This window comes from Hypanus sabinus, unplaced genomic scaffold (genome assembly GCF_030144855.1).
Source record: "Hypanus sabinus isolate sHypSab1 unplaced genomic scaffold, sHypSab1.hap1 scaffold_209, whole genome shotgun sequence".
Classification (NCBI taxonomy): domain Eukaryota; kingdom Metazoa; phylum Chordata; class Chondrichthyes; order Myliobatiformes; family Dasyatidae; genus Hypanus; species Hypanus sabinus.
Window position 1 is genome coordinate 547,468 of NW_026780194.1, and position 72,089 is coordinate 619,556.

The 72,089-nt window shown below is 45.2% G+C and overlaps 1 protein-coding gene and 2 long non-coding RNA genes across 3 annotated transcripts in view; all 3 read right to left on the reverse strand.

The window, feature by feature from the left end:
• LOC132387678 (uncharacterized) overlaps positions 1-3,934 on the reverse strand; it is a 12,484-nt gene extending 8,550 nt beyond the window's left edge. The window contains exon 1 of the long non-coding RNA XR_009509981.1: positions 3,877-3,934. This is a non-coding gene — a long non-coding RNA (uncharacterized LOC132387678). The remainder of the gene's footprint in view (positions 1-3,876) is intronic.
• A 3,710-nt stretch (positions 3,935-7,644) lies between these two features.
• LOC132387683 (uncharacterized) lies at positions 7,645-18,789 on the reverse strand. The gene is made up of 3 exons (XR_009509983.1): positions 18,587-18,789; positions 13,087-13,371; positions 7,645-7,780 (listed from the first exon to the last, which is right to left on the reverse strand). It is a non-coding gene; the product is annotated as an uncharacterized LOC132387683 (long non-coding RNA).
• Positions 18,790-31,357: 12,568 nt separating this feature from the next.
• On the reverse strand, positions 31,358-38,476 carry LOC132387681 (NACHT, LRR and PYD domains-containing protein 3-like). Its single transcript, XM_059960054.1, has 5 exons — positions 38,103-38,476; positions 36,938-37,024; positions 36,612-36,782; positions 32,199-32,369; positions 31,358-31,403 (listed from the first exon to the last, which is right to left on the reverse strand). Exons 1-5 carry the CDS (start codon positions 38,474-38,476, stop codon positions 31,358-31,360), a joined length of 849 nt encoding a protein of 282 aa, XP_059816037.1.
• Positions 38,477-72,089: the final 33,613 nt, after the last annotated feature.

The following is a 72,089-nucleotide window of genomic DNA, read 5'->3' on the forward strand; positions in this document are numbered from 1 at the left end:
TTGTTCTCGATCCCGGTGTGAATCCACCTCGCCAGCGCCCTGTGAATCCCACGTGACCGAACCATCCAGATCAGTTGCCATGCGGGATATTAATACAGACTTTACCAAGGTTCAGATGAACAACATCACTGCTCAACTTCACCCAACTCCCTATTTAACGCTTAAATAACCTCCAAAATACTCGACAGATGTGATGTTCTATTGGACAGTGTAGTTGGCGATTTCTCCATAACCAATGCCCAACCGCTCAGGATTTCAGCTTCACTGTAGACTGAGGAAATGCCGATCCCAGCTGTCGAATTACCAACCTGGACTGAAGCCCGTATACTGCCAATTCCATATCCTCAGAGTCACCAGCCCAATATCATCACCCATATCATCAAAGACGCTTTGGTGCCGGTGATTTGTCGAGGTGTTCCTGCCATTTCCAATTTGCCGTGACTAAGGTGGAATTGGAACTTAATGACCCTCTGCCGGGGCCGGTGCTCAGGCTGGTTCCCCGGTCTGTATAGAGGATGCGGATACATTTCAGCCTGACCCCAGCAGCTAAACCGAGCTCATTTGATCACAATCTTCCTGCTGTGTGGGATCTTGCCCCACACAGCTGGCTGCCATGTTTCCTGCAGTGTAGCAGGAACAGAATGTAAAATTATAAAGTAGAAACGCTGGGAACTCAGTACATCAGACTACATCTCTGAAAGGAGAAATGGTGGAAGACCCAGTTCCAGAACTGAGACTGTCCAAGACGCTGCCGATCTGCTGAGCGATTCCAGTATTTTCTCCTCCTGACTTTAAATTTCCTGCAGCTGTAGTATTTTCTCCTTCTTCATTTTAATGCACAAATAGTAACTGATTCCCACCCTAAACTGTAATTGCCACCACATCCCTACCAATTTCTTGGGTCCTCAGTCCATTCTGACCCTGGTGTAATACGTTCCATATAGTTAATGCTCACAGCGTCCTTTCCTCCCACTGTCATTACTGACACACCCATCACACTCGTCGCTGGCCTTTATTTGCTAAATCCATCTTCAATCATCACCCCCCGCTTACTGTCATTGGGCTCGATCAAAATACTTACGTATTTGAAAAACTACAAATTGTTTGACAAACATAACATCTCACTGGTTGGTCTAGTCAATGATTTTCCCACAGCCAAAGTCCAATCGTCCCGATCTTCAGAATCACTGCACACTGTGCGAATTTCAATTGCAGCTGTAGAAATAACAATATACTGCCCTATCCATATTCTCAGAGACTCCAGCCCAATATTATAACCTACACAAAAACTGCCCACTGAGGCTTTGCCACCAAAAATTTGCTGTGGTGTTCCTGGCATTTCCGATTCACAAACTAAGGAGAACTGAACCTAATGATCGTCTATACATCTTATTTCAAAATTCCTGCAAAAGAACATTGTTTGTTCGTTCTCTCTCTCTCTCTCTCTCTCTCTCTCTCTCTCTCTCTCTCTCTCTCTCTCTCTCTCTCTCTCTCTCTCTCTCTCTCTGTCTCTCTCTCTCTCTCTCTCTCTCTCTCTCTCTCTCTCTCTCTCTCTCTCTCTCTCTCTCTCTCTCTCTCTCTCTCTCTCTCTCTCTCTCTCCCACAGATAATAAATGTTGGGGGCGCCGGAAGCCGGTCAACAAATTTGTGTAATGCCACCCCTGCCAGTCTGTTAGTTTTCAGTTCATTCCTACTCTTGTGCAATACATTCCATGCAGTCAATATTCACAGCATCCTTTCCTCCAACTATCACTCAGTTACAGTTGCTCCTGCCATCACTCTCTCTACCACAGAGCGATAGAAATGTGCAACACTTCTTGCAGCTCCGAATGGCTGTTACCTTGGAAACGGAGGAAGTCGCTCACCGCAAACAATTAAGAAAGGAAATAACAAACTCAATATAATATGTTCTGTGTCATTGTGACAAAAACTTAGCACTGCAGCCATTTTGTAACGGTGAAACTAAAATTTAATGGCTTAATGGCTGCCTTTACATTGCCTCGTGCTGTATTCAATTAAACATCAATTAACCGAACAAAAAACACAGTTCCTGGAAACTCAGTGAGGTAGAAGTGCAGTATAATACTTCTGAATGAGACAAAGGTTAGAAGAAAAATGTTTGACATGTGTATCCTTGACGTGGTTAGATACAGGCTGGAAGGAATTTGAACAAGATGGCATGGAATGATCAGGTAGAACCAGGAGGGAGAAGGGATCGAGAACAATCACTGACGGTCCTACAGCATTACACAGATACTGAATTAATAGTACATACCACTATATGCATATGATCCTAAAATTTCAAATATATAACAAACAATAAGAACTTTCGCATATACACTTTGCCCCTGAATGCACCATAGAAAGCATCCCATCCCGATACTTCACAGCTTCCTACTACTATTGTTCTTCCTTTGACTGCAGGGAATAGCAGAGAACTGTGGACACCGCTGAGCACATCATAGAAACAAGCCTCCCACCCATGGACTCTCTGTATACTTCCCGCTGCCTCAGCAAATCAGGAACCATAATCAATGAGTCCCAGAATCCTAGACATTCTCAATTCTCAACCTCCCATCCGATCGAAGATAAAATAAAACAGAAAAACATCCCAGCGGGCTCAAGGACTGCTTCCATCCTGCTGTTGTAAGCAAACTGAATCTTCTTTAGCATGCGAAATTCTGCAGATGCTGGAAATTCAAGCAGCACACACAAAATGCTTGTGGAACGCAGCAGGCCAGGCAGCATCTATAGGGAGAAGCTCTGTCGACGTTTCGGGCCGAGACCCTCAGCATGATTAGATGGACTCCTGATCTCACAATGTAACTCCATGTGACATTGCATAATATGCCTACCTGCAGTACACTGTCTCTATAACTATAAAGCTTTGTTACACTCCGTTAATGTATACCTAATATACCAGGGGTGATTGATGAGTTCGTGGCCTAAGGTAGGAGGAGATGACTTATTAATTTCAAACTTTCTGCATAATCACTCAAAAAGCTGAACCGCATGTGCACGTAACGAGAGCTGTATAACTCATCTCCTTCTACCTTAGGCCACGAACGCATCAATCACCCCATGCATTGGACACTTCCTGGAGGTCCAAGATCCGTATGCTCCACAACCGCTGGACTAAGTGTGTAAATGTAGGAGAGGGCTATGTTGAAAAAATAAATGTACTAGGTTTTCGGAAATTTACTCCTTCTCTCTCACCCCTCGTGCTGTTGTGACGTATTGATCTGTGTGGAGGCTATGCACGGCAAGATTTTCATTGTACGTCGGTATTTGGCAATAATAAACCATTCCCCATTTAAACTGTGTGGAAATATTAGACAGTCTGAGTTTCAGCTCGGGAAGTTCGGGAGGGCGATTTCACCAAAGTGCACAAATTTTTGAGGAACAGGCAAATGGAAAAGGCTTAATTCTCGCATTAATACGGTTATGTACCCAAAAACATTCGCTGCACTTCGGCGGGTCGTAACAGTGGAATGGAGTCACGAAACAAAAAATAATTGCCCACACAAAAAGAGGGGACGTCACAAATCTGCCATGTCTGAACTGACTTAAGATAAAACTACTCATACACATGGAGCAGTGTCCCGCAAACGCGATTATTCCGTTTAACCTCCGGCTGCAAGAACACAAACAGCCGAATTTCCCCAGGTACATCAACGGATAAGTGCAGTCCCGGCATTATCACATTACCCGTTCCTAGGACTGAAGCAACAGGGGCTGAGCGGCGGCTCATCTCTGGCGGTTCGATGTGAAGGCCCTACAACCCGGACCGACCCCGGCAGGTTCTCTCCAGCAACCCGGAACAGGTGTGTTAACGGGACTCAAACATGCCCGCTTGAAAGGGCCTCAAATACTCACCGATGGGAACTTGATGTATTTGCCTCGCAGACAGCGATCCTTCCCCCGTCTCCCCGCGACGATACGCTCAACTCAGAGCGGAAAGTTAACCAAGACTGAGCATGCGCAATTTGCGCCGCGCGTCTTCAGAGCTGGGGCGGGGCTTTTAGAGGCGGAGCAAAGGGGTTGGACAAGAGAGCATAGACCATCGACCATGGGGCACAGAGTTGTTCAAAAACTTTAAAATAATAACAATAATAATTATATTCTCCATTTTAATTAGGTGGAAATATTAGACATCCTTGTTTGCGGATTTGAATCCTCTGGAAGGAGGCTTAACTGAAGTGTGCACATTTTAGAGACACACAGATCAATGGAAAGGCTTAATTTTTCCATAAATACGGTTGTACACCGTGAAACATTAAAGCACAACAGCTCGTAGCAGTGAAATGTGTCAAAAAAAAACCCACCCACAATGAGAGTGCGTGACAGATTGGATCTCATTGCCTTGACAGAACGGAAGAAAGATTAAAATGCACAACCACGGGAAACAAACCCTCAAATGTTGCAGATCTGCGGTAAAATGGGAAAATTGAGCGGGATGAAGTGACTGGCTAAAGGTCTCCCTCCTAAACTGGTGACTCTGCTGTTCGCCCCTTACACGCTGCATGAACCTCCTGCTGCATTTTCCACATTACTTCATATTTACACCAACTACTTTTTTAAAATTATTCCTCTGTATCTTCCTCCTTTCTGCTCCTTTGGTTCAACGATTCATGGGTCTGGCCCCCATACCAGATCGTCATACAGTTTACAACCAGACCGGAAATGTGCAGGTTCTGTTCAAATCAGTTCTATGTTTAGAAACACTAACTTCTATTCGTATTGCCCCCGCCTCACTGGAGAGTAAAAATGTCACATCGCCAAGAGAGAAACTGCAGGATGCGGCCATTCAGCGGATCGAACGATCAACAAGTTGGCCGCTGCGCCCCAATCTCAACCACATGTTTCTGCCCGATCCTCATTTCCTCGATCCCTTCAGTTTCCACACATACCGCCGACCTCTGTTTTATGTGAGGATGATCATGAACCTTTACTGCTTTTACTGGTGGGGATTTACAGACATTCGCCATCCTCGGAGTGGAGACATTACCCCTCATCTCAATTCTGAACAGTCAATTTTTCATTTTTAATTGGTTCAACCGCTGCTGATGTTGTGCATTTCAATGTGTTCTCTTCTTCGTCCTCGGGCCTCTAAATTAAAGGCTTATCGCGCTTTATATTTCTTCACATGATGACCCGACCACTCCAGAGATCAGCCTAGTGAATCTTCATTGCATTCCCTCTCACTGATACTCTCTAACCTCTTTGTTATTCCTCTATGGAAAGAAAACTTTCAAAATTCTTGAGGAACTCGGCAGGTTAGGTACTATCTGCAGAAAAGAGTATGCATTCGACATTTCGGACCGAGCCTCTTCGTCAGGACTGAGATGGAAGAAGGGAGATTCCCAAATTAAAAGGTAGTGGGAGCGCAAAGAGGCCTTCTGGAAGGGGATAAGGGAAGCCAGCTGGGTGGGAAGCTGTTGGAGAAGAAAGAATCGTATTGGAGAGGAGAATGGACAGTAAGAGAAAGTGACGGAGGCGGGGGCCCAATGGGAAGTTATAAGAGGTGAGAAGAAGTAAAAGACCAGAATGTGGAATAGGGAAAGGGGGAGAGGTGAAAATTTTGATCACCGGAAGGAGAAATCAGTATTTCTCTTTTTGGGGTCCTCTACTATATCCGGGGTTCCTGGTGTGGCCTCCTGTATATCAATGAACCCCGATGTAGACTGGAGACCGCTTCACCCGAAAAAAAGGGATCTCACTGTAGACACCCGTTTTACTTCCACTACCCAATAAAATTCCGACATGTCAGTCCCTGGCCTCCTCTACTGTCGTGATAAGGACACACTCAGGTTCGAGGAGCAACACCTTATATTCCTTTGGCTAGCCTTCAAGCCGTCGCCATGAGCAACGATTTCTCGAATATCTGGTAACTGCCCACCCCCTCACTCACCATTCCCCATTATCTACCTACCTGCCCATAACTTCCCTCTGTTGCTCCTCCCCGCTCGTTTTTATTCATGGTTTCTACTCTCTCATATCAGGTTGGCCCTCCCCCAGCCTTTTATCTCTTTCACCAATCGGCTTTACAGATCTTTTTTCTTCACCAATCGCCTGCAAACTTGTACCACTTCCTCCACTCCCCCATCTATTTTTTTTTTTTTATCCTGCCTTCTCTCCTTCCATTACAGTCCTGAAGAATGGCCTCGGCCTGAAACGTCAACGGTTGACATTTGCCAAGAGATGCCGCCTGACCTGCTGCGTTTCTCCAACATGTTGTGTGTGCGTTGCTTTCGAAAAAGTTGGTAATCAAACATCCAATTAATCCTTTTTGCCGACACAGCGTCCATATCCTTCCATTTTCCTCACATCAATATGCCTATGTAAATGGCTGTTAAAGGCCACGAATGTATCTACATCTGCCAATACCCGTCAGCACATCCCAGCTATGCACCACTCTCTGTGTAAAAGTACTTGCCGCTCACATCTCACATCTCTTCTAAAATAACCCCCATCTCATCTAAAATTTCAAATCTAGGAAAAGATATTGTCTCTGTACTCTCGTAATCCTACCATCCTTCTGGAAGTCTTACACCGGCCTGCACGGCCCCAGAGAAAAGAACCCAAGTTTGTCCAACCTCTCGTTATAACTCATGCCCCGTTATCCAGACAAAATCCTGGGAAACCATCTGCACCCTATCTTAAGCCTTGACATCCTTCCTAGAATGCGGCGACTAGAAATGTATGAAATAATTCAATTGTGGCCGAATTTGTGTTTTATAAAGCTGCAACAGAATTTCCTGACGTATCAACTCAATGCCTTGACTAATGAAGGCAAGCATTCCAGTTGCGTTCCTATCCACCCAGTCAATCAGTGTGGTGCCTTTCAGGGGACTGTGAACTTGGAATTCAAGATCCCTCTGCTAATGAACATTGTTTAACAGTGTACTATCTCTTTACAGTTGACCTACCCAGCTGCCACGTTGAAAATCGCTACTCAAATCTCACTGAGTTTTCTGTGGTACTATTGAATGTATTGCCAAGTGCACAAGTACGGGAAGGTACAGGGACAGAGAAACACTGACTTGTGGCAGCATCACAGGCAAGTTCATTCAGATAAAACACGGAACACAAATTATACGATTCTCTGTCAGTAACAATATAGAAATACAAGTTTTATGTCATTAACAATGTATAAATATGATATTTATGTCATTAACAATGTATAAATACACATTTGATGTCATGATCAATTTAAAAATACACATTTTGTGTGAATAACAGAATGGGAAATGTACTTGGACCCTCAGACAAATTGTTAACACAGCTTAGGAACTCACTGGGACATTCTGCAGGGCCAAGAAGGCTCTGTTCATAAATTCTCTATAAAAACACAGGCAACAGGAACAGGCCACTCGGTTCCTATAGACCATCCTTTCATTCAACAGGACACCGGGTCGATCCATCCTTGACCTCCAACACCACTGCTGTCTACACTTTTCCCGGACCATTGGACCCACTTACAGGTCGACAATCTGCCGGTGTTTGACCCCAGTGTGGTGAATCCTTCTGCTCGCGAACACCGTGGGTTCAGACATTTCCGTAGACGAGACCCTCCTGTCCCCACCGGGAGAAACATCCTGTCCGCCCCCTCTCACACCACCTTCATCCTTTCAATAAAATCCCCCTAACCCTTCTCCCGCCTTCATCTGCCATGATCTCTCCTTCTCCGGGGAGCCAGCAACTGGCCGACGGGCCGAAAGTCTCCTCCTACCTGTCAGCCGTACATCAGACTCCGGTCGCAGGAGACGCATACAACTTCCTTCGGAGGGAAATGGAAAAAATGTTTTACAAAACGGGGTTGGGGTTTTGACGTTTCTTAATGATTTCAGTCGGACAACAACATTAATCACGGTGTTTCAGTATTGAATTCAGTGTTGTGTGACGTAAAGTCCCATTTATCGTGCTCAGCGCTGTCGTGTTGCTGTTGGAGTGGGCAGCATGTGGTTTGTCTCGAGTTTGGTCACAAAACCCCAAATCTTGTGGGGAGCTCTTTTTCGGGATAATCTGGTTTGAGGTGGCTCCGTCATTTTGCGATCTCGTATTTTGATAACCAGAGGTTTCACTAATATGAACGAGAATTGTCAGCGGGCTAGACACATAGCGTATTTGGCAACAGAACAAATATCGTCCCTGCAATCTTTGTCTCCTGGGATACTAAACACTCTGACAATGTAGACCACAGGTACTCTGTCCTCTGAAAGACAGATAATCATTCAGAAAACTGAGGGCTGAGAGGAATTATGTTTGTTAGTCATCGTAGTTCGCTCAGAGTCGATTGGATGGTGTTGATGTGGATATCGGACGTCTCCCAGTGTAAGGACGGACAGCTAAATCGTCCGCGTTGTCGGTCTCCAGCCGCTCGTAGCGCTGTAGTAACCTCCGGCGACGCGCAGGGGCGTTGTGGGAACTTTCGGCAGCGGCAGGCGTAGTGCCGATCCCAGAGCTTGCCGGTTGTTCTCCTGTTCGGGCGGCAGGCCTGATCTGTTTTGTGGAAATCGGAGGCCGGTTGCCCCGCTTGGAGCTTTCAGTCCGACCCCGGTTTGTGGGATAATTTAGTTGTGGTTCTCAAAACTGGGAGGAGGTTTGGGGTGAAGGTCTTTGTATGCGGGGAATGGTTATGGGTGGACGTGTGGGTGTGGAGTGAGTGATGGGAAATTTGTGGAGCCGTAGGCGTGGTGGTGGCGATGTTATTGGAAGAAAGTTGGATGATTGGAAGTTCCGTGACCCGGGAAGGATGGACACGGGAGAAATTAAGTTGTAAACAAGGGAGGATCTGATCTATTAGATCAGACAACTCGCAAGTCCCTTCAGGAAGCAACAATTCTCTATTCATAATAATTATTGTCCAATGTTGCTGTTAACACTGTGTTTGTTGCAAAGCCCAAGAGTCTGGGATATCTGTCACCGTCATGGGCTGCGAGAGCAGATTGGGAATGGGGAAGGGGTGTCAGTGATGCCTGCATTAGAGAAAGACAGGAGTTTGTACAGCCTCCTGTGAGATATAAATGTCCTTACAGTGGATTCAGTTCTGGTGCCATATGTGGAGTTTGCAAAGGGAAAGGGGAAAAGGAAGGGGCTGAGGAGAGAGAGTTTTTACTGGTCAGCAGTGAAGGAGTACACAGGTTGTCTAATGTATTTTTTGAGTTGTTCTTTGAAGATTTCACAGATTGTGACTGAGGAAGAGACTTGTTGAGGGAGGACACCCGGAGGTGAGCAGGTCAGATACGGTATCAGAAGAGTGACAGAGATGTGATTTCCTGCGTCACGGGTACAGACAGTCGTCTGAAGTGAGGAGTTTGTATGGAGATGCAGCTTCCCTGGAGGTGGAGGAAAGAGGACACACCAACAGGTGGAACCAGCTGCGGGAAGACATGGTTTGTTAGGTCTGACGATGAGCTGAATGTACCATATGTCACAGTGAGAAGGTTATTTTTACTGTAAGGAAGCAAAATCAGTGGAAGAAGACACAGAAATTTCATCAATTGCCAGTTGTTTCGCAGAAGTGACCAATTTGTATTTTACTTTGACAGAAACAGCTATTCACAGTGGTGACAAAGGGGTTCAGTCTGGTTTATTTCAGTTTGGAGAGGGGTGTGGAGTTTTGAAATCAATGCCTTGCGGTGCCACCATCGTTAATTTACCGTGTCCGGAGTGGAGGATCACACAGCACGGAAACAGGTCTTTGGCCGGCCATACCTGTTCTGACCGTCCATTCACTGTCCACACTGGCCCCATTTATCAGCACTTGGTTCACAGCCGACTGTATCTCGGCAGTTTCAGTGCTCATCCACTTCGTAAATGTTGTGAAGGGACCTGCCACCACCACCACCTCGGGCAGTGTGTTCCGGATTTCAGCTACGCTCTGGGTAAAAAGTCTCTTCCTCAGATCCCTCTAAAGCTCTTCATCCTCTGCTTAAATCTATGCCCTCTGAACAGTGACACCTCTGTCCCAGGATCGTGGCTGATCTGGGCATCAGTGAGGCCTTTGAGAAGGTTCACATGGTAAGTTGCTGTGGAAAGTCAGATCACACGGGATCCAGGGAGAGCTGGCTCACTGGATGCACAGTTGTCTTGATGGTAGGAAGCAGAGAGTGATGGTGGGAGGCTGTTTATTGGGCTCGAGGCCCGTGTCTAGTGGTGTTCCCCAGGGTTACACATTGCTGCTTTTCATCTACATCAATAATTTCGTTGAGAATGTAAAGGGTATAATTAGCATCTTTGCAGAAAGTACGTTCAAGCAATTACTTTTATTCAGATAGTAAGTCTAGACAATCCTTGTTTCTATCTTGCAGTTGCTCTCCCATTACCTGCTACAGCTGTGTCCACCCTCCCGCACCTTCCCCACCCGCTTTCCCTCTCCACGCAGTCTTTGTTCTGAACCCCGACAGGTTATAGGTTAAGGATGAGAGGTGACATATTTTAGTGGAACCTGAGGGGTGAGCTTCTTCAGTCAGAGTTTGGCGAGAGTGTGGAACGAGCTGTCATCATATGTGGTAGATGCAGATTTGATTTACAACATTTGTGAAGTTCTGGTGAGTACAGAATGGGAGGCGTACGGAGGACTTTGATGCAGGCAGTTGGAACAAATCATAAAATATCATTTTGGCGTGGACTAGATGGGCCGAAAGGCCTGTTTCTCTGTTTTGTTCTCCGTGACTCTAATAATATTCTGATTTGTAATTTCCACAGTCAGAGCTTTGCTGCTAATTACCGATCCCAGTAATTTACAGAATGGGTGTAGAGGCTGCCCCGTGACTGCTCCTGTGATCACTGGGACGTCCCATCACTGAGCAGATATTGCCTTCTCCAATCTCTTTAACTCAGTCTGTCACTCAACAAGTTCATTGTCTACAGGAAATCACAGAACTCACAGAGAAGGGAACCCCGTCAGAAGATTCCTCGCTCTGCCTCGGCCTGGTGATTGGGAAAAGGTCCCAGTCCCAGGGAGTGATGTGCGAATCCTTTGTGGAAATGAGGCATGGGTTTGCAAGATGGGCACAATGCAAGATGTTCTGAAGCTCTTGGTATGGCAAAACAACACAATGAACTGAAAATCACATTGAAACATTGCAGGCTGAACAACGTCATAGAACATAAACATAGAACATAGACTAACATCTATCTTCAGCCTACAATGTTTTTAGGTCTCTGAAAGTGGCCAAGTAGATCAGTAATCAGATGGCAAACTGAACTAATCTAGTTTGTACAGACAATGTCCGAATCTCTCTGCTTTCCTCTCATTCACATGTCTATTGAAGAGGCTCTTAAATGTCCCCGATGTATCTGCCTCAACCAAATCCCAGGTACTCATTTCAGGCACCAACAAATCTGTGTAAAAGAACTTGCCTTTCACTCAGAGGTTGTCTTCCTCCTTTGAACTTACCCCCTCTCACACTGAATGTATGCCCTCTGGTAATCGACTCTTAAAACCCTCAAAAGAGATACTGCCTGCCTACATCTGTACTTGTCATGATCTTATAAACCTCTATCACATTTCGCCTCAAACTCCACGGCATCAGAGAAAACAACCCAAGTTTGTCCCACCACACGCCCTCTAATCCGGACAATATCCTGTTAACCGCATTTGCACCTTCTTCAACTCCTCGATTCCCTTCCTAGAATGGGGCAACCAGAGTTGAACGGAATACTCCAGATGCAGCCTAACTAGAGTTTTAAAAGATGCAACATAGCTACCTGACTTTTAAACTCAGTACTAATACTTTCATAATTTGCCCTGCCCTAGTTAAATACCCTCGCATAATGCTTATCCACCCCTCCACCATACTTTCCTCCAATCATCACATAATTATGTCTGGTCATGCCCAGCTTTTTAGCCCTGGAGAAAAATTTCTAGCTGTCCATTCAATCTGCTGTATGCCTCTGATCATCGTGTACACCTCTATTAAGTCAGCTCTCCTCCGCTTTTTCTCCAAAAAGACAATCTCTCGCTCAAAATATCATCACAGCACATGCTCTCTAATCCAGGCAGCATCCTGGTAAACCTCCTCTGCACCCTATCGATAGTTTCCACATCATTCCTATACTGAGGCGCTTTATAGGACACAATATTCCAACTGAACACAATTTTCCAAGCGCAGTCTAACCGGGATTTTTAGAGTCACAACGTTACCTTGTGGCTCTTGAACTCAAGCCCCTGACAAGTGAAACCGACAGCCAATCCGCCTTCTTAAACTCTCTATCAACGTGTGAAGAAAGGTTGAGGGATCTATAGGTGTGGACCCTATCATCCCTCTGTTCCACCACACTGCAAGCAATCCTGTCATTAATCCTGTATTCTGCCTTCAAATTCGTCCTTCAAAAGCGATTCACTCCACACTTTTCCAGGTTGAACTCCATCTGCCACTTCTCATCACTGTTCTGCATACTTTCAATGTCCTATTTTAACCTACAACAATCTACTACACTATCCACAACTCTACCAACCTCCATATCATCTTCAAATTTGCTGATTCCACCCTTCCACTTCCTCAAACAGATTACTTATAAAAATCACAAAAAGGCAAGGGATCACAGGACAGATCTTGGCGATTGTAGGGATGACTTACAGTGGACTGAAAAGCTTGAGCATATAGATATTAAGAATTAGAATGTACTGCAGCCTTTGGAAAGCATTAAGTTGGATAAGTCTTCGGGATTGGATGATATGTATCCCAGGCTACGGAAGGAGGCAAATGAGGCTATTTCTGAATCTCTGGCGATGATCTTTGCATCATCAATGGAGACGGGAGTGGTTGTGGAAGATTGGAGGGTTGCGGGTTGCTGTACCTTTATTGAAGAAAATGAGTAGAGATAGCCCAGGAAATTATAGACAAGTGAGTCTTACTTCAGTGGTTGGTAAGTTGATGGAACAGACACTGAGAGGCAGGATTTATGAACATTTGGAGAAGAATAATATGATTAGTAATAGTCAGCTTGGCTTTGTCAGAGGCATGTTGTGCCTTACGAGCCTGATCGAATTTTTTGAGGATGTGACTTAACAGATTAATGAAGGTCGAGCAGCAGATTTAGTGTATATAGAATTCATGAAGGTATTTGATAGAGTACCTTGTAACTCACGACAACCTGTTTGACCCTTGCGTCCTAAACCTTAAATCATCTTCTTTCTTCTTCTTTTCCAGATGTTGTCAGCCAGGGTTCCTTCACCCTGCCATCCTTTTCCTGCCGATAATACCTCGACATTTCCGTTGTGCATTTCCCAGAGAAAACCCCTTCCCGAATTATGTTCCGAGGTCTGAGCCTAATAGCATTATAATTGCACTATTTTGGAGCTGACAACAGACCGTGGGGAATTAGCAGGGCAGTGTGATTAGTTTGGGGACTGACGTGGAGCTGTGGGAAGATAGCGAAACAACGAAATTAGTTTGGGAACTGACGGACTTTGTGGGCTTGGTGGGGCATAGGACTACTTTGTGTACTGGCATAGGGCAATAGGATTAGTGTGTGTTCCTTGCTTACGAACGGAGACTGCTGGAACAGGATGAATCGCAGTATTTAATTATACTTTACATATGTCTTGGATTTGTGTCATCCCACAAATCGTCACAGATATCTGTCGAGCTAAATTAAAAACATACAGCAATCTACCTCACCCTTCATCGACGAGCTTCTGGAAAAAAAGTCTGCGGAAGGTCCGACAGGCCACCCAGGAGGTTGGGGTTCTTTGGGTCCCTGGAATGGAGTCTAGGCTTCGGTCGGTTTCCCTGTTGAAGAAGAAATATTTTCCGGAGGGGAAAACTGGTAAATCCAGCGTATAGGGTATCACGGCCCAGGACATATCCTTGGGGAGGGTGGAAACTCTCCATCCCCGACTCTCCTTGAGCTGAATTCGATCCGGGTCCAGGGTGCTCTGAGCACTGGCCGCGTTTCCAGAATGGACAGGAGGTTGGCTATGTCTCTGGCTGCGTCTGCCCTGGGACCCTCCGCCTCCCGCCGGCAGCCAGGGAGATCATGCATTCAGAGAAGAGTAGGATTCGGCCGCAGGGAAAGTGATCGCCGTGGTAGAGGGAGTGAGGGCCACGTTGGAAGAGCGAAGGAAGTGTGTCGTGGAGATGGGAAGAAATGCAGTGAAATGATGTGAACATATCTATCAGATCGATTGCGACAATGCGGCAGATGCGCATGCGCTGTTTGATAGTGTGCAGCGTACAGATTGGGCCTCTTGCGCGGAGAAACACCGAAACATTGAAACCCTACGGCACAATACAGGCCCTTCGGACAACAATGTTGTGCCGAACATGTCCCTACCTTAGAAATTACTAGGCTTTCACACAGCCCTCTATTTCTCCCAGCTCCATGTGCCTGTCCAAAATTCTTTTAAAAGACCCTATCGTATCCGCCTCCACCACCTTTCGCCGGCAGCCCATTCCACGCACTCACCACTCACTGAGTAAAACACTTACCCCTGACATCTCCTCTATACCTACTCCCCAGCACCTTAAACCCGTGTCCTCTTGTGGCAACCATTTCAGCCCGGGAAAAAGCCATGACCAATGCTTCTCATCGTCTTATACACCTCTATCAGGTTACCTCTCATCCTCCGTTGCTCCAAGGAGAAGAGATCAAGTACACTCAAACTATTCTCTTAAAACATTCTCCCCAATCCATGCAACATCCTTGTAAATCTCCTCTGCACGCTTCCTATGGCTTCCACATCTTTCCTGTAGTGAGGCGACCAGAACTGGGCACCGTGCTCCAAATGGGATCTGACCAGGGCCCGATATGAGGCGTTCTCGGGGCGAGCAGGATTCAGTGCCCATCAGTTTCGTCTCGTGCGGGTCCGGGTCGTAGCTCCCACATTGTAAATTGGCCAGTGTATTCCCGTTTCCAACATGACTCAGTAGAAGCGTTTCATCAGACTACTCCGTAACAGGAGACGGCGGATGTGGTCACAAAGAGGGTTTGAAGAAAGAGAGATATGGCGGATACGGCGTGGGAAGGAGTGAAAGCATGGAGACGTCGAGGAAGGGGTCATCAGGACGGGAACAGTTGGATGTTTCACAGACGTTGTTAATGGTCAGTAAGAAGAGATGCATATGGAGTTCTGGGTCTTTGCTCTGGATGTCCTGTTGTTTATCTTGCAGTTAATTCGGTGGCAACGAAGACAAATGCAATGCCGGCACACGTGTGAACAGGGCTCGAATGTGTGGAGGCTGACCCATTGGGTGTGGTCAGGGAAAAGGTTTAAAGGTTCTCGATTCGTGAGGGGGCTAACGGTATCTGGAAAATGGAAAGAGATTGAAGTTATCGAACAGACACCCCCAAGAAAGAAAGGCGGCGTGCTGGAAGAAACGCGCTTTTCTCACAAAGTAACGCAAGTTCGGTAGAGTTTAAACTAATTTGCAAGGGGGATGGGACCCGGAGTTACAGAGCGTGAAAGAAGTGCATGGAGCAAAGCCAGATCTAACATACAGAGAGTCTTTGAGAAAAGAGAAGCAGAATAAAGGGTGGAAAGGTCTTAAAGTAGAAGGGCTAAACTTTGTGTACTTCAATGCAAGAAGCATCAGGAACAAAGGTGATGAAGTGAGAGTTTGGATACATAAACGGAATTATGATGTAATGGCCATTAAGGAGACTTGGCTGGCACCAGGGCAGGAATGGATTCTCAATATTCCTGGATTTCAGTGCTTTAAAAGTTATAGAGGGTGGAGGGGAGGATGGGTGGAACTACTGGTCAGGGATACCATTACAGCTACAGAAAGGGTGGGTAATGTAGCAGATCCTCTTTTGAGCCAGTAAGGGTAGAAGTCAGCAACAGGAAGGGAGCAATTATTTACTGCGGTATTCTATAGACCCCCTGGTAGCAGCAGAGATACCGAGGAGCAGATTGGGAGGCAGAGTTTGGAAAGGTGTAAGAATAACAAGGTTGTTATCATGGGTGACTTTAACTTCCCTAATATTGATTGGCACCTGAGTAGTTCCAAGGGTTTAGACGGGGCAGAGTTTGTTAATTGTGTCCATGATTGATTCCTGTCACAGTATGTTGACCGGCCGACTAGGGGGAATGCCATACTAGATCTAGTATTAGGTAACGAACCAGGTCAGGTCACAGATCTGTCAGTGGGTGAGCATCTGGGGAACAGTGATCACCGTTCCCTGACCTTTAGTATTATCATGGAAAAGGATAGAATCAGAGAGGACAGGAAAATATTTAATTAGGGAAGGGTAAATTATGAGGCTATAAGGCCAGAACTTGCAGGTGTGAATTGGGATGATGTTTTTGCAGGGAAATGTACTATTGTCATGTGGTCAATGTTTAAGGATCTCTTGCAGGATGGTAGGGATAAATTTGTCCCGCTGAGGAAGATAAAGAGTGGTAGGGTGAAGGAACCATGGGTGATAAGTCAGGTGGAAAATCTAGTCAGGTGGAAGAAGGCAGTATACACGAGCTTTAGGAAGCAAGGATCAGAAGGGTCTATTGAGGAATATATGGTAACAGGAAAGGACTTATGAATAGGGCTGAGAAGAGCAAAAAGAGTGCAAGGGAAGGTCTTGGCGAGTAGGGTAAATGAAAACCCCAAGGCATTCTTCAGTTATGTGAAGAACAAAAGGATGACAGGAGTGAGGGTGGTACCGATTAGAGACAAAAGTGGGAAGATGTGCCTGCAGGCTGTGGAAGTGAGCGAGGTCCTCAATGAATACTTCTATTCGGTATTGTCCAATGAGAGGGAACTTGATGGCAATGAGTACAAGAAGAGTGAGGTCGATGTTCTGGAGCATGTTGATATTAAGAGAGAGGAGGTGCTGGAGTTGTTAAAATACATTAGGACGGATAAGTCCTTGGGGCCTGAAGGGATATTCCGCAGGCTGCCCACGAGGGGAGGGAAGAGATTGCGGAGCCTCTGGCTAAGATCTTTACGTCCTCGCTGTACACGGGAATAGTCCCAGAGGATTGGAGGGAGGCGAATGTTGTCCCCCTTTTCAAAAAAAATAGTAGGGTTAGTCCGGGTAATTATAGACCAGTGAGCCTTATGTCTGTGGTGGGAAAGCTGTTGGAAAAGATTCTTAGAGATAGGATCTATGGGCATTTAGAGAATCATGGTCCGATCAGGGACAGTCAGCATAGCTTTGTGAAGGGCAGATCGTACCTAACAAGCCGGATAGAGTTCTTTGAGGAGGTGACTGGGCATATAGATGAGGGTAGTGCAGTGGATGTGATCTACATGGATTTTAGTAAGGCATTTGACAAGGTTCCACACGGTAGGCTTACTCAGAAAGTCAGAAGGCATGGGAACCAGGGAAGTTTGGCTAGGTGGGTTCAGAATTGGCTTGCCTGCAGAAGGCAGATTGACGTGGTGGACGGTGTACATCCATATTGGAGGGTTGTAACTAGTGTTGTCCAACAAGGATCTGTTCTGGGACCTTTACTTTTCGTGATATTTATTAACGACCTGGATGTGGGGGTAGAAGGGTGAGTTGACAAGTTCAAAGACGACACAAAGGTTGGTGGTGTTGTAGATAGTGTAGAGGATTGTCGAAGATAGCAGACAGAGATTGATAGGACGCAGAAGTGTGCTGAGAAGTGGCAGATGGAGTTCAACCCGGAGAAGTGTGAGGTGGTACACAATGGAAGGACAAACCCCAAGGCAGAGTACAAATAAACGGCAGGATACTTGGTAGTGTGGAGGAGCAGAGGGATCTAGGGGTACATGTCTACAGATCCCAGAAAGTTGCCTCACAGTTAGATAGGGTGGTTAAGAAAGCTTATGGGCTGTTAGCCTTCATAACTGGAGGAATAGAGTTAAAGTGTCGCGAGGTAATGATGCAGATCTATAAAACTCTAGTTCGGCCACACTTGGAGTACTGTGTCCAGTTCTGGTCGCCTCACTATAGGAAGGATGTTAAAGCTTTGGAAAGGGTACAGAGGAGATTTACCAGGATGCTCCCTGGTTTAGAGAGTATGGATCATGATCAGAGATTAAGGGAGCTAGGGCTTTACTCTTTGGAGAGAAGGAGGATGAGAGGAGACATGATAGAGGTGTACACGATATGAAGAGGAATAGGTAGAGTGGAGAGCCAGCGGCTCTCCCCAGGGCACCACTGCTCAGTACAAGAGGACATGGCTTTAAGGTAAGGGGAGGGAAGTTCAAGGGGAATATTACAGGAAGGTTTTTCACTCAGAGAGTGTTTAGTGCGCGGAATGTACTGCCTGAGTCAGTGATGGAGGCAGACACACTAGAGAACTTTAAGAGACTACAAGACATGTATATAGAGGAATTTTAAGGTGGGGGTTTATGTGGGAAAACGGGTTAGAGAGACGGCACGACCTTGTGGGCCGAAGGGCTTGTAATGTGCCGTACTATTTTGTGTTCTATGTCTCCTTTAGAAATAGACTTTCTGCAGATGATAATCGGAGCTTCTGCAGACACTCCCTGTGCAGGTGAACACTTCATGAAATTGATAAAATCTCACTGGATACAGGCAAAATCGGCCGTTGAAGTTAGGATGTCTGTAGACGTAGGCGTTGTCTGCTCAAAGCTGTTGACTGACGAGCCGATCCGATGCTGAATGCAATCAGTAAAATCTCACTGTGGTCTTGGCTACTTACTGCGATCACGGAGCAGTCCCGATCTGATCTCCGGTGCGCTCAGTGTGAATTCCGCCCATCCTCGTTGTGACGGCATTATTTCCGCTCTATTTCCTCACCGTCACCGGGAAGCAACCAGGAAGTCGATCACTTCACTGCTGAGTATTTACACTGTAGGGCGGGATTTGTTACCAATAGACGTGTGGCGGTAACGCCAGCGGGAATATGGTGAAACATACAAACAGAAGCTAGTTTCAGTTTATTGACCGGTGGGAGGTGGAAATACAAACAGACGGTGGTTTGAGTTTAATGACCGGTGGGAGGTGGAAGCCGCCGGCTGCAGTTGCCGAGGAGCCTGTTCCGGATCTGGGTCTCGCTCGGGCTCTCAACCACTCTCGCAGCTGCCTCGTTCTCCGATGCCCGTCAGTTCTGTCGTGTCGAGATGGAAAACAGAAACTGCGACTCCCTCTGAGAAGAACTTAGTTAGGTTTGTTTGTTAATTATTTCAATAATTGACGTTAGCGGATATTTCACTGCGCTGATGAACTGCTCTCTGAACTTGGACTGAGTTACCCCATAAATAAACGTGTTTGTGCAGCAACTTAATATCATCAGCATGTATCCAGTGTGTTGAAATATGTATTCCGAATCACTGTAATTATTCTGATCCAATCCGGCGATGGTGTAATAAAGGAATTCGGCAACTTTTACCGACCACAGGATGATGAAGCTTCCGGAGATGGTGAGAAGTAAGATCACAGACCTCCTTCTGCTCTCCATCTCCGGGTCACTGCGGTTCTCCGCCTTGTTCTGACCCCTCAGCCCTTTACGGACGCGACTAGTCACCAAAATGTGTCTGACTGTCAGAGCGTTGAGCAGTAGTATTAAAACAAACGGGAATAATGGCGCTAGAACGGTAGAAAGCCAGCTGTATCCCACCCAGCCGGGATCGGTATAGTAGCTCGATTTACGAATGCAGTCCCAGGGTATATTGTCAATTACTTTCAGAGGTCGATACATAAAGAAGTAGGGCACATTTTTAAAACAGAAAAAAACGCCGGTTGTTGTCAGAACTACTGCCGCAGTTTTCCCGGTGCAAAATTTTGCTTTCTGATTCTGGCAACAGATGGCGACAAACCGATCAAACGTAAAGGTGACGGTGAACCAGACAGAACAGTCTGTGGCTGCCCTTGCTGGGACAAAGATGGAACTGCATACGGGGGTCATCTCCAGAAAAGAACCGGGGAAGTAATAATAACTGATCCGCCACAATATGACCTGAAAGATAATGGTTAGTAGATCCGCCGTTGCCATGGCCACCAGGTAGCGAGTGGTGCAGGTGGAGAGGCCGCACTTTCCCCGGGACAGGATCGCAATCGCCACTAAATTAACTGGGGGAACAGCAGAAAAAATAATGAGTGAATTACTGTCACGCCGCACCACGGCTCTCAGAACAGAGATGTGCAGAAAATTCAGAGCAATCAAAGTTTGCTGGCAATGCATTTCCGGAGTTTAAAAAGTGTAAAGCGGGAATCGCAGATTCCTCTTACAACTGCATGCCTGCCGGCTGAATGGTAACAGTACTCGGTCCAGGAGAAGGAGCAGGGTTTGGGAAGGATGCATTGTCAACGAATTGGCGTATATGCTTTGGTTTAGAGAAATAATTCCAAACGTCCACGATCAGGTTTTTGACATATACAAAGCTTGGAAAGCTCGGCAATTTCTCGGCGACGATGTTTGCTGCGTTTCTATCAGATACGTCCTGGAATCGCCCCTCAGATCCGAGCCCCGCTCCCGCCGCTTCTGTCTCCCGTTCGCATGACTTCACCTCAGCTCCTTTATGCCATCCGCGAACAGAGACCTCTCTCAGTTCGCTTCTTTAAAATTCTGCAACTAGCTTGACCGTGGTCGATTGCAATCAGAAAGTTCTCTTTCCCGATTTTAAAGATTTAGCATGTATTTTAAACATTAGTGCTTAAACCATCCAATTTCCAAAAGAAAGCCAATGTATGTGTTTTTTTTCTTCAAAATATTTGCATCATTTAGTGGATGGTCCAAAATTTCTGCCGTATTATTCCAAATGCTGCCAAGCTCATTGTTCCAGAGCGGAGTATCACATGTATTTTACCCCGTCCGACCTCCAACAGACACTGCTGGATTGGCTCTTCATTCCCTCTTCACTACACGTATCGCAGGACACGGAAACGAGCCCTGGTGTACTGAACCTCTAACAGACCCTCACTTGAATTTTGGAATCTCACGATGGTTCGGTGACTTACTCACAAGTGATGTCTAGCGTTCTCCCCTGAATATCAGCGGCGATCCGCTCCCCACCTTCCCTTCAGACTTGAAGCGATTTCTTCAAACGCAGCGCAGTATGATAAATCTGAATGTAAACATCTTACGCTATTGACACGGAATAATACCAACCAGCCCGTAAAGGTGCCGAGCGCGCTGGATTATCGCAGTTTACTTTGACAGCGGCTTTGAGTTGATAAATCAGAACTGCCTGCTCTGAATCCACACAATGAATCTAACTGTTCGATCTTCCCCTCTACATCTGTTTCAACTGCCGCTTTACATTCCGTCGAGCCCACGGGTTAAACTGCGAGGGAGTCTCTGAACGAACACAGGGATTTGTCGCAATCTCTGCACCGCACTCGCGGTCATCACAACGCTGTCGGTAAGCGAACGCGTCCAAAGACCGCGGACACTAAACTGTAAACTTCGCTCCGCCTCTGTTCTTACCAGGAACACCAATAACGGCCATGATCAAGAAGTATATTTTTCTCACACGGTAAAATGTTTCAAGCATGCTGTTTGATATCCAGCCTGTCTTCCAGCTGCCCGGTATCTCGCTGAATAAACTCTGAGCTGATAAATTTCCACGGCCATTCATTTATACTCGCGCCAGCACACTGAACATTCAATACTACACAAGGCTGACGTGATTTCCAAAAGCTGGGGTAGAAATAAACATGATGTCATTCAATTAAAAATCCCAATTCCGATGAGATATGCATTGCATGACACGAAATTGCAAAATCTCAGACAAAGAAATGACGATTGGAGAAGTCAGTGAACGTTGTGAAACACTCCCAGGCTCGCCTCTCGGTTTAGTTATCGTAGATCCTGTCCATTCCTTGGCCCCATGGGCGTGGACATCATAGACCAATGCTGTATTGTCATCGGCTGCTGTGTTTCACTCTGAGAATTGTTCCGGTGACAGATCTTTCAATAGAATTATGTAAAACAGAATAAGTTTGTGTTTGTATGTCGCTCTGTAACATTGTGAAGGGGCCTTAAACTAATGTCGCTTCCAAGCTTACGAAGACAGCCAACGTACCAAACCGTTCATCCAATGAATAGCAACACACACAAGATGCAGGAGGAATTCAACAGGTCAGGCGGCATCTCTGGAAATATGTCGACGCTCTGACCGGGACCCTTTTCCTGATTCATGAACGCATCGTCGAACTCCTCAGCTGCATCGACAAAGTTTTCCAGCGGCCAGCCGTTTCCGTTTCTATCCCCATTCCCGGTGCGACATACACATGGCCTCTTCTTCTGCCCCGATTGGCCACTGTCAGATTGGAGGGGTAACTCCTTTTATTCAGTCAAAGTAACCTCCATCTTATGGCATGGACATGGGTATCCCCATCTTCCGGTATTTCCGTCTCCCCCTTCCCTCTTCTTTACTTCTCCACTCTGGACTCTTAATCTTCTCCTCGTCTGTCTTTCCCCTCCCCCGGCGCCGCTCCTCCTTCCCTTTCTCCCACGGTCCACTCTCCTCTCCTATTATATTCCTTCTTCTCAAGCACTGTGTCTATTCCGCTAATTCCCTCCCAGCCTCTTACTTGGTCACCCTACTCCAATCACGTGACTTCACCTAGCAGCTTCCGGCTTGCCCTCCTCCCGTTACCCAAACATTCTTATTCAGCCATCTTCTTCCATTTGTTCTCCAGCTCTTTCCTGGGTTCGCGCCCGCAACGTCAACCGCTTTTTCATTTCCATAGATGCTGCCTGACCGGCTGTGTCCCTCCAGCTCTGGTGCAGCCCGTCACATGTTCGCAGCGGTCTGAAGCAGAGTAATTCAATCCCCGTACACACGACCACCGAACTGGTGAAAATGCTTAAACCGACTGAGAGTCTGCATTCATTGCATTAGTACCAACAATGACAGCTAATTGGTAGCGTTGTTGATAGTGAGGTAGGTGGTCGGATTTACATATTTGACGAACTGACCAGCATTTCCATTGGGAATACAGCACAGTATTCCATATTCTGTAATTTGCTCGTGACGAAGTGCTTATGTGTTGAGTGATCTGAACTGAGTGGCACACAAGGAAAGACTTCCACTGTGACTACATACTGGTTGCAGTAATATATCAATGGGTCGTGGGTTACGGGATTAATTTCACTAGATGGGTACTGAACGGCAGGTCGAGATCAATATTGAGGTACGTGGTGATGATCGTCCATGGGTGAAAAGTGCTGGGATATTCACAGAGACTGACGGGGTTCTCGTGAGTGCCGATCAGAATCAGAATCAGGGTTATTATCAGCGGCAGGGGACGTGAAATTTGTTAACTTAGCAGCAGCAGTTCAATGCAATACATAATATAGCAGAGAATATAATAATAATAATAATAATAATAATAATAATAATAATAATAATAATAATAATAATAATAATAATAATAATAATAATAATAATAATAATAATAATAATAATAATAATAATAACAAATAAAACAATAATAGTAAATAAACAAGTAAAACAGTTACGTTTATGGAATAGGTTTTGAAAAACGTGCAAAATCAGAAATACTGTATACTAAAAAATACTGAGGTATTGTCCAAAGATTGGTCATTTAGGAATCGGATGGCAGAGGGAAAGAAACTGTTCCTGAATCACTGAGTGTGTTCCTTCAGGCTTCTGTACCTCCTCCCTGATGGTAACAATGAGAAAAGGGTATGCTCTGGGTGCTGGAGGCCCTGAATAATGGACGCTGCCATGCTGAGAAGGACATGGTAAGGGAATTCCAATATCTGTGACGGTAGTGATGCGGATTGATAATGTGGTGTTTAATACCTGACTTCACTGACGGGAAATGTCATAGTACAGAAATAGGTAATATTGGCCCGATTAGCATCAGGCAATTTTCTGCCCCCTATCGGTCAAGGATGTGATTGCAGTGGAGCTGATGCAGACGTGTGTCATCAGGAGAATGGAACAGTTCAGATATCAGTGTCCGTTTGACCCCAATTCTCGTCCACAGCCCCTGTTCACTCATCGAACCAGTTGCTCCGAGCTCCCCCCCCCCCACCTGAAGACGACACTGATGCACGATGTACTTAGCTTCTGATCTCTCTCGTTTTGTGGCCCTTCGTGGCTCGTTATGTTGCGGTTTCTGATTAATCTTATCGATCACCGCTAAATCTTCTCCGCTGATCTCCTTTTAGATCAAACTCCTCAATCTTTCCAGAATCGATGACTGAAACGTCGATTGACGTCAGAGTATGTTTGAAGAAAGGAGATCGTCAGCCGGCATGAACACACGATCCAGAAGCAGCAGAAAGTCAATAACTGCGGTCCGCCACTCTCATGGGAAGCGTTGTCTGAGCAGTCGGTGCTGGAGTCTGCAGATACTGGAGGCGTTGTCTGAGAAGTCGGTGCTGGAGTCTGCAGATACTGGAGGCGTTGACTGAGCAGTCGGTGCTGGAGTCTGCAGATACTGGAGGCGTTGACTGAGCAGTCGGTGCTGGAGTCTGCAGATACTGGAGGCGTTGTCTGAGCAGTCGGTGCTGGAGTCTGCAGATACTGGAGGCGTTGTCTGAGCAGTCGGTGCTGGAGTCTGCAGATACTGGAGGCGTTGTCTGAGCAGTCGGTGCTGGAATCTGCAGATACTGGAGGCGTTGGTTGAGCTGTGGGAGCCTCGAGCGGGAAGCTGCGGATATGGGAGGCGTTGTCTGAGCAGTCGGTGCTGGAGTCTGCAGATACTGCCGGCGTTGGTTGAGCTGTGGGAGCCTCGAGCGGGAAGCTGACGATATGGGAGGCGCCTGATCAGTCGGGCGCCGTTTCACCGAATCAATGGGACGGAAATCAGAAAAAAGCGAAGTAGAAAATAGACGGAAACCTGAGGCCGGTGGCGCACGCGACGGGCGGACATGAGACACAGCGGCCGGAAAACGCAGGTGAGGCGAGCAGCAAAGTACGTGGCGCTTCGATGCGACTGACTCCAATGATGCGATCCGAAGGAAGTCAACAGTTTGAAGGTCGAAACAAATGGTTGGGAAGCAAATTTAGCAATCCAGCGGACGGCCGAGTGGGGTTAATAATAATTTTTGTGTATTTAAGAATTTATTCTAAGGCTGTAAGCTACTCTTTCGACCAAAGTAACAGAGAGTCAGACGGCAGGAAAAGTGATGTATATTGGGCTCAGTGTTAGTGACGGCCGATACTACAGATCGTATCCATGGCGACAGACATTACGAGTTGACATCAGATGAAATGAACAAGGACAAGCCTCTGTCAGGAACAGTATATGAAGCGTCACATCCACAGGGAGGAGTGGATGGAGCGTCACGGCCACCGGGAACAACTGATGAAAGGTCAAATCCTCCAAGAGCAGTGGATGTAGGGACACACAACCGGGAGACAAGGATGGTTAGTAACCACACCGGGATCAATGGATGTAGGGACACACAACCGGGAGACAAGGATGGTTAGTAACCACACCGGGTTCAATGGATGGAGGGGTAAATTCCATCGGCAGCAATAGATGTCCGGTCACCCCACCCCCTCCACACGGATCAATGACATCGGGTCATCCCCACCGGGTACTTCGGATGGACGCTTAACAAATATCCGGCACCGGCGAAAATAATTTCCCAGTCATTCCCCTATGTCCCTATCACGGTGATGTGATAGTAGATAAATTCTGTAGCATTCGTCAGCCACAGGAGGATGAAGCTGCCGGAGAGGGTGAAGAGCAAAACCACAGACCTCTTCCGGCTCTCCATCTCCGGGTCACTGCTGTTTCCCCCCTTGCTCTGACCCCTCAGCCCCCTACGGACCCGACTGGCCACTAAAATGTGCCTGACTGTCAGAGCGTTGAGCAGCAGAATTACACCGAATGGGAGAAATTGAGTCAACACGATGTCACATCAGTCATACGACACCCACGCCGGGTCAGTGATAACAGAACCAATGTACATTGTTAATGATCTCTCTGTAAGTGAAGTCGAGTGGGCCGTTTCTCAGATAGAACAGACCGCTAGATGGCGCTAGAACCACGGCCGCCGTTCTCCCCGTGCAGGACTTTGTTTTCAGTTTCTGACAGCAAATGGCAACAAACCGATCGAAGGTGAAAGTGACGGTGAACCAGACGGAACAGATCACGGCGATGCGGGACAGGACATGGAGAGCAGTGCACACAGAGAGGACGTTCAGGAAGCAAACGGAAAAATAATGATAATTGAGTTGATACAAAACGACCTCAGTGGTAATGACCAATAGATCCGCCGCTGCCATGGACAACAGGTACCGCGTGATGCAGAAGGAGAGGCCGCACTTTCCCCGGGACAGGATGACAATCGCCACTAAATTCACTGGAGAAAGAGAACGGAATGACATTAAAAAATATGATCCGTAATCAGGCACCCCCAACTTAATCGCCCTCCCCTATACATCAAGGCTAAGGTTGAGTTACTGTTAACCTCAGATTCACTGCTATCGGATTCCAATGATTCACGAGCGGTAAAGAATGTCATCTGATATCCGTCGTGAACAGTGTATTCATTCTTCTGAAATTTTGCCTCCTAGGCCTTGACTGCACGGTACAGGATACATATTTCCCTGCACCCAGACCGTCAATCATAAAAATCTACAGCGCATTTCAGGCCCTTCGGCCCACAATATTGCGCCGACCATCTAAACCCAGACAGAGGTTATCTGCAATATTTGCAAATCATTCGTCTTGCTCAGTATGAATGAATGCACAGGTCATTGTTTGAATGAAGCAGCTTCGTGACGGAGCATCCAGTCCACGTGATCCAATCCCCGTCACAGTACAGCCACGTCAGAAGCCAAGATGGTGAACATTCCTCTATTGCGAGTCGGTATTTCTTAAGCAAGGAGCACAAATTGCACGCGATACAAATTTTTTTGCCTCATAACGTCGAGACGATGTCGGAGTAGGGAAACATGACTCTGACAGGGGGATAGAAGTTACTTGCTGAGAATATCAACTGACCATCTCTGAATCTGACTGGTTGCCCTACTTACAAGTGAAGAGTGTTCCAGGTGACCCGAGAATCAGCACACGAAACATTTCCAATATATTATGCAAATTCCTATTTTGGATGCACTTCGCTTTTAATTTTCCTCATACATTACATTTATCCACATTATTTTTTTGTAATTGCCATGGATTTCCGCACACATCGAGGTTCACTAAATGGCAGTAAGTCATCCTGGCATCCTCATAATTCTGCAAATAACCCAATTTCATCTCGCCCGGAACGACAGGGGAAAAAAAAACATTCATGTAATTCTCCACATCGCCCAATTTCACATCGCCGGGAATGTCAGGAGAAAAAATGTATTCTGTCCTCATAATTCCCCACATCGCCTAAGTTCACATCACCGGGAACGCCAGAAAAGAATAACACGCCCGGTCCCGACCTGATCAATATAATCGATACAGTCTATATCATGGCAGACGGGTTTCATTCTGAGCGCACATGTGATTGCCTGCTGACATAAATCAGAATAATTTGTTGCCAGTATCTGTATTTTTCGTCTGACAACGATTGTTCAAACTGGCTCATCACTGTCTTTTCCACGGGGGAATTTATCCGAGATAATACTTATAATTTTCTACTTTATAGGGAATTAGAGAATCGTTCCTGTTATTGCTGATGGACTAGGCAGTTCAGAGAGATGGGGCCGAAAAGGAATAAAAGGGTGGCGAGAGGGGTGGAGAGAGGGTGGAGAGAATGGTGGGGAGAGGAGGATAGGGTGGGCAGAGAGGTGGAGAGAGAGGATAGGGTGGGAAGATGGGTGGAGAGAGGAGAGAGGATAGGGTGGGGAGAGGAGGATAGTGTGGTGAGAGAATGGTGGGGGAAGAGATGGAGAGAGGGGACCGAGGGAGAGAGAGGCTGAGGGAGTGGGTAGTGGGTCTCCTCTCCTCTCCTTACATTCTCTTTCTCCCCTCCCATCCTCAATCTGACCCCTCCCTCTCCCCCACCCCCCTGCAGAAAATGGTGGTGATCCACGCCAACCATCCCGCACCGCCAGACCTCGCCTCCATCTTGTCGGGCAAGCTGCCGCCCACTCCTGCCTCTGACAGGCCCCAGTGATGACACGTCCCCCTACTCCATGGGACAGCCTAAAAGGTTCGGTCCGGACGACCTGAGGCTTGGCCCGAAAGAAAAATCAAGGCGGGATTTTGGAGACGGAAGGGGAAGGAGGTAACGGTGCTAGTCACATTCCTCCCCCAGGGGAACCCCGCAGATTCTGCTCCCTTGTTACTAGCCGCCCTCTCCCACCCTCGGCTCCCGTCACTTCTAAAACACTCCGCTCCCTGTCCCCTCGCTCTCCCCTCTATCACCCCCCATCTTACCCTGGCTGGCGGCCATTTTGTGATGTTTACCATTGACTTCACCTCTCCCAGCATCGTAGAATGGCGCACATCCATTTCCTCACCTTTCACACACTTCCTGTTTATTCAATCTCAATTCCTTATCTCGCCTCCCCCTTTTCTCCCTCCTCACTTTCCCAACTCTCCATTTAACCTTCTGCCGACAGCCATTTTGTGACAGTGTAAGCGCTCCCCTCCCCTTTCTTGCCGTCCGTCTTATTTACGAAGGAAATGTCACCACCAACCCTTCCTCCTCTATTGAGTAAGTCACTCCCCCACACTTCCCATCCTATTCCTCCCCACCCTGTCCCATTATTCTCCCTCCCTCCTTGTCCCATCACTTCCCCTCCTTCCCCGTCACAACACTCCCCCCGCCATCCCCATACCATCGCTTCCGGTCCCTCCTCCTCCCATCACTTCCCCTCCCTGCCCGCTCCATCATTCCCCTTCCTCCCGATCACATCACTCCTGCTCCGTTTCTGTCGTTTCTCTCCTCCTCACCGCGTCTTTATATTTTCCATTTCGTCCACCAGTTTGTGTCAGGAACTTCCTCCCCTTTCCTACCCTATTGAGTCAATGACTTCGCCACGCTCACCGTCTCATCAGTCCACTCCTCGTTCCTTCACTCCTCTTCATCCCAAACCCCTCACACCTCCTCCCCAAAACCCACACGTATATGTGTATGTGTGAATATCTGAGATATATACATTAGTTTATTCAATGACAAAATTATTGCACTTAAAACATATGTACAATGCACAAGGCGATATAAAACACAAATTAAAATACGGTTATTACAATCAATAACTCACTCGATCCCGGGATTGTATCCAGGGGCACCGCATGTTCTTTCGCCATAGATTCTGTGTGTGACAGTGGCCATTGTAAGTCAGTGTCTCACTCCATCCCTGGCGGCCACATTAACCAAGGATTCGCCCATTTTAAATCAGCGCGTCCCTCCCTCTCTTGTGCTCACTTCTGCTAAAGCCGTCACTCTCTCCCCAGCGGCCATTTCAAGTGAAGCGTCGGACATCTCATCTCTCCCGGAAGTTTCGGGAGTCTCCCGCATATTGTTAGCGGCTCCCTGACGCCCGCAATTTATATAAAATATCACGGAAATCGTTTTTTCTTGGGAACGAGAGAGAGAGAGAGAGAGAGCGCCATGGCAGAGTATTGCAAAAACAGAAAATACAAAACGTACTTCACCCCAAACTACACTGAAGTTTACCCCTGCCTAAATAGGGGTCAAAATAATGACAGTGTTGCTCGCTGCACTGTCTGCAACAGTGACTTTTCTATTGCTCCTGCTGGGTTACATCTCTGTTGAGGTGAGTTTAACGTGTGTCATTCGTTCATCAGCATAGCTAACGCTATTTAAACTAGCTGACTTGCCGCTAAGGAGCTACTCTATTGCAGACATCCCACCTCTCCCGGGAGTTCCGGGAGTCTCCCGCAAATTGATGGCGTTACCTCCCTGAAATGAGTTTTTGTAGGGTGGGATTAATTGAATTCAACGTGTCCTTCACTCCTTCTCTGCCGTTCATTTTATCCAAGCCGTCGCTTCCTCCTTGGTCCCGTTTCAACCCGGCCGAACGGGGTCTCCTCAGTCAGCACATCTCTCCCTTTTTCCCAACAATATTAACGATGCTGACGGCCGTATTCAATCGCCGTCTCACCACCTCCCTCCACTGCGCTCACTTTAAACAAGGTATCACAAACCCGTCAGACAGTTTAAGAGAAGCAACGGCAATTTTCTGTCAGAGCAATAGGTCATTTTACATCGCCCCAATACCCCCTCTCTCTTCTCAATGTGCCACTGACTGCATTTCGGCCACTTTACCCGATGCGTCTCTCCCGCTCTGTTGTCTGTACATCACTCTCTCCCTGTCGGCCATTGTAACAAAGGTATCAGAGACTATTTCAGATCTGGCCGCCACTCCCTCTGATTTGTCACCTCCTGGCGTCCATTTTCTCTCAGTGCATCCCTCCCTCCCTGGACACGATTTTCAAAGCGCGAGTCACCTCTTCCCTATAGACAAAGTTATATTTGCGCGTCATTCTCTCCTTGGTATTAATTTTATATTCTGGTTTTAATCCAGAACCCAATATTTAATCAGCAAATAACTTTCCCCGTCCCCCCCCCCGTGATAATTTTCAGTCAGTGCACAATCCCCACCCTGTCGGTTCAATTTAACTCTGCCTCTCTCTCCCACTCTCTTGTCAGTATATCAATCCCTCCCTGCCGGCCATCAGAAACAAGGTAACCACGGCCAACTTAATTCCGCCCATCGCCCCCTCCCTGGCACCCATTGTCACTCAGCCCATCACTTTCTCCCCGGAGACCATTTTCAGTCAACCTTTCACTCCGTTCCTGGTGACCATTCTAAAGCCTTCTGTCGTTCCCTCCCTATTCATTTTTTTCAATCGGCAGCCCCTCTCAGGACAGACACTCTCGACCACCCTCCACTCGATAGGGAGATCGGGAACCGTACCCTGCATAACTTCCTGTGTGTTATGTGGACACCGGGAACCGGGTGCAATGAATCTCCCGGCGTTGGGACATGGAAACCATAAACATCTCTCGCACACACCCACCCCTCCCCCCATCTTCAGGAAGTCGTGCCGAAGGTCCTTCCGTCTGATCGTATCCACCGTCAGTGTTACAAAGCCGTCAACATCTACACGACCCTCGACTTTCCGTGTGACTAATAAACCCATCGGCGTTCCCGTCAGATTTCGTTAACCCCGCTCCGAGTTCTGTCCAATACAGAACTCAAGCGTCCCCGCCAATTCCCAAGATCCCATTTCCCTTGGCAATGAACTGAAAGGAGTCCCATTGGGAGGTAGATGGTGTGAGTGAATGGGAAGGGTCATATCCCACTGGGAGATCGGACGACAGGAATGATTGGGAAGGGGTGCAGACGGTGGGGGTAAATGGGAAGGGGCGGGGCTCACTGGCAGGCAAACAGTGGAAGTGAATGGGAAGGGGTGGGGTCTATTGGAAGTTTGGACGATGCAAACGAATGGGTAGGAGTGCGTACCGTTAGGAATGTGGATAGTTGGAGTGAATGGGAAGGGGTGGTGTCATTGGGAGTGCGGATGGTGTGAATGAATGTGAAAGAATGGCATTTGATTGAGATCACGGTCACGTGGGAAGACTCGAATCCACATATTCGGAGGAAGCTGCGCCACTGGACAACAGGCGGAAATACGTCACTACGAGAACGCTTCCGATGTCAATGAGCTCAAGACTGGAGCCGATTGGGAATTTCCCCGGGCTGAAACCGTTGGGAATTTCCCCGGGCGCGTGGCCATTAAATGTGAGCGCGGAGTTAAAGTGGAAAGGGCAGTTAAAGCGGAAGGTTTAGTTAAAGGGGAGGGCGGGGAATCGGCCAGATAGTCCCCAACCCCCGGACGGGGATGTTCACACATTCAGATGTTCACAGATCCACTCTCAGTTCGGGTCTGAGTTCCTGCAGAGATCTTAGTTCCTTCCCCCCGGTCTCACTGAAAAGATTCTCCACAAGCCTGAAACAGATGACACGACAGTGTCAGTAACAGGGGACCGGGGTTAATGTTTCAAGAACACTCACAGACAAATATCACCAGAAAACCCGCGGATCCGCGGATATTTTATCACATTGAACATTAACAAACACTCACCAGATCCACTCCAGACTCGGGAGGGTCAGTATGAGGCGGCGGAGAGCAGGGACAGATCGGTCTGTCAGCGAGTTTGATTCCAGCATCAGCCACGTCAGTGATCGGTTTGTTCTGAGAGCGGAGGCGAGATCCTCGGCACCAGAATCTGTGAGACCGACATTCATCAGCCTGGAGATGAGACAGATTGAGGGTGAAGGACACAGAGAGACAGGAGCCACTACAAATCCCCAGTGTTTATCAGTAACACAATTACTGATCACATTAATGTTCAGTGTCAGACACCCCGTGACTGTAAACACAATCTCCCACCGTCTGGTACTTACCACAGTTCCTGTATTTTACACGCCGGGTTCCTCAGAGCCGCAGACACCAGTTTCACTCCTGAATCTCCCAGTTTATTATAACTCAGGTCCAGCTCCGTCAGAGATGGGTTTGTACTGAGAGCGGAGGCGAGAGCCTCGGCACCAGAATCTGTGAGACCGACATTGTCCAGCCTGCAGATGAGAGAGAGTGAGGGTGAAGGACACAGAGAGACAGGAGACGGTACAAATCCCCAGTGTTCATCAGTAACACAATTATTGATTATTTTCTTCAGCACGACTGCGCAAGTCGGCCAGTGAGAACAGCGAGAAGAGTTTAAAAGGAAGACAGATTTACAGAGCGAGCGTCAGAGGAACGGGAGACAGGGTAGAAAGGCTTTGGCTCAACGGGGCTTCGGAGATAAAGGGTCGAGGCGAGGTTGGTTATCTGTTTACAGTACAGACAGAGGGTATGTGTGTGAGGCTGGTTTTCTGTGCTCGGTGTCAGATGTGGGAGATCCTGGAGACTCCCAGCCTCCCGGACGGCAACATCTGCACCCGGTGTGTCGAGCTGCAGCTCCTTAGAGACCGAGTTAGGGAACTGGAGATGCAGCTCGATGACCTTCGTCTGGTCAGGGAGAGCGAGGAGGTGATAGAGAGGAGTTACAGGCAGGTGGTCACACCGGGGCCACGGGAGACTGAAGAAATGGGTCACAGTCAGGAGAAGGAAGGTCAAGAAGCAGTTACTAGTGAATACCCCAGTGGCTGTACTCCTTGACAATAAGTACTCTTGTTCGGGTACTGCTGGAGGCGGGTGGCCTACGGGGGTGAGGAAGCGACAGTCCCCGTCCCTCTGGCACAGTGTCTGGCCCTGTGGCTCAGAAGGGTAGGGAAAGGAAGAGGAAGGCAGTAGTGATAGGGGGCTCTATAGTTTGGGGGTCAGAAAGGAGATTCTTTGAATGCAGGAAAGAAACGCAGATGGCAGTCTGCCTTCTAGGTGCCAGGGTACGGGATGTTTCAGATGTCCTACAGTGGGAGGGAGAACAGCCAGAGATCATGGTACATATTGGTACCAATGACAGGCAGGAAAATGGAAGAGGTCCTGAAAGAGTACAGAAGTAAGTTGAGAGGCAGTACCACAAAGGTGGTAATCTCGGGATTACTGCCTGTGACACGTGGCAATGAGAATAGGAATAGGATGAGGTTGAGGATAAACGCGTGGCTGAGGGATTGGAGCAGGAGGCAGGGATTCAGAATTCTGGATCATTGGGAGATCTTTTGGAGCAGGTGTGAACTGCACAAAAAGGACGGGTTGCACTTGAATCCCAGGGCGACCAATATTTGGCGGGGATGTTTGCTGAGGCGACTGGGGAGAATTTAAACTAGACGTGCTGGGTGGGGGCGAAGTGATGTGATGGAGGAAAGGTAGGATGGCTCAGAAATAGAGAACATTTGGAGACAGTGCGTAAAAGAGGATAGGCAGGTGATAGAGAAGGGACGCGCTCAGTCCGATGGTTTGAGATGTGTCTATTTTAATGTGAGGAGTATTACGAGCATATGAGCCTAGGAGAATGGATCAGCACTTGGAGATATGATGTTGTGGCCATTACAGAGACTAGGATGGTGCAAGGGCAGGAATGATAACTTCAAGTGGCATGTTTTAGATGTTTCAGGAAGGAAAGGGAAGGAGGCAAAAGAAGTGGGGTTGTGACACTGTTGATCAGAAATGGTGTCACGGCTGCAGAAAAGGAACAAGTCATGGAGCGGTTATCTATGGAGTCTCTGTGGGTGGAAGTTAGGAACAGGAAGGGGTCGATAGCTCTACTGGGTGTTTTGTACAGACTACCCAACAGTAACAGGGACATAAAGGAGCAGATAGGGAGACAGATTCTGGAAAGGAGTAATAATAACAGGGTTGGTGAAGTGTGAGTTTTTAATTTCCCAATTATTGATTGGCATCTCCCTAGAGTGAGGGGTTCAGATGGGGTGGAGTTTGCTAGGTGTGTTCAGGAAGGTTTCTTGACACAATATGTAGATAAACCTACAAGAGGGGAGGCTGTACTTGATCTGGAACTGCGAGATGGACTTGGCCAGGTGTCAGGTCTCTCAGTGGGACAGCATTTTGGAGATAGTGATCACAATTCTATCTCTTTTATCATAGCATTAGAGAGGGATAGGTACAGGCAAGTTAGGGAAACCTTTAACTGTAGTAAGGAGAACTATGAGGCTATCAGGCTGGAACTTGTCAGCATAAATTGGAAACAGATGTTCTCAGGAAAACGGACTGAAGAAATGTAGAAAATGTTCAGGGGATATTTGCGTGGGGTTCTGAGTAGGTACATTCCAATGAGACATGGAAAGGATGGTCGGGTACAAGATCAGTGGTGCACAAAGACTGTTGTAAATCCAGTCAGGAAGAAAAGAAGAGCTTACGAAAGGTTAAAAAAAACGAAGTAATGATATGAATCTGGAAGATTATAAGACTGGCAGGAAGGAGCTTAAGAATGAAATCAGGAGAGCTAGAAGTGGCCATGAGAAGGCCTTGGCAGACAGCATTAAGGAAAACCCCAAAGCATTCTGCAAGTATGTGAAGAGAAAGAGGATAGGACCAACCAAGTGTGACAATGGAAAAGTGTGCATGGAACCGGAGGAAATAGAGGAGGTATTTAATTAATCATTCATTTCAGTATTCGTGACTGAAAAGATCTTGGTGATTGTAGGGATGACTTGCAGTGGACTGCAAAGCTGGAGAATGTAAATATTAAGAAAGAGGATGTGCTGGAGCTTTTGGAAAACATCAAGTTGGATAAGTCACCGGGAGATGGCGGGACGTACCCCAGGCTACTGTGGGAAGCAGGGGAGGAGATTGCTGAGCCTCTGGCTATGATCTTTGCATCATGAGTGAAGACGGGAGAGGTTACGGAGGATTGGAGGGTTGTGGATGTTGTTCCCTTTTTTCAAGAAAGGGAGCAGGGATCGCCCAGGATATAATAAGCTAGTAAGGCTTACTTCAGTGGTTGGTAATTTGATGGAGAAGATCCTGAGGGGTAGGATTTATGAACATCTGGAGAGGCAAAATATCATTAGGAATAGTCAGCTTGGCTTTGTCAAAGGCAGGTCGTGCCTTACGAGCCTGATTGAATTTTTTCAGGATGTGACTTACCACATTGATGAAGGAAGAGCGGTAGATGTAGTGTATATGGATTTCAGCAAAGCATTTGATAAGGTACCCCATGCGAGGCTTATTGAGAAAATTACGAGACATGGGATCCAAGGGGAGATTGCTTTGTGGATCCAGAACTGGCTTGCCCGCAGAAGGCAAATTGTTGTTGTAGACGGGTCATATTCTGTATGGATGCCGGTTCCAGAATTGTGCCTCAGGGATCTGTTCTGGGACCCCTAGTCTTTGTGATTTTTATAAATGACTTGGATAAAGAAGTGGAGGGATGGGTTAGCAAATTTCTTGATGACACAAAGGTTGGGGTTGTTGTGGATAGTGTGGACGGCTGTCAGAGGTTACAGGGGGACATTGATAGAATGCAAAACTGGGCTGTGAAGTGGCAGATGGAGTTCAACCCAGTTAAGTGTGAGGTGCTTCACTTTGGTATGTCAAATATAATGGCAGAATATAGTATTAATGGTAAGACTCTTGGCAGAGTGAAGGATCAAAGGGATCTTGGAGTCAGAGACTATAGGACACTCAAAGTTGCTATGCAGGTTGACTCTGTGGTTAAGAAGGCGTATGGTGTATTGGCCTTCATCAATCGTGGAATTGAATTTAGGAGCCAAGAGGAAATGTGGCAGCAATATAGGACGTTGGTCAGACCCTACTTGGAGTACTGTGCTCAGTTCTGGTCGCCTCACTATAAGAAGGACGTGGAAGCCATACAGGAGAGGAGATTTACAAGGTTGTTGCCTGGATTGGGAAAAATGCCTTAGGAAAATAGGTTGAGTAAACCCGGCCTTTTCTCTTGGGGTGACGGAGTATGAGAGGTGACTTCAGAGAGGCGTACAACGTAATGAGAGGCATTGATCATGTGGATAGTCAGAGGGTTTTCCCCAGGGCTGAAATGGCTAGCACAAGAGGACATATTTTTAAGGTGCTTGGAAGCAACTACAGAGGAGATGTCGGGGGTAAGTTTTCCTTTTACGCAGAGAGTAGTGAGGGTGTGGAATAGGCTGTCATCAACGTCAGAGGAGGCGGAACCGATAGGGTTTTTAACTCCTCGATAGATAGACAGAGCTCAGAAAATAGTGGGCTATGGGTAAAGCCTAGGTAGTTCTAATGTATGGACATGTTCGGCACAGCTTTGTGGACCGAAGGGCCTATATTGTGCTGTATATTTTCTCTGTTTCTTTCTTTCTACTGATCACGTTAGTGTTCAGTGTCAGACATCCAGTGACTGTAAACACAACCTCCCACAGTCTGGTACTTACCCCAGTTTCTGTATTTTACACTCCGGGTTCCTAAGAGCCGCAGACACCAGTTTCACTCCTGAATCTCCCAGTTTATTACCACCCAGGTACAGCTCTGTCAGTAATGGGTTTGTACTGAGAGCGGAGGCGAGATCCTCGGCACCAGAATATGTGAGACCGACTCCCCTCAGCCTGGAGATGAGAGAGAGTGAGGGTGAAGGACACAGAGAGACAGGAGACGGTACAAATCCCCAATGTTTATTAGTAAGATAATTACTGATCACATTAATGTTCAGTGTCAGACACCCACTGACTGTAAACACAAACTCCCACAGTCTGGTACTTACTCCAATTTGTTTATTTTACACTCCGGGTTCCTCAGAACCGCAGACACCAGTTTCACTCCTGAATCTCCCACGTCATTCTCCCGAAGTCTAAACACAAACAGACAGATTGATGAACAAAGTGATTCAAACCGTGTGTCTGACGGAATTTCTCTCACTCGGATAGTTCAGGAAACAGTAAACCCTTCAGTCAATCACTGATCGGAGTTCCCATCACTGTCAATATCACTCACTGCCCAGCTCCATCGTATTCACCGAATGTCAGCAATTTAGTCTATCGGTGTGACCCTGTAAACCCCACATATTCTGTCTCATTCCCCGATGGCTAAAAAAGTGTACCTGATGTGAAAGGGTCGGAAAGTGCAGGGATGAACGATGGGAGAAACTGTCAGAGTGAGGAAGATTTGTGAATGAGGCCATGTCGATGGAAGACAGTGGAAGAGATCCCACCTCAGGAAATGGGATAGGAAGACAGATCCTGCAGGAGGAAGAAGCTGTGGGTGAGAGATCCCACAGGAGGAAGGGAATGCGGATGAGAAGACGCACACGAGTATACCGAAGGGAAAAGATAATCCAATAAGATGGGATGATCCAGAAATAGATTGCAAGGGAGGGGTGGGTCTGAACTGTGGCCCACAATCAGGAGAGGAGATGCGCACATGGGGTCTGGGTATCTGGTAGTGAGCACAGTCACACAGTCACACTGATGGTCATAGTCACACACGGGGAAGGGCTGGGGAGGACAATCTCACAATGATATTTCTTTCCTTCTCACTGAGACAGTCTGCTGACGGTCTCTTGTCTCTCACCGGGAAGGGGGTGTGAATCTCTGACCCACCTGCTGCAGTCAGTGTCAGTCTGGGTGTCAGTAACAGTGAGAAGGAACATTGTCAATAGACGTGTCACAGGCAGTGAGAAACACGGCCATTCCTGTGATTTACTACCATTAACCCAATGGGCGTTGTTCACTGATCTGCTGAAGTATCCAAAATCCCTTCACAAAGAACCACAGAACCCTCCCGTCCTTGGGGAATTACTGACCGATCCCCAGATCATTTGTCACAATTCTTCACAATCTGATTTACTACAATTTTTCTCAAATCCCTTTACATTGAAACAACACAATGGAACAAATTCACAGTTCAGAGTGAGAGATAAATCAAGCTACCTCACGTCCAGGCACTTGTGCAGCCCGGGTCCCAGCCGCTGGAATCCTTCACACTGAATGTGGCATTTCTCCAGGACGAGGTGTTTTATTGTATCACAGAGTCCGATGACATGCGACAGGACCGCACAGTCAATTGGGGTCAGTGTCATTTCACGGAATGAAAGTGATTCCACAGATCCCAGTACGGCCTGAGCCAGTCCACGATTCTGAGACTCAAACAGGTAGTGCAATGTGTTCAGGAGGCTCCTTTTACCAGCTTCACTCTCTGTGTTTCCACTCTGGCGTTTAACCTCCTCCTTCACCCAGTCAATCACCCGGCAGGTTGTTTCATTTGGAAATGGACCCAAAATCTCCTCCAGGCCCCGAGCTGTCATTGGGGAGGAGAGACCAGCAACAAAACGGAGAAATACCTCAAATCGCCTATCTGTCGTGTTCTGGGCTTCAGTGAGCAATTTCTGGATATCCCCGGGATGTGGATTCAGGAATTGTGCGACAGCAGCTACGAACTCTTGGATAGTGAGGTGTGGGAATGTGTACAATATGCCCCGGGCAGAATCCTCTCTCTCCAAATGCTCCATCAGGAACCCGGACAGGAACTGGGAAGGCTGCAGATTGTACTTGATCAAATCTTCATCTGCAAACACAATCTTCTTCTCAGACACTCCTCTGAAGGCCATCTGACCAATCTTGAGTAACACATCACGGGGGTTCTCAATCTCAAGGCCAGGGTTTTTCAGGATGTTGTAAATATAGTAGGTGTACAGTTCGGTGATGGTCTTGGGAACTCGCTGCGGGTCCCTGACTCTTTGTGTGAAGAAGGGGCCCAGTGCCAGAGCGAGGATCCAACAGTAGGAGGGGTTGCAGCTCATCGTATACAAGATCTCGTTCTCCGTCACGTGTTTGAAAACAGCAGCTGCCACAGTCTGATCTTCAAAATACCTGATGAAATATTCCTTCCGTTTCTCACCAACAAATCCCAAGATTTCAGCCCACACACTGATCTCAGCCTTTTCCAATAAATGTAACGCAGAGGGACGGCTGGTCACCAGCACTGAACACCCTGGGAGCAGCTTGCCCTGGATTAAACTGTACACAATGTCAGACACCTTGCACTTGAATTCAGGATCTGTGCATGTGGACGGAGGTTCTATGTCTGTCCCACTGTCAGTAAAAACAATTTTGTCATTGAATTCATCCAAACTATCGAATATAAATAGCAATCCCTCTGGGCTCTTCCAGACCTCTCTCAGGATATTCCCAAAGTAAGGATACTGATCAAGAATCAGTTCCCTCAGGTTTAGTCTGCAGTTAATGAAATTTAAATCCCGGAATTTGAAACTGAAGACAAACTGGAATTGTTGGTATATTTTCCCCTTGGCCCAGTCGTAAACAATCTTTTGTACCATTGTTGTTTTCCCGACCCCCGGGACTCCGGCCACTGCTGCCGAAATCCCAGATTTGGATTTACTCCGGGAAGAGCTGCTCTGGAACAACTGATCAGTCCGGATTTTTTCCAGCTTTCTGCGGAGATGTCTCTCTCTCAGTTCTTCATGCTGTCTGCCTCTTGCCAGGAACTCATGTTCCACCAGTGTCCGATCTCGAACAGTAGAAATGACCGTGAGCTCAACGTATCGATCATCCAGCTGGAAAACCTTCACCTTCTCCCTCATCAGGATCGTGTTCACTCTCAGTGTTTCAGTTTGTGCCCGCAGAGTCTCCTTGTGTTTCTGTTGAACATCTTCCATGGAAACAAAGAACGTTGTCAAAAAATTAAATAACTCTACTGACAAAGAACTTTATAACTGCATTTCAACATTCAGTGTTTGAGATTACATGAATTAAATTCATACTTCCATGGATATTAGGACAATTTAAGATTCTGTTCACAGATACCAGAGTTGACAGTGATGAAAGTCCCAGAAAATATCCAATCCTCATATTCTGACACTAATTACTTGTGAAGGTGAGCATTCCCCTGATATTCTATTCCAATCCTTTCTGCACTCCCGTTATAGATTTCACTATACTTAAAGCATTGTTTGCATCATTAACAGGCAATGTTAATGTTGATCTGGTGTGGAAATATGGAGAGCAGGATACTGCATTTTGGCAAATCTACACATTGGGGAGTCACAGGTGTCCACTGCTCTTGCATCAAAACAGTAACAGAATATGCGGGAAGTACTCAAGTCGGGCAGCAACTGTGGAGAGAATCACAGTGAAGTTTCGGATTGATAACCCATTGGAACAACAAGAATGAAAATGGGTTTAGTTTTCAGTCTCAGTAATGGACGAGCGGAGGAAAGATGGAAAGGAATCTCCGTGATTCCTTAAGCGTCTCACTGGTGTACATCGTGTGTGTGGAGAGGGTGGTGAAGTTTTGGTAACTGCTACTGATCAGTCTGGCAGGTGGAGTGTGGGGCACTGTATTATGCTGCTTCCGCCTATCAGAGTCGACCATGGATGTTGCGTCCCAGCTGACTAGATACGCAATCCAGGACACTCTTCCATTGGTTAACATCCTCTCTTATGATAGTGTCTTTATTTTTATGGGTTATGCTTTCATTTCCGTTCAGTGATGTGTACCCTTTATCAGGAATGCTTATGCCTGTATGGCGTGCTGAATCCTCCTTGCGTTGATTAAAATATATCCTTAGAGCTAATTATGGATTTCAGAGAAGGCAAGATGAGGGAACACAACACACCAGTCCTCATAGAGGGATCTGATGTGGAAAGAGTGAGCAATTACAAATTCCTGGCTATCACTATCTCCGAGTATCTAACCTGGACCTAATATATCGATGCAGTTACTGAGAAGGCACAACAGTGGCTATATTTCATCAGGAGTTTCCAACATCACTCGAATATTTCTACAGGTTTAACTTCTACAGCTTTAACTCCCCATGAACCGTCTGGTTCATGGGGAGTACTGTACAGGATCTGAGTAAAGCGCACACTCAACGATTCAGGAAAAACTTCTCCTCTGAGATCCAGTTTCTGAATGGACATTGAACCCATCGATAGTGACTCACTAAACTCTTTTTTTATTTCTATTTCTACACAACTTATTTAATTTTATTTCATAGAATCCCACAGACATGCATAGCTATATATGCTATATATGGTTTCTTTAGAAATTAGTTCCATTATTTGAATTAACTGTTTTTACTTTACTGATGCAAGAACAGCTAATTTCCAATCATCCCCGTGAAGCTGTGTCAAGGTATCATTCGTTTATTTTGTTTTTCTGATTTGATGCAGTGATTTTTGTCCGTTTCGGTAAATTAGAAAGCGGATTTAAAACTAGACAAAACCATACTGGGCCTTGTATTTGCTCTGGAAAATGCCTCCATTTACAAAATACAAACCGTTTGTATTCTGATAACAGTAATTGTTCCTTTGTGGTTGTTAATAGGGTGATTATTGGACGCCAATGCTTCATCAGATGTTGTAGAAATTTCACAAAGACATCTGTCCAAAAATTATTTAACTTTATAGAAGACCAAAACTTTAAGGTAGTTAAAGTAGCCACCTCACGTTGCATTTATCACAGGTCCGATTTATATTAGAAAAAAAATATGCGCTAGATTATCTTTTGACATATGCGTCTTGTGCACTACCTTGAACTGAATCAAGGAGTGACGGGAGCAGAGAGATGAATTGCTAACTAAATGAGAAATTTTATTCCATTGATCAGCTGAAAATTACTCCTGCAGTTCCATTTCCCAAGCACATTTAACCTTATCATTAGACATAATTTGTTAATATAATATTATCATAATATTAATTATATTATAATAAATTATAATATAATTTATAATATATAAATTTCTACAATATCTAATGAAACATTGGCATACAATAATCGCCCTATTAACAACCACAAAGGAACAACCACTGTCATCAAAATAAAAGGTGGCATTTTCCAGAGCGAATACAAGGTTGTCTATATATAATAACCATCGATACTTTCTGAAGTGGTTTAAGCTGAAAAATAGCATCTATCATATTTGGTAAATGAACAAATAGATAATTCGGTAACAAATCGTGTAAAAATTTCCTAACTTGTCAATATCTAAAAAATTGTGCATTAGATATATCATATTCATCTAATAGCTGCGAAAAAGACATTAAACAATTCTTTAAAAACAAATCTAAAAAAGTTTTTATTCCGTTAATTTTCCATGTTAAAAAGACCTCATCCAGAATTGATAGTTTAAAAAAAAACAGTAAAGGTGGATATGACTAGAGAGAACAAAGTTTTTTGAACGTTAGCAAAAATCTTATGCTTGGACCTACAACCTAATTCACTTGCGGCAATCTTTGGGATAACTCCAAAGGAAGCAAGAAATGTTCCTGCTTCCTCTCAACGTATGATATCTTTTTCAACTTTATTGGCCAGGAGAGATATTTTGTTCCCAATCGATCCACTCTGATTTTTTTCTGGCTTTCCGCCATTATGTCATGTTTAAGCTTGGAGTAATTTAGAAGTCGGACGCTTGATGCATCTATTAACTTTGAGCAAACCTGGCGACCTTTCATTCAATATTTCCATATGCTCTAATTTTTTTTTTGTACTTTTTTAGGTAACTTTTTTTCTTCTCTGCGAAATTTCAGATTTCACCAGAAAGATTTTTTCTTTCTTTGGTAATTATATCCTCAAAATGAACTGCCCAATTCTCTTTTTTTTGTTGTTTGTTTTTGGTTAGTTTAGTGGTTTATTTTTTCTTTCTCAATAATAGAAATTTGTGCCTTTTTTTATGAATTATTAAGTGGAGCTACGGTTCTTTTTTTATATTCACTTAATATTATACTATACATGATTTTGACAGTGTATGTTCCTTTCTTTATTAGTACTTTTATTGAAATATGCATTTGATATAACTTCTCTGATTTGTATCTATCCTTATATTTTTTAAATTAATAAAAAAATTGAAAATAAAAAAAATCACAAAGATTGCGTGCATCTTACATATATTAGGAAATTATCTTAAACAGGCGAGGGACAGAATCAAATGCTTTTTGATAGGCTATATAATATTGAAAGTTTTCTGCTTTCCCAGGTCTTGCTATAGAATTACATAATCTTTTATCAGTTGTTCCTTAAATCCGTTCATACCCAAGCTGTATTCTTACCACTCTTCTGTATGTCTTTTGTGGGCATCTAAGTGAGCGGTAATTAGTTCCGAGATGCACGATGTTACAATTTTATATATAAAATTTGTCTTATTATTAATAAGCCAATAATAACATAGTAGGTGACCATTTAGTAGTCTTAAAAAGCAGAAGTAAAGCTGTCCTTGAGGCTGGTGGTACATACCTTCAGCCTTTTATATCTTCTGCCCCATGGTAATATGAAAGGGGGAATGTTTGTGATGGGTTAGGGATCAGCAGCGACTTCTTCCAGGAATTGAATTCTTCCAGGAGGGGACAAAGGTGATGGATGAAGTTACACATGGATATTGTCTGCTTGGATATTAGTTGGGTGTTTGACAAGATCCCACATGGGAGGCTCATACAGAAAATTATCATGCTTGGGAACACTGGTACCCATCCTGCCTGGCGGGGACCCACACTGGGAGAAATTTCTTTCGCTGGTGGGTGGTGAATCTGAGAAATTAATGTCATGGACAGCTGAGGAAAACAAGCAGTTGAGTATATTTAAAATGCAGGTTGATATGTTCCTGATTAGGAAGAGTGTCAACATTTACTGTGATAATGGGGCAGAGAGGAATTGAACAGCAAACTCACTGAGCCGAATGGCTTAATTCTGCTCCTGGATCTTATGGTTTTAGGGAGCATCTGGAGTATTGTATTCACTTCTGATTGTCCAGCTCTTTCAAGGATTGGAGAGGGTGCAGAACAGGTTCATCAGGGTGTTGCCTGGATTCGGTGGCATGTGTTACAAGTAGAAGTTTGATAAATTGGGTTTGTTTATTCTGGAGTTAGACTAGAGATCTGACAGATGTGTATAAAACAGAGAGATAAGAGTTTGGGTAGTCTGAATTTTGCTGTTGTTTTGTTATCACATATGACTGGTGTCTAGTACCTGAGTGCATTTGGTTAGGGTGAGATGGGGTAAATTTACAGCACATGGGTAGTTTTTTTTCACGTGGTAGTGGATGCCTGGAATTTATTGCGTGAGTCATGTCGGAGGCAATTATGATCTAGATTCCCCTAGATATACACATGAAATGTGCAGTAAATGCGGGGGTATGGTCAATAATAAAAAAAGAGGAAGCCAAAATATTTTTAAGAGTAAAAGTAGTGAGAGGGTCTACATTGGACTACTGAAAAATGACGTTGTAGATGTAGTAATGGGTGAAAAGGAAATGTCAGACATCTGTGGAAGTCACTAGCAGAATTACAAAATGTAAAGGGCATCAATGAACAGATTTGAGTGCAGCTGCTATTACGAAGGAGAAGGTGGTTCCGTATCTGAAAGGTCTGAAGATAGGAAAGTCACCTGGACTGGGTCATACAGTGTATCAGGAACCTGCCTGGGGTGTGTGGGCAGTCCCAGAGGGGGAGGACCTGGATTCAAGGCTCCAGCAGAACCAACAGCTGGATTAGTAGAAAAATACATTGCAGAATATTCAGGCTGCAACGAGAGATTCTCTGAATTGAAACCTGAAAAGAGATCAGTGATTAATGGTGAATTTTGATTTCCAGGTTCTGCCAAGGCACTTCACTGAGATCTGGTTTGAACTCTGCAGTTCATCACTCACCGTTCAGTTGAGGGGGTAATTGAGATAACCCTTGGGCGATGGTCATGTATTCCTGTGGATCGGGACCTGTTCAAATAAAAACGTCCATGAAAACAGAACTAAAATAATTAAAACTGCTAATTCCAATGTGCCCTTGTGTTCAGTGCGTGTTTTTAACATACCGAGCTCCTGTATTTCCCTCAGTATTCTGTCCAACTTCGGTAACTCAGTCCTCCACTTCACAAAGGATACCCACATCGCCCTCCGGGCCCGGGAGCCTTTGCCCATCACCAAACTGAGGAAGAGTCTGGAACTCTCTGTCCGGTTTCCCTTCTCTGTCAGCTCAGTGACTTTCTATAAGAGGGAAACAAAGAATCTATCGTGGAGCAGACAGAAAAACATGGGGAATGTGCAGGAAAATATCTGTTCATCGTCCCAGTAGCTTCCGTACAGATGCAGTCACTGCGCTGCTGCCTCATCCTCTCTGGGTTCAGTCATTAACAGAGAAACAGTACCTGAAGGAAATTCTAAATCAATAGTGCGTAAACATAAAGATTTAGTGACATCCTGTAACTTGATTAATTTACTTGTTCATCAATGTGCAACATTACATCAATAAGATGTGACAATATGAGCGGAAAATAGGGGAAAGCAAAAAGCAAGGGAGCAAAAACTGGATGGTGGGCATCACTGAATCGTGGCTGAAAGAAGATCATATTTGGGTGCTTAAATCCAAGTATAAATATTGAATCGAAGGACAGGCAGGTAGGTGAAAGTATTGGGTTGACTCCGTTGTCATTAAAAATGAAACGTCCTGAGAAAGAGGTGATATCGGATTGGACGATATAGATGTTAAGAAACTGTATAGGCAAAATGACCCTGATGGAAATTATATACAGGCCTGTTTACAGTAGCCAGGATGTAAGCTACAAATTGCAACGGGAGAGAGAAGGGGCATGTAAGAATGTGAATGATAAAATTATCCTGGGGGAATTTGAATATGCAGGTAGCTTTGAAAAATCAGGTCGGTGCTGAATCCTGAGTCAGGGAAATTGTAGAATGCCTATGAGATGGCTTTTGAGAGAAGCTTATGATTGAGCCCGCTAAAGGAAAGGCGGATCTAGTTCTGTGTTGTGTATTGCACAGGATTTCCTCAGGAAGCTTAAGGTAAATAAACCGTTAAAAGGCAGTGATCATAAAATAAAGGAACTCGCACTGCAGTTTGAGAGGGAGAAGGGAAAGTTAGATGTATCAGTATTTCAGTGGAATAAAGGAAGTGCAGAGGTATGAGAGAGGAGCTGGGCAAAAAAGTAAATTAGAAAATGACACTAACGGGGTCAAGAGCAGAGCAGGGATGGCCGATTTTTCTCGGAGCCAATTCAGAAGGCGCAGGACAAATGATCACAAACATGTAGAATTATTCTAAAGGGAGGATGATCAACCGTAGCTGACGAGGTAGTCAAAGCATCACAAAAGCAAAGGAGAGGGTACAGAATATTACAAAATATAGTAGAAAGCTGGAGGGCTTGTATGTTTACAAACCAACAGAAGGCAATGAAAATTCTGTAATTAGAGAAAATATGAAATATGAAGGTACGAAAGCGAATAACGTAATATAGCTTAACAAAAGGTTCGTATGATATATGAAGAGTGAAATAGAGGAAAGTGGATATTGGGGTACTGGAAAATGACAGTAGAGAGGCATGTCAGTGGACAAGGAAATGGCGGAATTTATTAGTACGTATTTTGCGTCAGTCTTCACTGTAAAAAAAACACTAGAACGTGCCACTTACTTCAGAATGTCAAGCGGCAGAAGTGAGTGTATTTGTAGTTATTACTGAGAAGGGGCTCGGGAAGCTGAATGTTCTGAAGATAGATAAGTCCAGACCAATCGCACCCGATTGCTTCTGAAACAGGAGTTCGATAAGGATTGTGGAGATTTAGTAATGATCGCTCAAGATATCACTAGACTTTGAAATGGTTCCAGAGGACCGACCATTTTAAATTAGAGGCCAGTTAGTCTGATCAGCGTTTGGGAAGATGCCAGCAGTCGATAATGGATGATAAGTTTTCGGGGTATTTGGACGCACATGATACAAAAGACCAAAATCCATGGAATGGAATCTTGCCTGACGGAACTGTTGGAACTTTTTGAGAGAATAGCATGCTGGGTCGACAACGGAGTCAGTGCAACTTGTTCACTTGGACTTGCCGAGGACCTTTGACTAGGCGCCCCACATGACGCCGTTTAACAAGACAAGGGCCGACCGTAGGACAAGAAATACACTAACATGGATAGAGGATCCATGTTATTCTCCAGACAGAATTTATCCAACTGTCAGGAAGCACAAAATGGGAACAAATAGGACTTTTTTCTTGTTGGATGATGGTGACCAGAGGTGTTTTGCAGGGTTGGTTTTGGGACACTTTCTTTTTCCGTTCTGTCAATGATTTTAAGGTTTTATGGCCCAGATTGCGCGCATTACGAAGATATGGGGAGTGGGAACAAGCGTTGAGGAAGCAGGGATTTCGCGGGAGGACATACGCCGATGAAAAAATGGACAAATCAGTGGCAATTGGAATATAGTATAGGGAGGTGCATGGGTATACACTTTGGCAGAAATAATGAAGACGTACACTATTTTTTTAGAGTTGTAAAGAGTCTCAGGAGACTTAGCGCAGGATTCCGTGCAGTTTGCGTCGGTGTAGGAAAGGCAAAAACAAATGTTAGCATTAATTACGAGAGGAGTAGAATATAAGAACAAGCACTAGCTAGACCACACTTGCATATTGTGAGCGGTTTTAGTTTCCTGATGAGAGAAAATATGTGATGGCATTGTGGAAAGTCCAGAGAGGAATCAAAACTAACAGAAGCTGTGATATTAAACCAGATTTTGATGGGAATGGATCCTGGATGCACCTGTCACTGACAGCTGCGGAGAACAGGTCACTGGGTATATTTAAAACAGAGGTTGGTACCTTCTTGATTCATCAGGTCAGCAAAGTTCACTGGGAGAAGGCCCGAGAATGGAGTTGAGAGGGATAGTAAATCACACATGATCTAATGGCGGAACAGAATCGATTGGCCTAATAGCCTATTTGTGTTCTTATGCGTTATGGTCTTATGATGTGTAAAAACAACAGAACATTAAGGAATATCAGTGTGGCCGTCTCATGATGGAGATGGTTACAGCCTGGCACTCATCCTGTAAAATGGTGATTACTTCCTGAATGTAGGCATGGGCTTCCTGATTAACTGAAGAATTATGAGTTAAACGTTGAATAGCCTTCAAGCAACATACACCCATGATGGAATTAAGGTAATCGAGGATGTAACTGAAGATGGATGTGCTCAGGACATTACTCTGAGAAATAAGAGCAATGACGTCCTGGGTTAGAATGATTGATCTCCAAGAAGAGTTACAAGTAAGGAACTGGAAAGGTTCTCATAACATCAATAATGGACAATAAATATGGAATAAATCAGCATAATTCCCTGATGGTCCACTGCAGTGTAAAATAATCCCTCCGTTTCACTGCTACCATGTCTGAGTTACAGTTTTGAAGGAGATTTAAAGGTTTACCAGTAAAGCAGTAGTCTTCAAATGATGAATTTATAGATGAGTATACATATTTACAGATTACTTCTCTTGCCTTTGGATAAAGCCTGTCTAAATAGTTAGATTTAGCGCCAATGAGAACAGAGTCGCTCACGGGTGTAACGCACTTGATTTTTTTAATACCACTCATGGCTGAGTAGGTCAGATCGAGGATAAGACAATCACTGTTTGTGAGCTCCAAGTACAGTGACCTGAAACGGTGTGTCCCTGTCTCTCATTACTTCGACATTCAGCAAGTTAGCAGATTTCTTTTTCGTTTTTTCCCTTCCCGTTCAGGACAGCCTGTTGATTTTTTGGGATCATGAGATATCAGCTATTCAGCAGATCTATTTTATCTTTTGTGCTTTTTTTCCCATTTAGATCAAACTATTGATTTTTGTGGACATGAGATAATCAGCTTTGTGCGTGATATTTCACGTCTAACGAATCTTAGAGAACTTCGAGTAAGTTTCCAGGAAAGTCGATGAAGGGAAGGTTGTGGATATTGTCTACATGGACTTTAGCACGGTATTTGACAAGGTCCAGTATAGTAGGTTGGTCAAGGAGATTCAGTTGCTCAGCATCCTAGATAATGTAGTAAACTGGATAGACAATAACTTTTTTGAAGAATCCGGAGTGTAACTACAGACTGTTGCATTTCTGAGTGGCGCCTGTAGCTCGTGCAGTGTCACGGGGATCGGAGCTGTGTCTGTTGTTGTTTGTCATCTATATCAATGATCTGGTTGAAATTATGTCTAACAGCATCAGCAAATTTGTTGATGTCTCCAACATTGGAAAGGTGCAGTGAACAAAGAGGAAGACTACAAGAGCTTACAGTGAGATCTAGACCAACCGGAGAATGGGTTTAAAAGGGACCGATGCAATTTAATGCAGACAGGTGCAAGATGTAGCACTTCGGATGCACCAAGCAGGGTAGATCTTACACAGCGACCGGAAGAACAAAGTGTTCAGGGAATACAGGTCCATAAACCATTGGAAGTGGCGGCAAATGTTGATAGGCTCTGAAAGAAATTTTCTTTGAACATTGACCTTCAGAAATGAGAATATCGTGTACAGTAGATGGGATACGATGGTGTGTAAGACGTTGGTGAGGCCTAATTTGAATATTATGTGCAGTTTCGCTCAACTATCTACGGGACAATTGGAAATAAGTTTGAAAGAGTACCGAAAAAACATTACAAGGATGTTGCCAGGACTGGAAGACCTTAGTTATAAGAAAAGAGTGAACGGGTCAGGACTTCATTCATTGGAACATGAAAGATTGAGCGGAGATTTAATAGAAGTGTACACAATTACATGGGGTATAGATAGGATAAGTGCAAGCAGGAATTTTGTACCGAGGTAACGAGGTACTACAACAATAGGTTATCAGTAAAGGGTGAATGGTGAAATGTTCAAGGGGTAAAAAGGTGAAAATTGTTCACTCAGAGGGTGCTAAGTGTGTGAAACTAGCTAGCAGCGCAAGTAGTACAAGCGGTTAAGAAAAGTCTGTATAGATCCATGAATGATAAGGGTATAGAGCGCCATGGCCCTGTGCAGGTCAATGGGAATAGGTAGTTTAAGTAGACCGGCATGGAATAGATGGACCAAAACGCCTGTTTCAAGGCAGATAACAAGTCAGCCACACATTGTTTGGGAACTCATGGAGTCAAGACCGGATGTGGTTAGCAGTTTTCCCTCCGTCAAGTACGGCAGTGAAGCCGGTTGTCCCAATTTTCAATCTGACAGTTTAATATTCATCTTGGACTAATGAGATGAGATGAATCTGCCCGACGGTTCAGACAAGATTTGAAAATAGGTTCAAACTGAATGCCTGTTGGAAGTCCAGATACGCAGACACTGTTCTTATATCACACTGATAAATACAGCAGGTGTGAGTGGAAAAGGTGACACTGAACCTGTAGTTCCCAGTGCTCACCACCTTAACAGCTGAAAACAGATCTGCTGGAGACAAGTCAGAGATCAAAGTCTCCATTCACATGTAGAACTCATAGAACGTGAAGGAGATTAATTTTGGTCACCATACACTATACAGTTCTGTGACAATACACACACTACACTCACCTCATTCTCTTCTCTACTGAAATGTCCCTCCTTTGTCAACATCCAGCCAAGCCTTTCAACCTTTTCTTCAATAGCCTGTTTGAGTCTGTCCCTGTAGAACTTTGTCAGTTGGTACAGTCGATATTCCTCCCCCTCTGCCAGGAGGTCAGAGAATGTAAACTCTGACTCTGTGTATATAAAAAGGAAAATGTAGGCTTGAGCTCAGATATCGCTCGGCTCCATTGATCTCACCCAACTCAACAAAAAAAAACATGACTTGAACCTGCTCACAGACTTAAAAATGGATTAATTCCCCATCTCCAACACTGGCCTTAAAACCGAACCAACAATATCCTAAGGATTAGGTTAATAGAAGGACCACATTTAATGCAAACCAGTCCATCACCTATTTCAATATTGGATGGGCAATCAAAGTCGGGACTGTCGGTGATATTCACTTCCCAGAGATACTCTCTCCATCCTGGCGAATACATTTCCCTTGATTCACATCCTGGAAATACTCTCCTCATCTGGACAGCTGCGTTTCCTCCAATACACATCTTGGAAATCCTCAGAGCAGGTAGTACATTTCCTGCAGTGGGGTAACATCTGCCGCTACACCACATGTACCACACCCACACTTTCCCCCTCCCATCTGACCAACTGTCCAAAAAGGCTTCAACTTTACCCTCCTCCCTGCCACATTCTGAGAACCCATCACCGTCATATTCCACTCACCCGCTCCTTGTTGGGGACTTGACAATTCCATGTTTAATTTGCTTCCAAGCCGACAGACAGTCGCCTCACTTGTGCTGGTTCCAGGGTCCTGATCAGTGTCTCTGACGTCACTGTCTCTGGGCTGAATTTGGTCCTCCTCCTCTGCGGCCATTCGGGCATTGCTCTCAATCTGACCCGGCTTTGTTACCTTGCTTCTGGTGTCCCGATCACCTTCCCTCGATGATCCGCCTGGTAAAGTCCTCTTCAGTCTTATCGCTGCTCGTTTCAATTCTCCAACTGAAATAAGTGATGAATTGCAGGTTATACGAGTATGATTTAGAGATGAGCAAAACTGATTAGACTGCAATGGAGCCGAGACTCAGGCTGACCAGATCTGGAGTGGAACTGCGCTGCGTGTGTGAACCGTACGTCCTGCCAGGTGACCATCCCAATAAGCCGGTGACCGGACACATTCACTCCCAGTGAAATAACAGGGTAGACACAGAAATACTGATCACTGAATTCACAGCAGTTGAACACACGGATGACCACGGGATCTTAATGCAACAGTTTCCGGTGATACTGGGAAATATCACCGGGATTATCTTCCACAAGCTAAAATCTCCCCGAGTCACTTGCTGTCCAGAAGACACAGACCAGCTACAGGTTTACACATGGTCCAGTCTGCTGGATCACACATTCCCCAATCGCTTTGTCAGACGATAATCGCTTTGTCCCTTTGGTCACAGACTGACCATTCCCTTGAAACGCACAGCGTCCGGTATCCTGCGTCACAGGCTGAACATTACCTTGCGATCTATGCTGACCGCTCCCCTGGTTCCCTTCTTATACCCCACCTGATGATCGTCATGTAACAACTATGCAAGTCATTGGCAAAGTCTTGCTTAGAGAGCTTTGCATGTAGTTGCAGTTGCTAATCTGTAGGATGGAGCTGATTAAACTGGAAAGTGTGTTGTGAAGAATGACCACTACGGTACTGGACTAGGGTGCTGTTCTTTGTGTAATATGTTTCGACTGGGACTGTTTTCCCTGGAGCATGGGAACTTGAAGGGTGACCTTACTCACACACATAGAGTAATCAGGGGTGCAGATCGGGTAGATGGTCACAGTCTTTTTCCCGAGGATAGGGGAGTCTGAGACTTGAGGGCAGAGATTTAAAAGGGACCAAAGGGGCATTTTTCCACGTGGTGGCTGGTGGGTATAAATTACCTACATCCAGAGGACGCCGCAAACACAAATAAAATTGCAAAATTGAGAGCATGCGGGAAGGAAAAAGGAAGGAATAATTTTACAAAGGAAATTTTGGAAAAGCTGCAGGAAAACGGGGCAAGCTCAGACATTTAGATCAGCATGAATTAGATGGGCAGAAGGACCCGTTTCTAGGCTGTAACATTTTTTTTATTCCACCTGGAACCACAGATCTGAGTATAATCATATTTTTATAGGTGACAGAGTCATTTGGAAACGCGATAGAACTGTTAGTTTGATCAATTACTGAAGGTGGCTTTACCAGTGGGATAAATGACACTGCTCGATGAAAAGTTTCTATGCTCTGTTAACATCTGTGTCAGTTTCTTCTCCTGAACTACTGTGTACAAACGCGACACAAGTTTAATTCAAAGATCCTTGTGATCATACCTTTGTCCATTCTGATTCTGACTGACGATTGTTGAGCGTCGTCGTCTTGTTTACACTTTGGTCCTGGTGCAGGACAGCTCCACCTGCTCGTGATGTTCTAAATTACAGAACAAATCAGACAGTGATTCAGAGAGAGCAGTGTTACTTTGCAGATATGACAACATTTCCATCCCCTGCATCAGAGAAGCAGCAGGCTTGGGGACCAAACATTCCCGCTTAATAATAACTTCCACACCATGTCTGTATGTCTGTCCGCTGATACCTGGCGCATCTACTGACAGACTCACAGAGCAATAGAGTTCAAATTCAGAGTGTTCAGCCCAACGAGACAATGCCAACCACAGTGCCCATCGAGCTGGTCACAATTTCTTGTCCTGGGCCCATTTCCCTTCTGGCCTTTTCACTCCATCTACACATCCCAGCTGCTTTTTGAATTATGCGAATGCGCCTGCCTCATCCACTTCCGCTGGCTGTTTCCTCCACATAATCTCCAACATCTGCATGTATCCGTTGCTACTCGGGTTGGTTTAGTAATCTCTTTACCACCCACTGTCCATTTAGATCCCCTATAGCAACGATAATCTTCTCTGTGAACAGCAACTACTAATGTTGTGCATTCTTCGAACTTACCAGTCATGTAAGCCTTGTGCAACCGCATCCAAATCATTGCTATAAAATACCGAATATCAAAGGTCCCAACTTGTAGCCTTGCGGGACACCACTAATTACTCACCTCCATTCAACCTTCAACCAGCACTCTTTGCTTGCTACCTTGAAGCTAATTTTGAAAACATCCAACTTGCTGTTTCTTGACAGCATGGGACCTAATCACCGAGTCAAGCTGCCCTGTGACACCTTGTCAAAGGCTTTGCTGAAGGCCCTTGCACAGCATCCATAGGAAAATAACTTTGAATTTCTACCTCTGCTTAATGTCACTTTCACAGGTTCTGAAAATGTAATAGCAGAAAAGTACTTGATGAGGCCAAGGTATGTAAATGAAAATTATTGGTTCCGCTTTGCTACTGAGAACTGAATAAAATGCAGTGTTGGGACATTTTGCTTTTAAGAAGGTCTGTTCTCAGCAGAGGCCTACGCGACGATACATTCGAGGGTAAGTAGATCATTGCAGATTGCAATAGCCAGAAGAACCAATGACGTGTTGCTGCAGTTCATAATAATTCGGCATTTCTACAATCACTGCAGCAGACGCACTTGCGGCTTCTTAGAAAGGGAGGAAATTGTCAACTCATTTTAAGATGATTATAACGAAACAAGGAAACATCAGAACTGACCAAAAGCTACTTCAGCTGATGCAAGACCTTCAAATGAGCAAACACTGAGAGAATGTGAGTGAGTTTAAAGAGCTGGGCTTCTGAAAGCAAATTACCAGACCTGGAGTGATTGGTGCTGGGTCACGCACAGGAATGACAGGTACTTCTGGGCACATTCAGTCCATTCCACCTATTTCGTACCTTCCATTTTACAGATTGGTATTATCTAACGGACCAGTGTTGAATCATTAGAATTGACCAAAAGCTGCTTCAGAAGATGCAAGACCTTGAAATGAGCAAACACTGTGAGGGATTGTGAATGGCTTTGAAGAGCCCGCTGTTAACAACAGACCACCAGAGCAGGAGAGATAGCGGCTGGGTCTGACAGAGGCATAACTGGCACTTCTAGGCATATCCAGTCTCATTCCAACGATTCCCTATCTTTATTTGTAATGCCTAAAGGACCAGTGTTTGAGTAAATGAGACTCACCAAATTCTCTCCTGACTGAATCAATGGAAACCCTCAGTCAGAAGGGTTCTCTCCAGTCGTTGCTCTCAGTCCTCGGGCTGGTTCACTTGTCGCTCTTTCCTGGTTTTCAGTCGTGGTTTGCTTCCAGTTCTGGGATTTTCTTCCAATAAATCTCTCACCACAGGTTTAACTTTAACCAGAGAGATAAATAATATTAAGAGGAATAGATAGATTGGATAGCCAGCGCCTCTTCCCCAGGACACCACTGCTCAGTACAAGAGGACATGGCTTTAAGGTAAGGGGAGGGAAGTTCAAGGGGGATATTAGAGGCAGGTCTTTTACTCAGAGAGTGGTTGGTGCGTGGAATGCACTGCCTGAGTCAATGGCGGAGGCAGACACACTAGTGAAGTTTAAGAGACTGCTGGACAGGTATATGGAGGAATTTAAGGTGGGGGTTATATGGGAGGCAGGGTTTGATGGTCGGCACAACTTTGTGGGCCGACAGTACTATTCCATGTTCCTTTCTTTTTAAAGTGCATTAGCAATACAAAGGAGAACAAAATATTTCTGCTCAATGTTTCAAAAGCGAATCTCACTGAAATTTAAACGCTGATGACAAATAAAAGGATCTCAGTGAGAAAATCTGTAATAGCCCCTCACACGTCACCAATCCTGATACGGGATACGAAGGACTCAACATTCATTCACGATAAGATATCAGAGCAGAATAAAGCGATTCAGTCCATCGAGTCTGCTCCATCATTCAATCATTGCTGATTTTTTTCACCACAATGCCATATCCCTGCCTTCCTCTCATAAAGTACTGCAAACTCGTACGTCAGATTCTATCTGACTAAAAGACACTGTGGAAGACCCAGTATCAGAACTGGGATTGTCCAAGATGTTGCGTGATATATTAAACGCTTAATTGCGCAATTTTGCTCAGATCTCATCCTTGCTCATCCCTATAATGGGGGAGGTACTACACCCAGTGTTCTGAAATGGTAGCAAAAGTGATTATCGGGGCGTTGATAGTGATCTTTCGAGAAACGAAAACGAAAAGCTCTTGAATTTATAGCAAATGGACCTTCTAGTTATTCGCTGCTCAATATTAGTTCTGTATTGTTAAGCACTTGAGCCTCATTGCCTCACAGTACGCTCCCTTGGACAAGGAGAAATTATTATTAATTTTTCTTGCGTTATTCATTACTATTTCCTGGACACCAGAGAGAGTCCCAGTGAAACAATTTTGACCACCCTATTGACTTTTAAATTCTCGTCTATAACAGGGAGCACGATAATGTGCCATATTCAATCGTGATTAATATGCATAGAATCTAAAGTTGTCCGGTCTCCAATGCTCGCACTAATTACTATTTTTGCAGCTGCGTGAATGAATGATTGCTCTGAGCTGGAAATGTTCACACGGCCTGAAAAAAGTGCAGCATCGTAGAAACGTCGTATTTTTTGTAATGTGCATCTATGAATATTTAGAATGACGGCCGACAAGAATAATAATAATAAAAAAAAACATTTGATTGATTTTAATTATTAATTAAAGGATGGGAAAAAATACAGCACAACAAAGAAAAATATTCAGGTTTCATAAAAGTTTCTCTGGCGGTGTTTAATTCCATCTGTGCTGCAACAAAGGCTCCGTTCGTGGGAGCATGTTGGTTGCGCAGACACCCAGTTTAGAGGGAAGAGTGATGGGTCTCTCTCTGGAAGTTACCCCCACCTTCTAACACTGTTCTGTCCACTGCCTTGCCAGTGACAACCTGTTGTTGCAAACATGCAAATCGGCAATAATCAGGCTCAGATCTCATCCGTATTCATATTCGAGATGGATGAGGGCTATTTTAAATGAGAAATGCACTAAATGGCCTTTTTGTTAGGTACAACTGTATACCAGCTCATTAATACAAATATGTTAATCATCTGCCTGCAACTGAATTAATAAACACATGCAGGTATGGTCAACAGGTTCAGTTGTTTTTCAGGCCGAACATCTGAAGAGGAAATAAATGCGATGTAAGTGACGTTGACCGTTGATCGCGGGTGCCAGTCCGGGTGGTCTGAGTGGTACGGAAACTCATCAGCTACTTGGATTTTCACGCATAAATCTCTCGATTTACAGAGAATGGACCGGAAACAAACCAAAGGAATATCGAGTGAGCGGCAGCTCTAAAGGCCCCATTAATGAGAGAGCTGAATGAGATTGGTCAGACTGATTTAATCCGACAGGAAGGCGGCAAGAACTCAATTAACAATACGCTCCGACAGTGGCGTGCAAGAGAGCGTCACTGAACGCATAACCTTGGATTTGGACGGGGAGCAGCCGCAGTGAACCCCGAGCATTCACTCAGTGCCACATCATTATGTATAGGGGTACATAAAACGTGCCCACTGAGTGTAGACTTCCATACTTCTATCAACTGCCAGTGAGATTTATTACAGGAATTTTTATCCTAAATATCACTGCCAGATATATGAAGTCTTTGCTTAAAAAATACAGAAACAGAATAAAACACATATTCATTAATCCACGCAATCCTGAGGACAATAGTGAACAGATAGAAACATTGACAATATTAGCGCGACCAGTGGGCTTAATAACACACGGTAACATTTCCCCTTATCACTGTGTCCTTGCCTGGTGTTGGATTCCTGCGTCTGGTTTCTGCCAATCCGAGCATCCGAATTTTATGGCCCTGACTGTAAGTGAAGTCACCCTGAGCAATGTCCAGTTGATAACTCGCTTATTAAAATGAAAGTCGCCCTATTCAGTATGTAAAGGCATACACTGTCGCATAACGCTTGTGTTGAAGCACACAAAGACTCATTTTGCGTGAGTGAGTCTTTCTAACATCTGGTCCGAGGCAGAATTACTACTTCAGTACTGCTGGCTATGATTAAGTTTCTCTAGGAATTTTCATCTGATCCAGAGAGGAAGTACAGCCTGCATCAGTCCGGTTATGTTGGCGTCGTCGCTTTGATTTATAGTTCGCATTTGGACCAGTTTATTATCAGATTGCAAACTCCAGCGACAGTTCAGGACAAAGATCGCTGTGTGCTTATGACATATTGACAGCACAAGGAAGGGAGCAGTGAACTTTGATGAAGTGTTATGCACGTGGAGCATTATATTTTCTTTTGAACACTGGACATTCTCTTTGTCCGGATTTAACTGTGACCCGGCTGTCAAGAACTGGGTTCAAGGTCAGTCTGTTTCGAAAGAGCCATTGCTCAACAGCTGTCCGCAGTTGGACCATTACAGTAATGGACAGTACCGAGATAACCATCTCCCAGAGATAACAAGTGGTCAAAGTCGCCAGCAAGATAAGAACGCCCTCCCCCTTCAGTTTATTGCTCACTTACTGGAAACAAGTTACCACATCACAGCATCAATCATCTGAAATTATGGGCATTTCCATCGGCGAATTTGCTTGGCATCCTATTCACTTTACACCTATATCAAGAGGGTTCGACCATATTTCACAAATGAATGTACCGTTCCTCGTCAGAGAGTGATGAGAAAACACATTAAATCTACTTGGTTTCTTATTTGTCAGAGTATGTTGAATTAGTAACAGGGCATTCGCCCCCCTCAGTTCCGTTCCGCCATTCTCTATGATAACAGATGGACTGTGATCTCAGTGGGACATCCCTGCCACCGTCTGCAACACTTCACTCGCTTGCCTGCAGATAATCCGTGTTCAGTGGAATTAAACACATTGAAAAAAACAACAACTCTGCTTCTCTTTTTCTTTGAAAAGAGACCCAACTCATAAAAATAACCCCATCGACCTTCACCTATTTCAGCTTCCCCTGGAACAGCTAATGGTAGTATCGATACTGTAGAAAAATTAGAAATACTGCCCAGATCAGTGGGCTTATTAAATCATCAGAACACCGACCAGTACAGTCCCTGTTCTGACCTGGTGCGGGACTCCCGGGTCTGGTTTCAGCGAGTCCGAACATCTGAATTTTATGGCGCTAACAGTAAGTGAACACAACCTGCGCAATGTTCAGCTGATAATTCGCTCATAAACCTGAAGCTCACCCTATTCACTATGTAACGTCACACCGCGTTCCTCAACGATTTTGCAGAAACACAGACGACCCATTTTGCGTGAATGAGTCTTTCTCTAAAACAAAACTGAATCGCTGCCGAATTTGCCCGACATCGCCTTTGCTTTATCGTTCCTCGTCAGAAAACGAAGGGGAAAATAACAACAAACATTAAGTTTACTGGGTCTCTTATGTGTCCGTGTGCGTTGCTGCTATGTTGAATTCTTACCCATTATCCACCAATTATTATCCACCAATCCCCATTACTATGTTCCATCACAGTGACACCACCTGCAATAATTCACTCCCTTGCCTGTGAAGAATCTGTGTTTTGCGGAATTAAACAGATTGAAAAAACTCTGCTTCTCTTTTCCTTTGAAAAGAGTTCCAACTCATTAAATTAACCTCATCTATCTTCACGTGTTCCAGGTTCCTCTAAAGCAGCAAATGATAGTATTGATATGGTAGAAAAGCTAGAAATACTTGCCGTGAAAAGTGGGTTTATTAAAATACCACAACACAGCCCAGTACAGTCCTTGTACTTACCTGGTGCTGGAATCCTGAGTCTGGTTTCAGTAAATCCGAGCATCTGGATTTTATGTCCCTAACAGTAGGTGAACACACCCTGAGTAATGTTCAGTTCATAACACGCTTATAAAGCGGAATTTCAGCCTATTCAGCAAAAGGAAGGAAGGGCGCTATGAACTCTGATGAGAAGTTATTCGTTTGGGATAATCTTTTCCATTGAACACGTCTTCATCTAAATAACAGCGAACACAATCAAGTCTCCGTCTTCATCTAACACCAGCGCATATGTCAAATGTGCCTGTTCATCCAGTACCCGAGGATAAAATTATGTTAACTCTAATTCTACTAACTTAGCGAAAAAAACCTAAGGTTCATAAACATGGCGTAGTGGTCAGCGATGAACCGGACGGTAGTGCAGTGGTCAGCATTGAAGCGAACGGGAAACAGCAGCAGAAGTACTCGGACATGCACTAAGTGGCCGCATTATTAGGTAAAGGAGGTACTTAGTAAAGTGTCCAATGAGTGTAGAATTTGCTATTTTTATCTACCGTCATCGAGAATTACGACAATATTTGTAGATATAAATATCACTGTGTGATCTTCCTCGTCTTCTCTAAAAAAACACATACAGAATAATCGATCAGTAAAGCCGCGCGATTTCAATGATAATATTGATATGGTAGAAATATTAGAAATACTGCCGCGACAAGTGTGCTTATTAAAACGCCATAACACTGCCAAATACAGTCCCTCTTCCTTCTTGATGCAGGCCTCCTGGGTCTGGTTTCAGGGAATCCGAGCATCTGAATTTTATGGACACTAAGTGAACACACTCTGAGCAATGTTCAGTTGATAACACGCTCATAAACCTGAACTTCAGTCTATTCTGCATGCAACGACACACCCTGTTCCACAACCCTTGAGTTGAACCACACAAAGACTCACCTCCCTTGAATGAGTCTTTCTAACTTGTGGTCCGAACTAGAATTGATACTTCAGTGTGCGAAATTTTACCACCTCCAGAGAGGAATGATAACCCGCATCCTGGTTCCGTTCGGTTGGTGATGTCACTTTAAATTATTATTCACCTTGTGAGCAGTTTGTTGTCAGATTATAAACTCCAGCGACAGCCCAGGGCAAAGGTCGCTGCGGGTTTATTGCAGAGAGCGCAGTCTCTGCAGAGTTGAGAGGACTTTGGAATACGCATTTGGAATATTGTTCTTTTTTGAACAGTGGACATCCCCTTTCACAGGATTTAACTGTGCCCCCGTAGCCTGGACTTGCAGTGATTTTAAATTGGCCTATTTAAAAAAAAACATCATTTACAGCTGACCGCAGTTTTAGCATTTGGATAATGGGCAACAGGGGAGCGGCTGTGCCGAGATCTGCCAGAGATAACTACCAGTCAAAGTCGTCAACAAGATAGCGATGCCCTTCTCCTTCAGTTTATTATTCACTTAATGCAAACACATTGCAGAATCACAGCGCCGTCATATGAAATTAAGATCATTTCCCGCTGGTGAATTTGCCTGACATCGCATTTACTTTACGTCTATATCAATCGTTTATCATCAGTGACGGATGAAAAAACTCTGAATATTAAATTCACTGGGTCTTTTATTTGGCGGAGGTTGCTGCTGGCATATTAAATTAGTAACAGGTCATTCGGACTCTCAGTTCTGTTCCACCGCTCTATAATATTCTCTGATCTCAACTGAACTATGATTTCAGAGTCCCAAGACTGCACAGCCTGCAACACGTCACTCCCTTGCCTGTCAAGAAACTGACTGTGTTCTGCGGAATTGAACACATCGAAAAACCTCTGTCTATTTTTCACTTTGAGGAAGGGAATTCCAAAACACACTGTTCCACCTCGTAAAAATAACCTCGTCTATCCTCACCAGTTTGAGCTCCCCTTACAGCCGCTAGCATTGTCCACATTGCTGTCAAGATGTCTCGTCATTTTGTATATTGCCAGCAAAGGCTCAACTCATTTAACTAAACAAGCTCATTTAACTAAAGCCGCATTGATCCAAATAGCAGCGGATACCATCGCCTACGAACCTTTAGCTAATACCTGCGAATACAGCAAAAATTCCGACATTCATCCAGTAACAACGAAAGAAAATGCACTCTATTTAGAAACACAGAAACATAGAACGCTTTCAGCAATATACGGGCCCTTCGTTGCACGAAGTTGCACCGAATATGTCCTTACCTTAGAAATTACTAGGCTGACATATAGCCCTCTATTTTTCTAAGCTCCATGTAAGTATACAAAGGTCCCTTAAAAGAACCCATTGTATCGGCGTCCAACACCGTTGTCGGCAGCCCATTCCACGTACTCACCACTCTCTGAGTAAAATACTTACTCCTGACATCTCCTCTGTACCTACTTCTCAGCACCTTAAACCTGTGTCCCCTTGGGGCAACCATTTCAGCCCTGGGAAAAGAGCCCCTGACTATCCACACGATCAATGCTTCTCATCATGTACTTCTCTTTCAGGTCACCTCCCATCCTGCTCCGCTCCAAGGAGAAAAGGCCGAGGTCACTCAACCTATTCTCAAAAGGCAAGCTCCCCAATCCAGGCATCATACTTGTAAATCTCCTCTGCACTCTTTCTATGGCTTCCACATCCTTCCTGTAGTCAGGCGACCTGAACTGAGCACAGAACTCCAAGTAGGGTCTCACCAGCGTCCTATATAGCTGCAACATTATCACTCGGCTCCTAAATTCAATTCCACAATTGATGAAGACCAATACACCGTACGTCCTCTTACACACAGAGTCAATCTGCGCAGCTGCTTTGAGAGTCTTATGGACTCGAACCCCAAGATCTCTCTGATCCTCCACACTGCTAAGAGTCATCATTAATACACTATTCTTCCATAATACTTGACATAACAAAGTGAACCATTTCACACTGACCTGGGCTGAACTCCATCAGCCACTTCTCAGCCCAGTTTTGCATCCTATCAAAGTCCCGCTGTAACCTCTGACAGCTCTCCACACTATCCACAACACCTCCAACCTTTGTGTCATCAGCAAACTTACTAACCCATCCCTCCACTTCCTCATCCAAGTCATTTATAAAAGTCATGAAGAATAGAGGTCCCAGAGCAGATCCCTGAGTCACACCACTGGTCACCGAGCTCCATGTAGAATCTGACCCGTCTACATCCACTCCATGCCTGCATGAGCAAACCAGCTCTGGATCCACAAAGATTTCTACTAAATCGGCCAAAAGCATGTTGAATTTCAAAAGCATTTCCTCTCAAGAAATTACAGGCAAACCAGTTATCAATGTAGTAATTGCCCTTAGAACTACGACATCACTTTGACATAAAGATAACAGCACTGCATATGTGTTGAATGAAGCGATCCTCAATCCCTTGGTCCGGGAACAGTGCAGCACAGAGTGTGGAAGGGACGGCTGCTGCTGTAAGTAGCGCAGTCCTGAGGAGGGTTCGGGCTGGTGGGAATTTTGTCCTTTGTCCGAAACTGCGTACGACGTACAGTGTTTCCAGCAACATATTCAACCGGATTGGGTTTCCGCTGCTCAGAAAGTTGATCCAATGTGCTGAAAGAATTCGTTACTTCCCTTAAGAGCGAAATTTCTAAAGTTCACTGGTCAAAAATCCTATAATTTTTCAATCTTACTTCAGACCGTGCCAAGATCCACGGTGAAAAAGGATGATGAGGCAAGGTGGCCGACAATGAAAGTAAACAACAAAAATAAAGCAAAAGTAAGTGCTTACCGTATAACAAAAAATAGTGGGAGACAAAAATATTGGGTAGCTTTAAAAAACAACTGCAACAACTACCTAAAGAGTAATAATGAGTGGAGAATAATAAGAAATCTGCAGGTAAGGTAGCCCGTAATATAAAAGAAGATAGCTTTGCTTTCAGATATAAAAAGAGTAAAATAAAGGCAAGATCGCTGGAGAGGTAGTAATGGCGAACAAAGAAATGGCGGATGAACTTACTAAGTATTTTGTATTAGTCATCACTGTTGAAATCAATAGGAAAATGTCTGAATTTGTAAGTACCTTGGGCAGGTGTGTGTAATTGCTTTGGCTGTGTGCCCAGAGACATGAGATCAGAGATTGAGAAAAGCGACGCAAGCGACTTTTAACATCGTAAAGCAGCGAGTTGTTTGTTGTGTCTCCCCTCTCGCTGTGAAATGGAGACATCTCTTTCTCACTTATTCGGGAGGGAGAGAGACTGTGGTGTGTCGAATGCCGGGTGAATAATGTAGTTTTTGCCGTTTTGCAATTCTATGTCTTTACTGTTGATTTTGCTGCACGCTTGAGTGCCCGGTGACGGGTACTGCAGCTGTTTTATCTGCCAGTGGGGGTGGCAGAATCGTGCTTGCTGCCGCTTATACGCGGGAGGGAGGGGGGCGGGGGTGGTTTGTGGTTCTAACAAATAACTGTCGTTCATTCTTTGAGACACTCTGTTTTCGTGGATGGCCGCCAAAAGAAAGCATTACAGGATGTATATCGTATGCTTTCTCTGACATTATATGTACCTTCGACACCTTTGACGAAGAAGAGTTTGACTGGGTACGAGGTTATATAACTCAACTAAACCAGCCGGACTGCATTCTAGGTTTCTGCAAAAGGTACCTGAGGAGATTATTGAAGAATTCGCAGTGAATTTTCAAGGAAGTTAAAGGACGATCTTCAGTCATTACTAGATTTGGATGTTCTGAAAGTCGCTGTTCCACGTTAATTCTGTGCTATTCAGTACTTGAGCATCATCTCTCTATCAAATAGGGAGAAATTAATTTATTCTGTGTTATTCTTTACTATATCCATAACGCCACAGATCTTGCGGTTCGAACAGTTCTGTCCACTCTATTTAGCCTTAATATCCCATCTGCAAAAGGAAGTTTGGTACTGTTGTTGTCGCGGTCGTTACGTGCCGTGTTGTGTGACGGACGAAAATGGTCCTTCCAGGACCATGATTGTTCTTCGCATGATTTTATTTCTGAAGAAGTGGCTTTCCATTGCATTCTGCTGGACCGTGTGTTTACAAGACGGGTGACCCCGGCCATTATCAATACTACTCACAGAATGCATGCCTGGGTCGGTGGTCGTATAACCAGCGCTTGTGATATTCACCAGCAGCTCATAGGACAATCGACCATCTTTGCTCATGCCTTCAAGGGTCCTGTACGTGGGGGTTGGGGGTGATGGAGTTAACCTAGTTTTGCACCTTGCCCAAGCGGAGAAGAGGAGCTCTTTAGAACTCGTTTGGTAGTAACCTTTTTCCCTCCCGCTGGTGCTGAAACTTATTCAACACTATTTGTTAATCGTGATTAATGTGTATCGGCTGTGACGTTGTGCAGGCTCCAATGTTCCCTCTATCTTTTTTGTTTACAGGGGCGCGGACCAACCATTGCTCGCAACAGGAAATGTTTAAACAGCCTGAAGACTGTGCGGCACTTCCAATGTGTTGTTTTTGCAATATGCATCTATGAATATTTTGATTGAAATTTAAGTATATCAGTTACTTTTGGTTTCATTTATCAATAGAAAATATTATATAATACAGTACAGCAAAGGAAAGCTTTCGCATTTCGGAAATGTTTTCTAGCCGTTCGCAATTACATCCGCGCAGCAACAGACTCCACTGGCGCGGGAGCATTTACGTCACCACGCGGCCGCGCGACCCGTGGAGCTCAGAGGGTACAATGGCCCCCAACACCATACCACCATAACAGTGTTTGGTGCATTGCCATGTCAGTGACAACTTGTTGTTGGAAAACAGGGGGAAATGCAATAATTAGGCCACGATCTCATCCGTGTCATTATTCGAGATGGAGGAAGTACTGTCTAAATGGGAAATACAGACAGTGGCTTTTCTATGAGGTGCACTTTTACACGAACTCGTTAATGCTGATACTGCGGTAGCAGCTGTGACGAGATCTGAATGACTATTCTAAAGTAGACTGTTCCTTTTACGAGAGAGAGGGGGAGCAAGCAGCTTGTGTGCTAATTCAGCCGCAGGGAGAGAGAGAGAAAGTCTGTGAGTTGCCTTGGAAACTGAAAGGCGGAACTATATAATGTCCAAGCTGTCCAGCTTGTGTTCAGCACTTGGAGATATATGCAAGGTCAGTCGACCTTTTAATCAGACACACAAGAGACACACGTCGCCAGCGGCAAGGAGGACACTTGTGAGGTTTGTGTACACACGATAAGGGTTGGGTTTGCTTACAGTGTGGACAAAGAGGTAACCGGTGGGGAGCTATCGATGTGTTTATCCCTGGACTGGGTTGATAACTCCACCACAAAAGACGACATCGTCTTTTTGTGGTTACAGTCGGTGACTTTAAGTTTCCGGAGCAGGAGGACGACGTGGAGGATCAGCATCAGCATCGGCTTTGGGAAAACAAGCCAACTTCCTATCCTCTCTCTCCAACTCTTCTCAAATCAAATTCCAGAACTGAACTGATTACTTGCCATCCCACCTTACGACTGTATCACCTAATCACCTGAGCTGGGAAGCTTGGGAAACTTAATTACACTTATTTCTTGTTTTATATTACTTTATTCACGTAGTTACTTATGTGTTAGGATTTATAACGGAAGACAGACTCCATGTGTATCCATTTCTGCTGGTTCATTTTAATCCGTTACAGGGTACGTACCCATTTGGGGGCTCGCCCGGGATAAGAAGAAAGTGGTGGGAGCCATTCTAAAACTTGTTGAGGTCTTGGTTGACTAGTTGGTTTAATTGGAAAAATTATCTTTCGATTTGCGTGAGTGGAAAGCAGCCGAAATGGATTATTGTACGCTGTTCGGGTCACCCCACTGCAGGAAGTACTTCGAGGATTTCGAGAAGGTGCATAAGATATTTATCGGGATCCTGGCTGGTTGAGAGGGCTTAGGCCAGAACGAGAGACTGGGGAAACTTAGGTTGTCTTATCACGGTCGGCGGCGGCTGACGGGAGATCAGTTGGAATTGTTGTGTTTGTGCTTAAATATATATTAATTTACTGAATACACGCACGCAGAAGTTGGCTTTAATTGGTGTTTTCACGTTGTGGCGAGAGAGTGAACGCTCAAAAGAGAGAGAACAATGCGCATGCGTGGACAACAGTGCATGGGCAGACAACAGATCAATACGTAGTGCTAAGCGGAGGGGGATGTTATTGCTCCAAAAGAAAAAGATTTCAGACCCCTTTTTATAATATCTTTAGACATCTTCTGTGGAAAACACAGAAGTCCGCAATATCACTAAGCTAGAGACTTTCAGCCCTGTGAAATAAATATTCGGAAATTTCATCCACAGGGAAGGAAGTTGGAGGTCAGAGAGAGAGGGAAGGTAATGGTTGTGAAGTACGGACGGGGAAAGTGTAGAAAGTGGGGAGAGACGGAGACTGGGTAGAAAGAGAGAGGGCTTTTGGGGTAGGAATACTGGGAAGAGGAAGAATCTGAGAGAGAGAAACTGTAGGGCAGAGTGGAGAAGACAGGCGGGAGAACAATGAGGAGAAATGAGGTATATTTGGTGGAGAGCGATGCCAGGGTTATGAGAGAAATTTCGGATGGTTAGAGAGATCTGAGTGACGGAGGAGCAGAAGATAGGATTGAGGAGAGGCCAGTGGAAAGAGGAGATAGACAGGAACGGTATCGAGACGCTGAGTGAACGAATTGGGAAACAGACACTGTGAAGAAAGGGCACTCAGTGTGCGGCGGGATCGGAAACAGAGCGTGGGGAAGAGAGAGACGTGGTGCACTGGTCCAAGAAAGAGACCGGGGTTGGGCAGAGAAACGGCGGAGAGAACGACTGTGGTCGGGCTGTCTGGGAAGAGGGTATGTGGGGAAGCGCGTCAAAATCAAGAAAAAAATGTACTGTGAGGAACTGGAAGGCTTTCGATTACGCAATGTATTTTGGGATTGCTGTTTTCCTACTGTGAGGTGCTGCCAAAACATACAATCCTTCCCTTCTCGGTGACTCTTTTCCTCGATCCCACTTCTTCCCACTCGCATCCACAATCTCCCTCCCTCCAAGTCTTCTTCGCCACTGTCACTGTCCCTCACTATCTGACCTCCAACCTCCCTGCACGAGCATGAAACTTCCGATTATAAATTTCACAGGGCTGTATGTTGCTGTAGTTTAGTGATATTGTGGACTTCAGCGTTTTCCAGATGAATATCGTGCTTGGCACTGCTACTCCTTAGAGCTACACAAGTGAGATGAGTGTAAGCCGATGAGCCACAAATCGCGAGAACTACATTATGAACTAATTCCACTGTTCTGGGAAGGTCTGGCACGCTTTTTGCTACTAGATATAAACACAAGCTTTTCAATTGTACCTTTAAGTTCCACACACGCTGACTCTCCATGACATAAAGTATTCGCCAATTGAAGTCCGGTAAAGAATTTCATTTTCAAACAATTTTTGGCAAATTGTCGTCGTCGACCATGATTCCGACTTAACGGTCGAACGATGGAGAAACTAGGGGCAGCAAAGGCAAGTTCGAGTTCGCCATCTGGTGCGTGTTTCGCGTTGAAGAAGGAAAAGGATCAAGGGACAGGAGGCCTCCTCTATCCCTTTTGTCAAACACCTTCCGGCTCTCAGCTTCACCCCTCCCCCTCCGGTCTTCTCCTATCATTTCGCATTCCCGCCCCCCACCCCACTACTTTCAAATCTCTTACTATCTTTCCTTTCAGTTAGTCCTAATGAAGGGCCTCGGCCCGAAACGTCCACGGTGCTTCTTCCTCTAGATGCTGCCTGGCTTGTTGCGTTCCACCAGCATTTTGTATGTGTTGCTTGAATTTCCAGCATCTGCAGGTTTCCTCGTGCTGCGATATAAATAGGACTTGAAGAGGCGAACGGAACGAAATTTCATTCACGCTTGTGCTTAAAACCGACAGTCCTTCAGGAGCAGGTAAGTAGATTCAAGTAGGATGGAAAATAGTAAGCGTAAAGTTGAATCGGAATGCGGGGGAGAGAGTTTCCTGTAAAGAAAAAGACGAAAACCAGGTAAGTAGATTGAAGGAAGATAGTGAGTAATGATAGTAAAGTTGATGACCGAAATGCGGGGAGAGTTTAAAGAAGAAAACGAGAAAGAAGCTCCAGAAGGTTGAATGAGTAACGGACACCCTGGGAAATCCGCTGGTGCCGCCAACTTCCTCTGCTGAAGGGGTCTCGTTGGAAAGTTGATTACAAGTAGCGTGTGTGGTTGGACACAAGAGGGTGGCACTATGAGGAGCCTTTTGAGATAAAGAAAATTAAATATTTTATACAAGAAACTGGTAGCGGAGACGGAGACCCTAAGTGTGATTATGATTATATAATAACGTGTTTTGATTTATTCACTTCGCATTATTTATTTGTGCGTGTCTTATCGGAGAATGCTGTCCTTTCTTTCATAAGTAGTTGTGTGTTCCGCTTCTTTATTTCTACAGTTCATTCATGCTTATACCCTCCCTCTCCCCCTTTATCTTTCCTCTGATTCCACCTGTGGCCTCTAGGCCCTACCCCCTCCCCTATCTCTGTTACTGGGCTTCGGTGCGCTATTCCCACCCCCAAACCCCCCCATTCCTGATGAAGGGTCTCGGTCCGAAACGTTCGCTACTCTTTTCTCACGGATGCTGCCTGACCTACTGAGTTCTTCCAGCGTTGTGTGTTCTGTGTGTAGTTTGTGCTGCTGTTCTTTACAACCCGGCTCGGAGAAACCTTGTCCCGTTTGTGCTATTAAATGACAGTAAACTCGACTGGAGTTAGCCAAGCCACACTAACCTCCGAAAAAACTATAGACTGACTGTCCAAACCATGTCCAAACAAAGGAAAGGTGAGGAATCTCAAAGTCTCTATCCTCACCTGGTCAGCCTGTGCCCAGGCCGGTATCAGATCTGGGCAAAGTTTTCATGTCAGCAGAAGCTACATGACAGAATCAAACACCCCGAACCCGCCTGATAACGTTCAGGCAACCGAAGCAAAGCGGCAGGAGGGGGACAAACGGCAAGACAAAGATCTATCGAAGGAAAGATGAACACATTTTTAGGGTCCCTTCTGAACCGTCGCAGGGACTGAAAAAGGAGGACACGACTATAATTTGCGTATTAGAACAGGAAACAGAACAGGAGAAATGAAAAGAAGCGAATTCAGAACCGGATCTTGTTACATAACATCCAAAAAAAATGATTTGCACCACGGCGGTAACTCTGCTATAGACCCCTCCTGAAGTTCGAATATGGGACAAATTTGTGAAATTTAGAACTCCTTGCCTGGAAATGTTCAGATGTTCTGAAAAGTGGTGTGCGGAACCCACTTGGCCTGCAGTACAAGTGCAGAGGAATAGAGGAATTCCCCAGAGGAATAGAGGGGAAAACGATAATGATGGATATTCCGTTACCATGGGGACGAGGTTAAAGGCGACCGTGCTCGGCTGCCCATGTGGGGCAATCCGTCAGCATAGTGATTTTGGAGAGGGAACCAGGTGCAGGCATAAATCAGGAGACAATATAACTGACTTCATTTCCCGTTTCCCTGACACATGATAGACTTGCAGAACAACTCTGCGCTGCCATACACAGAATTGGAAATTCACTTGGACTAAGATATTAACCAACGACAGCTTATCCTGACAGGCCGACCTCTGATGCATTTCCATCGCACCGCCCGATACACTGAAACATCTCAGCCGAGCGATCACCAGAAGCTCCTTTCCGTGACTAACAGAGCAGAAAATGTCTTTAACTGAACACATCTCTTGTGGTCCAAAGGACAAAGTGACAGAAGGGATTTTGAGTGAATATCATAATGAGCAATTTAAACTGCCAAAACCTAACCCCTCATGTCACCACAGCCATCAAACCCCCTGCAACTCCTGAACTACTCGGACCCGTGCTTCAGACTTTACATGAGTTAAACCGCACACAGTGTATAACTCTGCCTAATACTAACGCTAATCTACAACTTCATTCCGCTCACGCTGGTTGTGTAATATTTCCTTCTTTATCGTTAAAACAAAGATTGTCCTGTTTGCGCCGCCCGCTTTGCCTGAGTATGTCGTAGTCTTGCTGCTTTCGTAGACACCTCCCTCTCGGTGGACAATAAACAAAAATCACGAGTGACGTAAGTTCTGCCCCACCACAAGACCACCTATGCTATTCTACCCTCTATACAGCAATATGATTTGTCACTGGAGGCAATGTAAAGCATGAATCCTGTCAAAAGAACACTTTTCGGTTAGCAAGGGCTTATATCAACCTGCGATCTCTTATTTTACCAGTTCCGAAACCAGGTCCTGGTGCATAGACCTCTACTTTTCAAAGTACCATTTACCTGTCTGAGAGGCTCTTAAACACCCTATTGTATTCGCTTCCATCACCGCCGCTGGCAGTTTATTCCACACACCTAACACTCTGTGTGAAAACTGAACTCTGACATTCCCTCAGTACCTGTTTCCAAGCACCTTAAATGTATATCCCGCGTTTTAGCCATTTTGTCCTGGGGAAAAAAGCCTCGGGTTATCCACAAGATCAATGCCCCTCATCATCTTATACATATAATTATGGTAAAAACGTCCGATCCTATTAAATTGGATCTCCCTGATGAAGTGTGTCGGCCCGGAACATTGACTGCTTACACTTTTACACAGATTCTGCACGGCTTGTTGAGCTCCTTAGGATTGTGTGGGTATTACTTTGATTTCCAGCTTCTGCAGATGTTCTCCAGTTTGCGATTAGACTTGGACAACAGTCAACAGTATAAGAACCTGCGCTGCAGACACGAAACAAAATTAACCCTGGGTCAGCGCCAACTCCGGAATGCGATGCTCTTGTCATTTAATCTTGCCAGACAATTATGTCGTAGTCTTTAAGCTACTCAATCTGATTGGGAGTTAAATTGGACAAGACTAGAACTTGAAGTTCACGCTGAATGACGTCGCTTGGGATTCACGCTGCTTTTGTGCTCACGGTGGCCGGTGAGAGGACACAATCCTTACGTATCACTGGAAACATTTTTTATGATAAAACGCTGAGTTGGTAATAACTGACGCGAGGTGCATAAATCAATTGTGCGCTTGAAAAGATATCTGTCGTGTCGAATCTTACATCCGTCAACTCCGGGCGAGGAGAATCACCGGTGTTGTGTAACGCTGATCGGTGGCAGGACAGACATCAGTGAGACGGAACTGGAAATGCAACAGTGTGAGTAATGTTCCGTCAGAAAGAGGTACAAAGTCTTTTTAAAGTAATTTTAATTCGGATTTCCAGTAACATTCATTTATTTTTCATATATCGATAAAACTTACAGGTAGAGCCTAGTTAGTTAGAGAGAGAAAAAATAAACAAATAACTTATTTTCCCGTGGCTCTGGAAGTTGATTAAATTTCAGCGTACATTGATGATCAATATAAATATATGTTCCTGCAATGAGATTTGCTTTGCTCAGTACACGACCGGACAGAATATGTGATCAGAGAGAAACAGAGAACAGAGGGAAGCAGAGGGAAAGAATCAGACTGACGGGGCCTCGGGATGTGAACAGAGATAAAGCCGGAGAGATGCGGGGACAACGAGGGAGCAGGTCGGAGATGGAGATTGAGTTGAAAAAGAAGGAAAAGAACGCACACGCTCTGTTCCAGCCCGATCATATCTCCCTCACGGTGAAACTCACTCGTCTGCAATGAGATTAAATTTTGTTCCGAACGGGACCGGACGTGCGGACAGAGAGAAACAGGGAACAGAGATTCACGGGACCTCAGGATGTGAACGGAGATAAAGGGGCAGATATGAAAGGACAAAGCGGAGCAGTCCGGAGATGGAAAAGGAGTTGGAAAAGTAAAGAAAATACACACACACACACACACACACACACACACCCCTCCGCTGTGTTTCAGTCTGATCACGCTCCCCTCACCGACGTGGGGGAAGGAGT

Coding starts and splice junctions, on each gene's coding strand:
- LOC132387681 (XM_059960054.1), bottom strand. CDS start 38,476: ATGACAGCTCGGGGCCTGGAGGAGATTTTGGGTCCATTTCCAAATGAA. Junction 37,025..38,102: donor CACAAGTGCCTGGACGTGAG/GTAGCTTGATTT, acceptor GTTTGTGTTTAG/ACTTCGGGAGAATGACGTGG. Junction 32,370..36,611: donor TGTAAAATACAGAAACTGGG/GTAAGTACCAGA, acceptor TCTCATCTGCAG/GCTGGACAATGTCGGTCTCA.